General features: G+C 38.6%; 1 protein-coding gene and 3 long non-coding RNA genes across 10 annotated transcripts; 3 read left to right on the plus strand and 1 right to left on the minus strand.

Moving 5' to 3' along the window:
* The first annotated feature begins 5,447 nt into the window (after window positions 1–5,447).
* Window positions 5,448–7,482, plus strand: LOC307145132. The gene is made up of 3 exons (XR_013818902.1): window positions 5,448–5,511; window positions 5,863–5,981; window positions 6,825–7,482. It is a non-coding gene; the product is annotated as an uncharacterized lncRNA (long non-coding RNA).
* An 8,305-nt stretch (window positions 7,483–15,787) lies between these two features.
* LOC307144482 (uncharacterized protein) lies at window positions 15,788–33,017 on the plus strand. 7 transcript variants are annotated; one of them, XM_079846880.1, is made up of 10 exons: window positions 15,819–15,902; window positions 16,081–17,313; window positions 17,415–17,505; window positions 17,777–17,870; window positions 23,710–23,777; window positions 24,111–24,214; window positions 29,372–29,436; window positions 29,656–29,824; window positions 29,939–30,124; window positions 30,229–33,017. In XM_079846880.1, exons 7-10 carry the CDS (start codon window positions 29,422–29,424, stop codon window positions 30,375–30,377), a joined length of 519 nt encoding a protein of 172 aa, XP_079703006.1. In that variant the 5' UTR covers window positions 15,819–15,902; window positions 16,081–17,313; window positions 17,415–17,505; window positions 17,777–17,870; window positions 23,710–23,777; window positions 24,111–24,214; window positions 29,372–29,421; the 3' UTR covers window positions 30,378–33,017. The 7 variants fall into 7 exon arrangements, 3 of the variants coding, with proteins under 3 accessions (XP_079703007.1, XP_079703008.1, XP_079703006.1); XM_079846882.1 differs by lacking the exons at window positions 17,415–17,505; window positions 17,777–17,870; window positions 23,710–23,777; window positions 24,111–24,214 and having other exon boundaries at window positions 15,806–15,902; window positions 16,081–16,225; XR_013818754.1 differs by lacking the exons at window positions 15,819–15,902; window positions 17,777–17,870; window positions 29,372–29,436; ... (1 more) ...; window positions 29,939–30,124; window positions 30,229–33,017 and adding exons at window positions 25,811–25,896; window positions 26,024–26,481 and having other exon boundaries at window positions 15,959–17,313.
* Window positions 20,326–22,634, minus strand: LOC307144643. Its single transcript, XR_013818797.1, has 4 exons — window positions 22,571–22,634; window positions 21,005–21,051; window positions 20,821–20,894; window positions 20,326–20,735 (listed from the first exon to the last, which is right to left on the minus strand). It is a non-coding gene; the product is annotated as an uncharacterized lncRNA (long non-coding RNA).
* A 9,521-nt stretch (window positions 33,018–42,538) lies between the features above and the next one.
* On the plus strand, window positions 42,539–43,931 carry LOC307144496. The gene is made up of 4 exons (XR_013818767.1): window positions 42,539–42,711; window positions 42,867–42,962; window positions 43,364–43,648; window positions 43,779–43,931. It is a non-coding gene; the product is annotated as an uncharacterized lncRNA (long non-coding RNA).
* Window positions 43,932–72,089: the final 28,158 nt, after the last annotated feature.

Raw genomic sequence — 72,089 nt, forward strand, 5'->3', positions numbered from 1 at the left:
CACCTCCTTGAGTCACGATACGTTTGAATGAATCGGCTAGTCCAGAGAGTAGTTTCTTAATGCTTGTAGAGAGTAGGTGGGGTTATATAAGATCCGCGTCTCTCTGGGACCTCCCACTCGGGATGGAAGAGCTTCACTTTAATGTTGCTGTAACGCTCATACGCATTGGTCCACTGGAAAAGCTGATTGATCTTGGAAAAAATCTCAGCCATCACAGGTAGATCCTTCCATTGGAACATGAATTTCAGATCATATAATTTTAAATGATCTTTTTCAGATATCGGCCAGGTGAATTCTGGGTACGTTCCAAAGTCACTACAAAGTATGTAAATAAAATCGTCTGGATATTTGTTAACTTGATCAGCTAAAATCCGGTATCTTGTACCCATGGTTAATCCATTCCACTCACCAATAAAAAGGGGCGTGTCCATCCCTTCCTGTAAATCTGGCCATACTTTTGAGTAGAATAAAAACCAATCTCTTTCAGTGAATTTTAATGCTGGATCACCCGTTGAATTCATGGTGAATCTCTCATTGTTATCCACGTTAAAAAATCTGACTTCTCTGTTGATTTTGTCATAATCATATGTACACGCACGTCCTTCAGACAAGTGAAAAGTATATTTCACAGAATCTGCAGGCTCGTGAAGAAATCGCGTTAAACATGGCCCATGGGTTTCCCGTTTTTTTCGTGGTGCTAAAGTCAAATCCTCCATAGCATCAGTAATCCTTCTCTCAGGTGTTTTCGGTGCCGCAGTAGCCATTGCAGGTTGTCCGGTATGCAAAATCAGAAGTATCTCTAGTAGTGCTTGAGTTCCTTTTTAAACACCTCTGTCACACTGTGGGAGGGAATTCCCACGTGATGTAACCATCGGCGTCATTTTTTACGCACACCTTTAAATCGCAACAGACCTCTCACCTTTGAGAGGCGTGTTAGTGGGTGGAGTCTGTGTCACGTTCTGGCCCGTTAATGTATATGTCATTTAAGTTCGGACGCTGTGCTGAACGGTCACTTTTCACGATAGGGTGTCTTTGTTGTTTCCCCTAGTGATTTGGTCTTTTGAATCTTACACAAATGTTTGGACACGCGTGATTCGTGTATAAAGATGATTTTTTAAAGTTAGTCCATAAGCGCAACTATTTACACACATACGAAGTAGGAGAATATCTAACTGTAGCCTATATTGTAGATTGTGAACATTCCATTATCTGTTTATCTGGGGTCTGAGACTAGCCTTACCTCATATGTTTCTTTAATTTGTGGAGGATGTTGAAGTGTTTTAGTTAAAAAAGGTATTAGTTAATAACAAACAAACAAACATTAAAACATTAAACCCCAATGGATCCATACTATTAATACATAAAATATGGTATAATTACAGTTTGAAAATGACTTCCATAATATTTTCTTTTAGTAAAGTCGAGCATCCAACACAAAGTTCTGTGTTTGTGGGTATGATCTCACAAAGATTACATCAATATTACTTTTCTCGAACACAACATGTATGGACTATGTTTCGTTATCTAGGCATAACACATCAAACAATATTAGGCTAGAAAGATCTAATACCGGATTAATAACTAAATTAAATTAAATGTACAAAAATTTAAAATGTTGTTTTGATTAAGCTTTTTTTTACCAAGATTTAAATCTGTAGCTATACCTCTACACATGTGTATTTGCATTGGCAAAGTTTTTAGGTGGGCGGAGACTCGCTTCACAGACCGATTTCTCATTCGTGTTGTGCTTTCGGAGCGCAAGGATGCTTTGCGAGACAGTGAAAGATCTATTTTAGCTAAGATCTATACAAAAGTTTATAGCGAATTGTAATGTTAAAAAGTTTTGCTTAAAACTATTCACTTTATGTATTATTTTTTAACTGTTGTTGTTTGATATGTTGTTCACGTTTGAAACATAATTTACCATTTTTCTGGCATCTTTAAAAGTTGTTCGTGAAAGACATTCTATAACTTGTTTTTAAAATATTTAACGTTGACTTTTTTGTTTTTAACAGGGTTTAAATCTGTATACGTAAGAAGTCATTATTGTCTACATTTTTCTGATAGGCCTAGCGTTTTAAATACTAGCCTACACCTATGTATTTTTAACTAAAATCTAGCTATTAATTCTAGCTTTTTCAGATAACGTTGTAAACGTACGAATACTAAACCGTTGTATTTTAACTTTATACATACATTGTTTTTAAAAAGTTTTTAAATGATTGCGGAAAACAAAACTCTTTTTTAATTAAAGCAAAACATAGTTGGCTTGGGAGGGATCTTGATGTAGGAGGGGGTCTAGGTGTGGGAGGGGTCTAGGGGTGGGAGGTCTCTAGGGGTGGGTGGTCTCTAGGGGTGGGTGGGGTCTAGGGTGGGAGTGGTCTACCTGTGGCTACAGGGCAGATGTCACAGAGGTCAGTCTAACTTTTGGGATGTAACCGTGTGGACGCTTTTTGCTGAACTCCTCACGAGACTTTGTAACTTTTGTAAATAAAATCTCTAAACCTATGGTTCCGGATATACCCTTAATGTTGGATAAACCTCTGGTCTTGGATATACCTTTTGGATATATATTTGGATATACCTCTGGTCATGGATATATCCTTGTTGTTGGATAAACCTTTGGTCTTGGATATACCTTCTGGATATACATTTGATGTGGTAAATACCATCGGATATACCTTTTGGCTCTCTTTCAACAAACGGATTTACAAAAACGTAAGTCAGTTTTTAATACTTGTTTTTTAATATTGTGATTTTTAACATAACGGTTGATACGTTTTAATATTATGTGTTTAAGACACTTTTTAAACTAGTTTGTGTTTTATGTAACAGTTTTACAAATACTGTATGGATGGATGCACTTACTTTTCTGTAAATTATTGATTTTTAACATCTTAACTCATTTTTAATAACTCTTTTAGAGAAAAATGCAATTTTAACTTATTTCATTAATGTTTAACATCTTTAAAATGTTGTTTTAGACGTTTTAATGCTAACGCATTTTGATATCTTTACGAAAATATAATTTAAACTTTAAACAATGTTTTATACACCTTTAAACACAATGTAATTGTGAAAGTACAGCTTTTTCTTTAAATGTATGTTAGAAAATAGAACTATTCGCTTTTTCGGATTTTGGAGTTAAAAGCTCTAAGCCTTTGGAGACGGATAAAAAACTTTTGTTCTTCTTTCAACAAAGTTGTCTTTATTGTACATTTCTTAAAAAAGTTTTAATATACATTGTCATAATGTTATCTGTTAAACAATACAGAAGTGGGGAGGGGTGGGGATGTTTGTAGGGAAGGGGACCATGGGAAATTCCCACGGTCCGGAGCTGAATATTGCTTTTTCAATGTTTTAACATTTATGTTTTAACATAAAATGTTGTTTTAGATGTTTTAATACTAACACATTTTGATATCTTTAAGAAAATATAATTTAAACTTTTTCATTAATGTTTTAACATCTTTAAAATGTTGTTTTAGATGTTTTAATACTAACACATTTTGATATCTTTACGAAAATATAATTTAAACTTTTAACATCTTTAAAATGTTGTTTTAGGTGTTTTTAATACTAACGCATTTTTTATATCTTTAAGAAAATATAATTTAAACTTTAAACAATGTTTTATACACCTTTAAACAATGTAATTGTGAAAGTACAGCTTTTTCTCGTAATTGTGATTGTACAACTTTTCTTCAAATGTATTAGAAAATAGAACTATTTGCTCGGTATAATTTTAATACATGTTGTTTTAGATGTTTTAATGTGGATCTTGGGAAAATTTCCCACGGTTTATGTTTTAACATAAAATGTTGTTTTAGATGTTTTAATACTAACACATTTTGATATCTTTAAGAAAATATAATTTAAACTTTAAACAATGTTTTATACACCTTTAAACACAATGTAATTGTGAAAGTACAGCTTTTTCTTTAAATGTATGTTAGAAAATAGAACTATTCACTTTTTTCGGATTTTGTCATTTTTGGTGTTAAAAGCTCTAAGCCTTTCGAGCTTCGGATATACCTTTTGGTTCTCTTTCAACAAATGGTATGTAAAAATGTAAGGCTTTTTAACAATGTTTTTAAACTAGTTTGTGTTTTATGTAACAGTTTTACAGATACTGTGCGGATGGATACATTTACTTTTCTGTAAATTATTGATTTTTTAACATCTTAAAATAACACTAATTTTTAATAACTCTTTTAGAGAAAAATGCCATTTTAACTTATTTCATTATTGTTTTAAAAGTGTCTTCTTTAATAAATAAATAATAATAAAAAAAACACTGATCTCTGATTGTCTTTATTGTAACAGTTTTAATATACATTGCCATAATGTTATTTGTTAAACAATATGATGTTTAAACATTATTGTTACCGGATACATCTTTGGAGATAATAAGACTTTTGTTCTTCTTTCAACAAATGGTATGTAAAAATTTTTTAAACTAGTATGTGTTTTATGTAACAGTTTTACAGATGTGTGAGAACACTAAACACATGTGTATTTTAACTTTTATACAACGTTTTATATTATTAAATATATAATTTAATATATAATTTAGTTTATAATATCTCCCTGGTTCTGTTCACGCCCATATGGGAGGAGCAAGCGTGGGAATATTCTCACGGTCACGTGACCTGTCCGGAGGTGGGAGGGAGGGGGTAGAAGGGGGCGGGGCAAGCGTGGGAATTTCCCACGGTCAAAAAGGGGGCGTGGCTTAAGGGCAATAAAACTGTCAGTTTGATGGATGTTGCCCTATAACCTCTCTCTAACATTTAAGAAACTTTGATAAGTCTTCACGAATCCTGTACCAGTACCTCTGAACAGGTGGACAGAACCATAAAGCGTGGATATAATTGTCAGGTGTATTACCTTTACAGTGTGAGCAGTTGTTAAACGCTGTAAAACCCATCCTGAACATCCGATGACCTGTGTAGTGCACTCTATGCAGGATTTTGTATTGTTTTAATTGTAAACCAGGATTTCTAATCAGTTCAAAGGTTTTTAAACATATCCGAGACCAGAAATTATGGTCCCAGCTTACTGATAGATCTGCCTCCCATTTTGCAATAGGAAGTGATACTGATTCATCTATTTTGGAAAGTGTCCTGTACACTGTAAGAAATGATTCTGTGGTCATGTAGATTTGAATTAATGTTTTTGGTTAAAATGTATTCAATATAATTGTGTTTTTGATTTTGAGGCAAATATTTAATTAAATTTCAAATAAAAATGTTTGGAATAAAATCTACCCATTGTAGTTAAATAAAACTTAAGCATTATATTTATCTAGTCCCAAATTGAGAGAATATTGAGTGAATTCAAATCAATGCAATCAGGTAAATTTTAAATGAAAAGCACTTCCTGTCAAAGTGCGCCTTTTTTTAAAAAAATGCAGCAGGCTACCTAGCCACAAGACATTTGAAGAGCTACAGACAGTGAATGTTCGTCTTCTTCCACATTGCTCATCTTGCTAAATTTAACTGGTTGACTAAGGTAAGAAAACTTCTTTTATCACTGGGCTAGTAAGAAGAATGCATAACGTTAGTGCTATATTACAATATAAAATGAGTTATCACAGAAAAAGAGACTCAGCAGCAACACAAAGTTGGCTTCTGTTGGAAGGCTATATATTAATGTAGCAGTGTGATTTTGTTGCGCTATAATATGAGCACAGCATTATACATTTTGGAAGAATTCTTATGTATCGAAGTCAAACTTTTATTTTGAAGGATGTGGGTTAGCATTTCCACTATCATGGTTCCTAGGTCCTTTGCGTGTTAATATCATATCCTCAGTATGTTTTTATGAAATTGCGTAAATAAGTACATTGTGTTTAATTTTAAGGTTCCATAAAGAGACATATTTGGGGTTATCGCTGGAAGAGCATCTTATATTTCAGACGGCACTTAATGCACTTCCGTTGGCTTTACTTCCCGTGTGTGGAGCTCGTCTTCCCGAGGCAGGTAACGTAACTTCTCTGTTGTTTCACTGTTTTGTTGCAAATTGCAACTGTGAAGGAAACTTAGCTAAATCCACGTGAAGTCAGTCTATTAACAGTGTTACATTTTAGAGCTGCAATTTTATTTATTTTCATGCATAAATCTGTTAATTTTAGTGTGGTAATGTCCGTCCATAGCGGCTAGCACTTAAGTTAGTTAGCTAACGTAACTTTAGCAGGAGGGGAGGACGCTTAACATGGCACAAACTCTCTCATTTTACAGCTAAACCGTATAGCCTACTAAAAGTTTCTGAAAACATTTTAGTAACAGAATACTGTTTCATATCTGATTTGCAAAAAGTACATTTTGATTCTAATTTTATTTGTTATTTGGTGATTTGATTTCATTGTGTAGTATTAGTACGTTTTGAAATTTTGTTAAAGCCTATTTTCATTTTGGGCCTAAGGTTTTGGCCATTTGACACGTTGTTGGGTGTGGAAGGTTAATGTGATTGCTTTATCTGTAAATTAAATGAATGATGATTTTTTCAGAATTTCTTTCATCTGAATATTTTTTGGTAATGCACCGTGTAGTAGGTCTTAAATTTACATCTTTATGGTCTTAAAATGTCTTAAAAAGGTCTTAAATTTGACTTATTGTAACCTGCATGAACCCTGTACAAAAACATCAAAATAGAGAAGAAAACAAAACAAAGAATAATTTGACACCAAGGCCTGTGAGAAAATAAAATCTAATAAAATAGATTTATAAGCAATGAAAACAATAATGAATTTTCTAATAATGTGATATGCTTGCAATATATTTCTGACAGTTTTATACTAATACAATAACAATTTCTTGTTGCAGGACACTGAGAACTTGGAGGAACTTGAACAGGTCATAATGGCCATTACTGTGACCCCAAAGCCTTCTACAAGCAACAGCCCAAAGAACATTGGGATCGCCATAGAGGGCATGGAAGTCATCACAGGACTTGGAGATATTGCAAGGGCTTGCTCTGTCCTCCTTGGCTTGACCTACGCGCTGAATGTCGATTATCCCAGACAGCTGAAGTACACCTTTGAGGTGTTCCAAAAACTTTTCTTGAAACTGGATGATTCAAAGCTTTCAAACAAAGTCCAGTCCCTCAAGAGCAAACTTCAGGCTTGAAATGAGACTGTATTGCAGTGCAGACTTTTGTGCTACACAATGTCCATCTTCTACAGAGCTTGAGAATTGCACATTTGACAAAGTACAAATGAACTTTTATGCACTTTTATAATTTATGTTTTGGCACATGCCATTATGAAGTATTTTTCTTAAAAATCTTTATTGCTCTTTTTATTTTTAAATAGTTGAAGTCAGCATTCTGTCCTTTTCAAATGTCTGGTTTGAAATGCAAGATCCAACTTCTGACTTGAAATGAGACTGGTTGCAGTGTACAATGATGTGCTACAGTGTGTTGAAAGCACAAAAGTTAATTGTTAATAAAATTCTTATTTGAGTATTTAAGTTCTGTACTTTCTGGGCCATATTATTCATAAGAAATGAGTATTTAGATTTAATTCATTGCATTTATTAAATTCAAATCAATGTACAGATTAATGTAGATGATAATTACTCAATTATGATATGTAGAATTAAATTAATTTTTATTAGTACTATTTACACATTAGGGAGTTTATCTTTTTCAAATCAACTCAATATTTTTGTTTAGGTTTTAATTAATTTATATAATTAATCTATTCAAATCTACTCATATTAAATGGATAACTATTAAGGGTCTCATTTAATTAATATTTACTCAATTCCAAACCTTGTGAAATTTAATTAATAATATTGCTTGTAATCTGTTGCCTCATTTTTATTGAGTAGATATGGTGTATCTTTTCTTACAGTGTATATTTTAGACATTAATTTGGGGGTTTTGAGATTAAGAAGATCTGCCACACATGGTGGTATTTGTAATTTGATATGATTAGACTTAAATTTCCTTTTTACAATAGATTTAATTTGTTGATATTCTAAAAATCTGTGCTTGTTAATCCCATAATGTTTAACTAATTTGTCAAAGGGAATAAAGTCTGCCCCTTCAAATATATGTTCCAGGTATTTAATACCTTTACAACTCCAATCTGTGAAGTTTATCATATTGTTGTTTAGCAATATGTCAGGATTGTTCCAGATGGGGGTACGTTTGCATGGGACCAGTGAAGACTCAGTCATTTTTAGAAACTCCCACCATGCTGTCAGGGAAGAGCTGATACTGATGCTTTTGAAGCATACGTGTCGTTTGCTGATCGAGCTAATGAATGGCAAATCCGAAATCTCTATATTATTGCATAATGCCTGTTCTACATCTAGCCAAGGCTCATCTAAAAGGGTGTGTTTTAACCACCCTGAAATATGTTGAAGCCTATTGGCTAAAAAATAGTGGTGAAAGTTAGGTAGATCTAGTCCTCCTTTATCCTTGGTCTTTTGCAGCGTTTTTAAGCTAATACGCGGAGGTTTAACTTTCCAAAGGAATTTAGAGATGGAGGAGTCCAAAGATCTAAACCAGTCAGGTGATGGTTTGCTCGGGATCATTGCAAATAAATAATTAATTCTTGGCAAAACCATCATTTTTATTGAGGCGACTCTTCCCATGAGTGATATGGGTAGAGACTTCCATCTGGTTAGATCATCTTCTACCTTCTTTAAAAGTGGGATGTGGTTTAACTTAGTCAAATCTGCCAGCCTAGGAGAAACATTAATACCTAAATATTTAATATTTCCAGATTGCAGTAGAGTGGAAGAATTCTGGAAGGAACAATTAATTGGAAGAACTGTTGATTTTAACCAGTTTATTGAATAATCTGAGACTCTTGAGAAAGAGTTTATTAATGTAATTACTTCAGAGAAAGTGGTTTGTGAATGCTGAAGAAAAAGTAACACATCATCTGCGTAAAGACAAACTTTATGTTCTACATTCTTTTAATGCCTTTAATCACTGTAGCCTGTCTAATTACTGCTGCTAGTGGTTCAATAAAAACTGCAAACAGCGAGGGAGAGAGGGGGCATCCCTGCCTGGTGCCCCTTTTAAGATAAAAGCTAGAGGATGTTTGGGCATTAGTCCTGACACGTGCTGTTGGAGAGTTATATCATATTTTTAACCAGTTTATGAGAGAGTTTCCGAAACCAAATTTATGTAAAGTTGCAAATAGAAAATTCCAGTTAACCCTATCAAAGGCTTTTTCTGCATCTAAAGACAATATTGTAATTTGAAGGTTTCTATTGCATGAATAGTCTATTAAGTTACAGTTTTTCTCGATTGCTAAGACACATTTCTTGAAAGCTGCTCTCCTTTTCTCTAAACTGTGAACACAAAACCCAATTTTCAAGCTACATTCACAAAACCTCAGACTCTTCTTGCAAAACCAAACTTTCACCTCAAAACAGTTCAATCTGTGCTCAAAACTGAACTATGTTGTCAAATCGTGCCCCGAGTCAATCAAAATTAAAAACACTACTGAACAGTCACTAAACACTACGTAGAAAATTAGAAAACACAATGCTCAGGACATGAAGCTGGAGAAATAAATGTTTATTGTTCACTGTAGGCTAAATGCATGTTGCAAAACAAAAAAAACCCTGTTCATTTAGCACTTTTACAAAAAGACAAAACAGAAATCTTGTGCATTTACACGTAGCATTTGTAAAAACAAACAGAAATCTTATGCGTATGCCACTTGTGTACAGTGAGCCCATGTAAAAATAAAGTACAAAAATATACAAATAAGTGCATTACTCAGCCATACGGACCATATCAACAATTAGGGTCTCTTGGTGTGGGGAGAACATACCTGTCCTCCCACCCCCATGTGGCAGCCTTTCAATTCTACAAAAAGAGAACATGGAGTTACAAAAAATATACATGGAATACAAGGCCTACAAACAGTTAGACCAACCCTCCATTACAATACTATAGTACATTGGTACAGTGATTTACTGAAACATATATTTACTTACAGTATACTGTGGTACATAGTATGTCATACAGTAATTGCTGTCAACATTTACATACTGTACTATAATGTCAAAAAAGGGTAATTACCTGTTCTCTTCTCTAAATCTTCGGATTATGGTGGACACAGTGAATCTACTAATGTTTGGTTGTACCCTTTGTCCAGCCTCCCTCATGCTCATACCATGGACAAGAACATGGTCAATCACAGTAGCTCTGATTTCATCAGATATTACTGTTCTTTGTCTTTGCTGACCACCTCTCACACGAACTCTTCCTCTCAGATTTCTATCCATTGTAGGGCCTCACAAACCAGTGCTCTCTGAACTGGCTTACTGTATATGTTCCCTCACATCATTAGCCACAAGTGTGATCAATTTTGAGTTGTTGTGTTCAAGTGGTGACAACTGTGCTTTAATTGTGTTTGACTTTTGTCACCTGTGCTCACCATTATGCAGCATGCGTGCATCACAATGAAAATGTGTTGGCAAGTTGTGTCTAAACAGGTGAAAAGTGCTTATGGTTTTGCCAAAAGAGTGATTGATTCAATCAGTGGGTTCAGGCAACTGAGCATTTGGTTCAGACAATAGGGTTTAGTGTTTTAGCAATTGAGAAAAACTGTAAGTAACCTACGTGTGTTTGTTGAGGAGTGCCTCCCCTTTATGAAACCAGTTTGGTCGGAATGGATTATGAAAGGGGTTATCTTCTCTATTCTTTTTGAGATAGCTTTGCAGATTATTTTAGTGTCCACATTAATAAGGGATATTGGACAATAGCTGGTAGGCAATACCGGGTCTTTGCCTGGTTTTAGCAAGAGACTAATATTGGCAGAATTCATATTTGGTGGAAGTCTGCCATTTTCTTTCGTTTCCTGCAACATTCTGTAGAATGTTGGTGCCAGAATTGCCCAGAATTCTTTATAGAATTCTGCATGGAAAGCCATCTGGACCTGGAGCCTTTTTATTGGGCATACTGTTCAAGGCTTCTTGAAGTTCATCTAATGTCAGTGGATTGTCTGATAATTTCGGAAGAGTTATATTGTCAAGAAATTGGTCAATTTCATCTTTAGATGGGTTTATCTGTGGAGAATATAAAGATTTGTAAAAGTCCCTAAAAGTGTTGTTTATTCTTTCAGGGTCGTATACTGTATCCCCAGTTAAATCTTCAACAGCACTTATAGTTGTTTTTTCTTTATTTATTTTTAACTGGTTCGCTAGGAATTGACCTGATGTGTTACCATATTCAAATTCTTGCCAGCGAAGTCTTTGTGCTAAGAATTGAGTTTTTTTATTAATAATTTCATTTAATTCTAGTTTTGCTTTACATATTTTTTTCAGCATTTCTTGTTCCTGGGAGGATACGTAGGCTACTAGGCTTCATCTAAAGTTTTTATGGTTTCTTCTAATTCCTTAATACGTTTATTTTCTCTTTTCTTTTTATGCGATGAGAATGAGATTATTCTACCTCTCATCACGGCTTTGCCTGCTTCCCAGAGAACAGATGCTGATGTTCCAGGCAGGTCATTATAATCTAAATATAAAGCCCACTCTTCTTTAAAATACTTAATAAAATCGTCGTCTTTAAGCAATGATGAATTAAATCTCCAGTTATTACTTGGTGGAGTGGCCTTCTTATTTACTAGAATTAAAGAAACAGCAGCATGATCGCTGAGAGCTATAGGGTTTATCTCTGTGTCTGAAATGTCACTCAGCAGCGAGCTGCTGACTAAGAAATAATCCAGACGAGAGTATGAATGATGAACATGTGAGAAGAAAGTATATTCCCTACTGTTGGGGTAAAAAGAACGCCATGCATCGTAAAGTCCATAGTCGCTCATGTACTGTTTAACTATATTTGCGGATTCCCAATTGCGCTGAGTTCCAGCTGTACTCAGCCTGTCCATTTCTTTATTTAGTCCAAAGTTGAGGTCTCCCCCAAGAACAAGTGCACAATCTAGGTGTTCAGAGAGTGCGGTAAAAAAAACATGAAAAAAAGAGGGGTCATCAACATTTGGACCATATTAACAATACATAACTTTTTGTCAAATATAGATAATTTAATGATTAGAAATCTACCTTCTGGATCTATAACTGTATTGAGTGCTGTGAAATTAACATTTTTATGTATGTTAAAAACATTAACATGTTTTCCATGTTAAATATGATCCTCCTCATGTGAGGTTCTCTGATACACACACACACACACACACACACACACACACACACACACACACACGTTTGCATCATTTACTTCTGCTGTTTTCTGTCTTAATTTGCATTATGTGTCATTTTGTTTTCCCTGTTTAAGATTCTTTGTCTAAATCAAGTTCTTCATTTCTTTGACACAGTTACTGTAACAGTAAGCTAAAAACTGAATTAATCATGGCAATAAAAGTCCAGATACAAACACACTATTATAAATAAAATACATAAAATGATCAGTTGTGTGTTTGTACTAAAGATATCTGAGAATAACTTGCAGTCTAATCTCACAGATTATTTAAAGTGTGTGTTCACCCATTAATGAAGTTTCTGTCAGTAATTACTCTCCATCATGTCGTTCCAAACCCGTAAGATATTAGTTCATCTTCAGAACAGAAGTGAAGATATTGTTGATGAAATCTGAGAGGTTTCTGATCAGACTATTGTTCATGCGCTGCAGAACAGACAGAGAGACTAATCAGAGGCCAAGCATTAAAATAATAATAATGTGTAATGTAATGCATTCAGGACTGCAGAGATTTCTAAGACATTTCTGGGTTAGAAAACAAAGTCTCTGAAGAATGTGTGAGAAAACCTGTTTATCCAGGAGGGTTTGAGACAAAAAAAATAATTTTTTTTTTTTCGCTTGACCATCCAGCAAAACTCACTGACAGACTCACTGGTGATATTTATTTCTGATCTTTCTGCATGACTTTAAAGGAGACATATCATGCTTTTAAATCGTTCCTTTTTACATATAAATCATACATTTGTAGTCTATATAAAGCGGAACTGCACTGCTTGGGTCTGAATTCCTCATTATTATAGCTCCACATGCCCCTTTTCTACCCCTTTTCTGATGTGCGTCTGAGAGCAACTGGTTTTGGTGCGGTCTCTTTAAATACAACTGAGACACTTCATACCCCGCCTCCTCTCCAGTTTGCAGAGGTGACACTCGGTTCAACTCCACCCCGTTCGGCCATTTTTGTAGTTTGATAGCAGAGATACGATTATAGCGGCACAGAAACGTTTTATTCACACGTTATTAACAAAATGTCAGCAACGGAAGACTTGTCCAGCCAGCCTTACATGTTCGAGCCAGAGTCGGAGCCGGAGCGAGATGAAAATGAAGACGACGAACCTGCAGAACAACGTCTTCATATGGATGTATCGCAATGGTGTGTTACTGTATTTACACATGAAACTTTGGTCTTCCGACCTTTTACCACCGTGTCGATTTATTTTGATTAATATGTGCGAGGGAGAGAGAGCAAGACAGCGTCTAGTTTGGAGACGGTGTCTTGTTTACACTTTCGCCTGGCTCGGAAGAGAGAGAGAGTGCGCGTGCGACCGGGTCTCTCTCTCTGCTCGTTCTTTCAGTTAAACATGCGCCCTGTCACAAGCGCGGCAGTTCATCTACATTAGACGGTGTAATGAAGCGTGTGGGTTACTACATCCAACAACCGAACATTTTAACTTACCCTCTCGTAACTTCTGCATCCTTTAGCTTGGACTACAAAATTGCAGCGTGAAATAATAATGGCGGATTGCTTGAAGTGTTGGGCCGGAAGTCAATGTCCTTATTTGGCAGTTCCGCTGCAAATACTGTGACGTAATAGTTCAAAAAACGTCATAGATAACAGAAATATCTGAACAGGTTGAAAAATATGACCAAAACAGAATATAAAGATATCAACGAGGCACCTGAAGAGAATAATTTCATCTTTTCTGTACTTCTAAACACACCAAATATACAACAAAATGCATTTAAGGGCTAAAAAAGTGCATTTAGCATGATATGTCCCCAGGGCCGGAGTGGGGCCACTTTTCAGCCCTGGAGTTCAGGCCCAAGAACGGCCCACTTTTTCCATGGTGGAATTCCAAATTAGCACTTTTTCCAATTTGGATAAATGAAGCAACAGTTCAGCTCTTACTATTGTGTAGTTTGTATTAATACCATAGTTCAAGAAATAATGTAAAGGTTAAATAATAATTCACTTAGACATTATAAGAAGCAATTGCGACTTTAGGCCTAAATCACACAATTCTGACTATATCTCGCAATTCTAAATTTCTGACTTTAAAAAGAAGCAATTGCAACTTTATTTCACGCAGTTCTGACTTTATATCTTGCAATTTCTGACTATAAGAAGCAATTGCGACTTTAATTCACACAATTCTGACTTTATAACACGCAAATGCAACTTTATTTCAGGCAATTCTGACTTTATATCTCGCAATTCTGACTTTATAACACACAAGCGACTTAATATCACGCAATTCTGACCATCTCGCAATGCTGACTTTATAACACGCAATTGCAACTTTATTTCAGGGAATTCTGACTTTATATCTCGCAATTCTGACTTTATAACACGCAATTGAGACTTTATTTCACGCAATTCTGATGTAGCCTATTCCGAGATGTAAACTCGCAATTGTGAGATAAAAAGTCGCAATTATCTTTTAAAATGTTTTATTCTGTGACGGAAACAAGCTTCCATACCTCCTGGCCTCTTCCTCCCATCCATCCTCCCTGACGCGTACCGTTACGGTAGGGCCGGCCCAGCTATCGGTAGGCGCCGGCGATGCCGCGGTAGCCTACCTAAAACGTTTTGGAAAAGACAGGCTGTGGACCCAACCAACTCTGTAGTAGGGGAGGGGAGAACTCCCTCACATGGTACAACCCATGCAGAGGCTGCGCGCTGCAGTGTCAGAGGGCGGAACGTGTAATGTTACTAACGTGACATTGAAAGGTGAAACAAACAAAAAAAAAATCCTCGACCGGCCCAAAAGGGAAGCGGCCCACCGGGAATTCTCCCGATTCTCCCGATTACCCAATCCGGGCCTGTATGTCCCCTTTAAAGGTGCTACAAGCGATCTCGGTTGGCGTAACCTCTTGTTGATGTTTGAATTATTATCATATAAAACGGCTAGCTAGACCCTCCCTCCTCCTCATCCGCGCACTAACCCCCGAACCCCACCCCCACATCATTCTTGTCGGTTATTGGCTGGAACAGTTTGTTATGTTTCGTGCTGCGGGTCTCTCTGTTTGTTGCTCAGTTTGTTTTTGCTGCAGTTTGTGGAGCCTGGGCTGTCTGCAGAGACCGTGTTTTTTTACAGTGTGTTCAGGGGACAGGCAGCGAGCGGATAGTGAGGAGATATTTGCGGTATGTGACAAAAAATTTTTGGCCTAAAAAACGTGTGAGATCGCTTATAGCATCTTTAAATTGACAAACATCATATGTGTAATTCAGGGCACAGTTCAGACCGAATAAAAAGATAAGTTGTCTCTCGCCATTGACTACCATACATATTTTTTCTGAAATAAGGTCCCATGAGCCGGAAGCGGAGGGGAGGGACTTAGGCTCTCTATAGTACTTTTAGAACAAAACCAGTGTGTGAACTTTCCTCCCACCCACCTTCAGTGTGAAGGTTGGTGGGAGGAGCTTAACCAGTCCATGAGATGTACTGTTTGTAACCTGTAAGACATGTCAGGTGTAAATAATATATCGCAGGAGGAGTGGCGTGTGGCGTTTTTCTTCTGGGTTGACAGAGTCTGGGTTGAGCTAAACCTGTCAGACAGGTCAGAGATATGTGGGTCTCTCTGTGTCACATGTAAGAGAGAGGCAGGTTTATAAGATGAAGAAGGAGTTTGTACAGTAAGTGTATAAAAGTCTCAGTTCTGCTCCTCAGACTCTCAGTAACACTGGAGCTTCTCTCTGTCCAGATCATCACAAGGTAATTAAACACTTTCATCTTTAAACATTTTGTAAGAGTATTTTTAGATATTAATTATGAACAGAGATGTTAGTGTACAAAGTATTGTAGTGAAACTGAAAGATAAATATGTATTGAAAAAAATCACTAACAAATGTGAAATTTCACTTTAATATTATATCTGTATTTATTCTAACAGATTTATGCAGAATCTGAACACAAGAGAAATGAATGCATGACAGGAATATATCTGCACTGTAAAAAATATTTTTGCAATTTAGTTATTTCAACTTATTTTTGTGAGTAGAGATAACTAGATTGTCCAGACAACAAAAAAATGTACCGTAAGTTTTCTTGTCCTCAACTAGACTGAAAGTTGAATGAACAACTTAAATTGTTATTTTAACTCAAAAATGTATGTTTAAACAACTGCACTAGATTTTCTGTTGAATTAACAAGTATAATTGTTATTTTAACTTATAAATGTAAGTTGAAACAACTGCACTAAATTTTCTGCTGGTTTGACTTCAACTCTAATGCTTTATTATAAGTAAATTTACTTTGTAAACTAAACTTAATTTATCTATATATCTTGCTGTCTGGTAGACTGCATAAAAACCTAAACTTCAATTTTATTAGTGTGTACATTAAAAACATTACACTGTAAACCCCAATGTTGTCGTTAATAAAGAAATCAAGTTATCATAACTTAACATTACTTACAATAGCAAGTTTTTGCATCAAAAATTAAACAATTTGATTTTAATGTAGCCTACTCATTTGTTAGCAAAAATCTTTCAGATTAAGATTTTAAGTGTTATGCACTCAAAATGTCAAGTAATTTAAATGATTCCCTATGTGTCTGTTTAATATGATTGTGCCTGAAATTCTGCCTTGACAACACGCTGATTGGTCGATGCACAAGGCAGTAGTTTTTTTGTTAATCGTGAATTTGCTGATGCAGGCAGCAGGGCAGAGGCACTGACACTACATAAAAACAGTAATTTCGGGGTTAAAACGGAGCCGGCCCGTCCATCACGTAGCCTACGGACATTTCAGGCCTCGCATTTGGAACTGAATCAAGACTTTAAATTCCTGGCGCCTGTAAATGGAATCTTTTTTTGAACCGACTCTCGAGCCTCTTCTCCCCCTCCCCCGCTGACTCACTGCAGTTCTTGCGCGTGCAGAGAGCGTCCGGTATTTTCTGAGGCTGAGAAAACGTATGGTAAGTGTGAATTCATAAAACTATTTTAAATAACATGTTTGCCAGAACATAACGTCAACATTTGTTCAATGTTCTAACATTTTTTTTTTCTTACTGTATTTTCTAGACCGACATTATTTTCGAGCCGTTAATTCCCGCTCCTGCTCCATTCAAATCTTGTGCGCTGATAACGCCCGGTATTTTCTGTGAGATTTACATCAGACGAAGGTAAGTTTGAATTCATAAAATCATTGTAAATAACATATGTTTACCATAAAACAACGGCAAAGTTTTTCAATGCCATATTTTATCTGAACCGTATTTTCTAGCCCACTGCCTTCAGTTAACGTTACTGCGTGAGCTGACATCGTCCAGTGTTTTCAGACGTTTAGCCTAACGTTAACGTTATATCAGACGAGGGTAAGTGCAAATTCATGAAACCTTTTTAAATAGAGTATTTACCAAAACATCAGATTTGGTGTTGTTGATTTAAATTGAGTGTTTTTATGTTGTAAAATACGTTTAGCTATCTTAGCTAGTTAGGTAACTGCTAACTGGTATGTTACTTAGCAACTGTAACTACACACATTTCTTAGAAGTTAGTCATTAGTTAAATATTCACGTTTATTAATTAATTAATTAATTAGCTAATGTGCTTGAGTTGTTAACATATTCTCCTTTGACAAATTAGTTGCCACTTTCTTCTCAACTGTCCTCAGAGGTTTCAGAAACAGCACTGAAGGAAGCTGACTTTTGATTGATGTGAGGCAGACAAGGCCATAAAGGTGTTTTAGCTATGTACTTAAAAATATATCATATTTGTTAAAGTGCAGTGTAAATTTCACTCCTTTTGTTTGTTTTAAAGGAGCTATGTGGAGGTTTTTACTTAAAAAAATCTTTAAGATAGAGTTTTCATTTGTACATGTATGGGCCAACCATGATGTAATATAAAGAATGACACATTGACTGTCCACCACGGTTGCCTCTAACAGCCTGTAGGCTCAATTGTGTGTGGAGGAGTCGGGCCCGAATCGGCGCGAAAATTCACAAAATGTGACGTCATGCGCGTTCTTGTCTACTTGGGCTTACATCCGTACGGCACGGCAGCCATTATTAGTAAGCAGCGGCAATCGGTAGTGTTTTCAAATGGTGTTTTCTTACCTCAAACATTATGCTGGTGAATCTCTATTATGGAGGTAGATTTGTGTCTTTATTATTCAATCAAAAAAAAGGTTGCTTCAATCAAAAAATATATTTTCAATCAAAAAAACCCGTTTCAATCAAAGAAAAAAAGTGTTTGAATGCAAAAATATATTTGAGACTCAAAAAAATGCATTTGAACACTATTTTTTTTTGCTTGAAAATGTTTTTTTTGATAGAAGTGAAGGTTTTTTTGTTTGAAGCAACTTTTTTGATTGAAGTATTGTTGTTTTGTGTTTGGGCCATATTATGGGTAGGACATTTGTGTCTTTATAATTCAATCAAAAAAGAAGTTGCTTCAAACAAACAAAACATATTTTCAATAAAAAAATCACTTCAATCAAAAAATAAACCTTTTCAATCATAGAAAAAATGTTTTTGAATGCAAAAAAATATTTGAGATTCAAAAAATTGCACTTGAACACTTTTTTTTTGATTGAAAATGTTTTCTTTGATTGAAGTAATCTTTTTTGTGTTTGGACCATGTTATGGGTAGGACATTTGTGTCTTAATTATTCAATCCCAAAAAAGTTGCTTCAATCAAAAAAAAAACATTTTCAATCAAAAAAAAATAATTTCAATCAAAGAAAAAACTGTTTAAATGCAAAAAAAAAAAAAATCATTTGAAGTGTTTTTTTTTAATTGAACTTTCTTTTTTTTTGAATGAAGTGAAAAAAGTTTTGAAGTCGTTTTTTTTTTAAATCATTTTGACACAAACGTACCGCAGTGGGGGCGGGTGCTTCCCCATTGGTCAGACATGCTTGAGTGACAAGTGTCTACACCAACGACGTCTTTCTGACAAGCAAGTCATGGTCGCCACTCGCCAGCGAGCCAGGAAGCAGTGGTGGAGTTGTTGGTAAGTAGATAAAACCGTATTAAAATGATTGGTGTCACGTTATTAGCCTACTCTGTTTGATATTTCGATTAAACATACAGCTTGCTAACTTAGCTCACGTTGACTAATTTGTGTGATGGTGTTAGATATCTGACGCCTCATATTGTCAGGCAGGCTAGCAGGGTGCGCTAACGGCTAATTGAATTGTTTATTTCACTTAAGTAACGTTACAGAGGCTTGCTATGTGCTAGTGCTATATTGTGTTATAATACGTAACGTCATTAGTGGTCAAACAACAGTCCACAGGCCAACTGTTGCCCACAGCGCTGCCTGTTTAGCAGCAACAGGTCATGCAGAGCCTGAGTCTATCTTCTCACACAGCCCACAGGATTACAGCTATTTGACCGTCCCGCTCTCTCTCTCGCTCACGGGTAGTGGTCTCCCCACCATCACAGTCAAATGCTCGCAGACACAGAGGCAGATGCTGTTATTTTGAGAGCGGGGCTTACATATGCCGTCCCGTACGGAAAATAATGTTGCATACCACCGGTAACATGAATATATATTCCGTTGCTCGGTGCGCAAACTAGCTGTGTCAGGCATTATTTATAAGTAGCCTAATGTCCTGCACAACTCCACATGGAAAACTGGCAGTTCAATGAAGTGATGCTTATTGTCTGACATAGTGTACAAGTAGTTACTAGCTTAAAGTATTGTGCCAATAATGATCCTTCTGGTAAATTTGGCATTCAGTTGAGACACAAAAGCTCTTAGTTTAATGAAAATCCTTGGAAAAGAAGACAAGATGGTTTGTTTAATTAGTATTCATTTATTTAGATTTCTAATATCATATAGTATTGTCCTGTCAACCCATTACAAGTCTTGCCTTATTCAGTGTTGATTTATTGACATGTTTATGTAAGATGTTTTATTAGAAGGTGTGTGAGTGAAAGTTGTCTGAAGTTGTATTTTTCTATTTTATTGCAATGCTGATTGATAATGTAGGACTCTGGTCCTGGCTTGGCCTAAGTTTTGGTGTCTCTAGGTGCTGTGCTCTGTAGGCATGACACATTAATTTCTTTATGTGATACTTTATTTCCATTATTTATTTATAACCATTCTGTAGCCTGCATGCGGCATCCTTGCCTTAATAGCCCTGACTTTCTGGTCTAATTCTTCATCAGAAATTACAGAATAGCATGCCCTCACTGACATGTTGTGGTCCTTCATTCTTCTGTAAAGGGTTGACCGTGAAATGCCATGCATTTCTACTAAATGAACTAGAGGTAAAGAGGTATCCAGCAACGTCTGTAGTGTGTCACGACTCATTTGTAGTTCTGGCCGTCCTACATTCCCACTCCAACAAGTGGTGGCTACATCATTAAATAGTGGAGGAACAGGATTCTGTGACAGATGTGAACTGAGCACTAAAGTCAACTGTTGCAGACCATCAGCCAGCTCTGCGGGAATATCCATGTATTGTGTGCCAGCTTGAATAAACTGCAACTCTTGAGTGCACACAAACAGGAGGTACTCAAAATCAATGGGTACTCTATTGATGACAGAAACCAACCTATCCCTTAACCTCAGTAAGAGCTGTTGTGCCATCGGATGCCTGCAAATTAACATTTAGCATTATAAGAGGAGCAATTTTGAAATTCATGTATAAGTGTACTTGTATGAGATAGTCAGTGCATTACCTGCAATAGATAATGGGGAGCACAACCCCAAAATGGAGAATCAGCAGCAGAGGTGATGTGTAGTATTGGTCTTTCTAAATGGGAGGGAGAAAAGATGGCTGTTGTGAAAATGGTTATGACCTACAATACACCGGACACATAAAAAGAGCAAAACCATAAATAAAATCTACCCATCCATTCTTACCTTTATTAAGCAATCCTGTTCCAAAAAGTTTTAGTGGAGTTCTTGGCCTAAAAAAACATAATTTGATCAACAGGAAAAACAATTAGTCCATCTGCTGCCTGGAAAGATGTTGCAGTTAATGTAGGTAGCTATCGTTGTCTGTGTGTGTGTGTGTGTGTGTGTGTGTGTGTGTGTGTGTGTGTGTGTGTGTGTGTGTGTGTTGCTGCAGACAGAGACACGAGACAACTTAATTTCAGCTACTTAAGGCTTTAGCTAGTTAGCTACTTTAAAAAAAAAACAAAACAAAATAAAAAATATCTGGCTAAATGTACGCTATATATAGCATTAATGCCATTATGCTTAACGGTTACACTAACAAGCCATCAAAATTGATGGCTTGTATAATAAAAGTAACCATACGACACTATTGAGCAGTTATAATTGAGAGTGCAGCAATACCTGTATCGATATCAATACTGCTTATCAATACTTCAAATAATTTGATGCAAAAAATAAAGTATCACATAAAGAAATTAATGTGTCATGCCTACAGAGCACAGCACCTAGAGACACCAAAACTTAGGCCAAGCCAGGACCAGAGTCCTACATTATCAATCAGCATTGCAATAAAATAGAAAAATACAACTTCAGACAACTTTCACTCACACACCTTCTAATAAAACATCTTACATAAACATGTCAATAAATCAACACTGAATAAGGCAAGACTTGTAATGGGTTGACAGGACAATACTATATGATATTAGAAATCTAAATAAATGAATACTAATTAAACAAACCATCTTGTCTTCTTTTCCAAAGATTTTCATTAAACTAAGAGCTTTTGTGTCTCAACTGAATGCCAAATTTACCAGAAGGATCATTATTGGCACAATACTTTAAGCTAGTAACTACTTGTACACTATGTCAGACAATAAGCATCACTTCATTGAACTGCCAGTTTTCCATGTGGAGTTGTGCAGGACATTAGGCTACTTATAAATAATGCCTGACACAGCTAGTTTGCGCACCGAGCAACGGAATATATATTCATGTTACCGGTGGTATGCAACATTATTTTCCGTACGGGACGGCATATGTAAGCCCCGCTCTCAAAATAACAGCATCTGCCTCTGTGTCTGCGAGCATTTGACTGTGATGGTGGGGAGACCACTACCCGTGAGCGAGAGAGAGAGCGGGACGGTCAAATAGCTGTAATCCTGTGGGCTGTGTGAGAAGATAGACTCAGGCTCTGCATGACCTGTTGCTGCTAAACAGGCAGCGCTGTGGGCAACAGTTGGCCTGTGGACTGTTGTTTGACCACTAATGACGTTACGTATTATAACACAATATAGCACTAGCACATAGCAAGCCTCTGTAACGTTACTTAAGTGAAATAAACAATTCAATTAGCCGTTAGCGCACCCTGCTAGCCTGCCTGACAATATGAGGCGTCAGATATCTAACACCATCACACAAATTAGTCAACGTGAGCTAAGTTAGCAAGCTGTATGTTTAATCGAAATATCAAACAGAGTAGGCTAATAACGTGACACCAATCATTTTAATACGGTTTTATCTACTTACCAACAACTCCACCACTGCTTCCTGGCTCGCTGGCGAGTGGCGACCATGACTTGCTTGTCAGAAAGACGTCGTTGGTGTAGACACTTGTCACTCAAGCATGTCTGACCAATGGGGAAGCACCCGCCCCCACTGCGGTACGTTTGTGTCAAAATGATTTAAAAAAAAAACGACTTCAAAACTTTTTTCACTTCATTCAAAAAAAAAGAAAGTTCAATAAAAAAAAAACACTTCAAATGATTTTTTTTTTTTTTGCATTTAAACAGTTTTTTCTTTGATTGAAATTATTTTTTTTTGATTGAAAATGTTTTTTTTTTGATTGAAGCAACTTTTTTGGGATTGAATAATTAAGACACAAATGTCCTACCCATAACATGGTCCAAACACAAAAAAGATTACTTCAATCAAAGAAAACATTTTCAATCAAAAAAAAAGTGTTCAAGTGCAATTTTTTGAATCTCAAATATTTTTTTGCATTCAAAAACATTTTTTCTATGATTGAAAAGGTTTATTTTTTGATTGAAGTGATTTTTTTATTGAAAATATGTTTTGTTTGTTTGAAGCAACTTCTTTTTTGATTGAATTATAAAGACACAAATGTCCTACCCATAATATGGCCCAAACACAAAACAACAATACTTCAATCAAAAAAGTTGCTTCAAACAAAAAAACCTTCACTTCTATCAAAAAAAACATTTTCAAGCAAAAAAAAATAGTGTTCAAATGCATTTTTTTGAGTCTCAAATATATTTTTGCATTCAAACACTTTTTTTCTTTGATTGAAACGGGTTTTTTTGATTGAAAATATATTTTTTGATTGAAGCAACCTTTTTTTTGATTGAATAATAAAGACACAAATCTACCTCCATACTCTATGAGCCGTCAGTGGTTGCTGCGGCAACCCTGGTTGATGTGGTCGTGCTCGTATGAGCGACGCGTGTGCGCACCGAGAACGAGCATGAGACTGGCTGCAGTTCCTCTAACGGCCACTGGTGTCAGTAACCGTTAGAAATTTCAGAACCTACGCAATGCTCCTTTAATGTTCTAGTAGGCTAAGTGTAGAAATCTACCATGTAGGCTACTTAGTTTTATTATGATGTAATGTACTGTTCAAGTTATATATATGATTTTGTTGTTTTCAGGCCAGTTGGTAAATGCTGCCATTCTTTTTAAATACTGCTGCTCTTCAAAGAACAGAGTCATCCATCAGGTAACACACACAGAAAGAGTTTTTGTTTGAATACCATTTAGTTTCCCAAGTTATCTTGTATTTTATTTAGTTAATGAAACGGCAAGAAAGCACTTTGACTTGCTTTATTTCCATTCTTGTTGCTGTCCAACTAACAAAATTGCTTTGTATTGTTACATTTTTATTATTATATGACTCTAACCTGTTATTTACAATTATGAGCACAGATTAATTAAATTACACTAAATAATTGTCTAGCTGTTTCAGTTTTTATTCATGGTCAGATTCAATCCATCATGGATGGATTTGAGCACATAGACGATTCACTGATTTTTTTACTTCCTTGTGTTCAAGCTTCAGTCAAGTTGATTAAAAGCTGCTTGTTCACCAACCGGACCAAACAGGATTTTTTCTTTTACCTCAGTTTCATCTCAGTTGCAGATCTCTGCCAGATATAGGTAAGTCTTCACCACAATCTTTGAATTAAAAAAAAGTTACTGTCAAATCGAATCGATATGGATGATATAAATAGCAAGTAATACGTCTGTGGTTTGAAATGTCACGGTTTTCATTATTACTATTCAGTGTTTGGATTTTGCCTTGCGCCATTTTGATGCGCTTTTGTTCACGTTTTAAGAAATCTTGATAATAGGGTGAATTACTCACAATGTTGTCACAAATTTAAAGGGGTCATATAATGCCATTTTTGCACAAGCTAATTTGCAAAAGCTTTTTTACCTCAGTCACTTCAATTCAACTCAGTTGCAGAGCGCCAGATATTTGTAAGTTTTGACCACAATCTTTGAATTACAAAAGTAAATGTCTGAATCGATATGGGTGATGTACAATTAATACGTCTGTGGCTTGAATGTTTTCATTATTTCTATTCGTAGTTTGGATCTTGCGCCATGTCGTCACGCTTATGTTCATGTTTTAAGAAATCTTGATAATAGGGTGAATTAGTCACGATGTTGTCACAAATTTAAGATTATTGGGTCTCATTCATGAAACACGAGCAGAACGAATTTTTGTGTAAATCGTGTGTAAAGTGGTTCTGGCGTAAATTTTCGGATTCATTAAAATGTTCGTATTTCCCAAATGTTAGTTGGTACGAAAGAAATCTACACCTGGTCCCAGCCACGCGTAAATAGTGCGTTTAACATCCGAACGTTTTGCTCATTAATAAGGCTGCCTTTTAATTCACCGTAATCGGGTACATATTTACACAGTATTTTGAAAAAAAAAGATTATATATAGTAATTACATACGGTTTTTCTTTTTACTTTTATTACGAGAGCCAGTATTAGCATCTGCAAACGGAAAACAAGTCCGCAAGTCTTTTTTTTATTTTTTATTTTTTATTTATTTTTTATATTCAAGCTGTTTATTTATTTATTTATTTATTTTTTACAAGTCCGCAAGTTACAAGTGTTGCAGTCAAGCTTCATGTCGAACCATTTTCTTTTCACTTCTGGGACTGTTCGATTAACAGATGAAACTCCATTGACTGCATCTGTAATATGCTGCCAAGCATTTTTACCTAAAGCATTTAGGTATTACCTAAAAAATCATTTTTTTAGGACCTGATACGCCACTATGTACGCTTGAAAAAAAAAAGTTGCGTTTTGAATGAACTTCAGATATTAACACTTCAATTTCTGAATCTGAGAATCTTTTCTTTTTTATCCGCTTTTGAGAAGACATGTTGAAATCCTTCGTTTGGTGTCATAATATGACGCCCATATATAGTTGTCAGTCGAATTTAATGGGCGGAATTTATGGTAATTAGGAATGAGCGTGCACGCGCGTCCCATTTACGACTGATTGGAATTCATTAACACATACACACATTTCACTATCAAATCTGACGTTTACGAAGTATTTGTGAATCAGGAGAAGAATTTTCGGGAATGTCTCTTTACGTGCAAATCACTCACATATTTACTCGTATATTTACGAATGTTTCATGAATGAGACCCATTGAGTGTATTTCGAATCAGAGTGTTTTGCACATAGAAGATTCGCTCATTGTATTTCCTCGTATTGACTCGCAGGTTCAGTCAAGTTGACTAAAAGCTTGTTCACCAACCGGATTTATTACCTCAGTCACTACATTTCAGTTGCAGAGCACCAGATACAGGTGAGTCTTTTTTTTCTTTTCTTTTTTTTTTTTTTATGAAAAAGTATTCTCGTTGCTTGATAAACTTAAGGTTGAGCCACTGTAGTCACTTGGACTAATGTTTTTACTAATTTTTCTGGGCTGGCAGATATCGATTACCCAGCAGTCTATGAAGGAGTGAGCCAGCTCTCAGATTTCATCAAAAATATCTTAATTTGTGTTCCGAAGATGAACAAAAGTCTTGCAGGGTTGGAACAACACCTTTAATGCTTTTCATAGTTTCTTTTTGAAAGGAATGTTGTGAACAGGATGTTTCATTTGTTGGTATGTTGTGGGAGTGGCATTTTAGAGTGTTTAGTTTAATTGATGAATTTGTTGAAGCTTGAGAGCATAAATAATTGGTAACTTAGTTGATATTAAAATGGCATTTAAGCCAATTCATAGGTCTTTAATGTGTTAAACAATGTTTAAACGGTATCTTTTGGAACAAAAGATGTTTCTATATTGAATGCTGTGGGTTGATCTTGTTTAATGTAACAGATTAATCCACAAGACATGCATTGAGACAGGTTTAAAACACCTTTCCATTTCATTGCAGTTCATTGCAAAAAAAAAAATTGTATTGTATATAACACCTGATGTACTAGTTACATCATAAGAAGAATGGCATCTACACTAATGTTAGTCTTTTTGTTTATTCCAAGGTTTACTAAAGTCAGCCGTATCTGGGCCATATCCAGATCAGGTGGTGGACCTGCGCCTGGACCCATCCACGACACATCCCTGAAGTGCTATCCTCATCAGCCCTGTGAAGGCCTCATCAACACGACAGCCATCAGCACTGATCCTCAACAAACTTGTCTACATACCGGCGTGACTCCGACTTCCAGTCAGATGAAACTGGATAATATTCTGAATGTTCTGACCTGTAATGCTGCCTGAATCATAATCATACACTGTTTGTTCTTTGCCCAGAGGAGAACTGAGCGACTGAGCCTGGGTTCTCCCAAGGTTTTTTTCTCCATTCTGTCCCTGATGGAGTTTTGGTTCCTTGCCACTGTTGCCTTGGCTTTTGGCTTGCTTAGTTGGGGACATTTAATATTCAGGGGTGCAAACAGCGCGCTTTTCGGCGCCTCACGCTTTTTTCACGTCAGTTTGGGTGACTTGTGTGAATCGTGCAGATCCGAAGAGTTTTTTTTTAAGGGGGGGGGGGGGGTTTGAGAGGGTCTGATTATAATTTAACCAACAGTAATTCTGGATTGCGTCCACCAACAATTAAATAGGAAATAAGCGAATCAGAACACTGCGCGCCAAACCAGCAGTATGTGCGCAAGCGTTAACCACTAGTGTTTCTGTCTCACTCTGGATCTGCCACTGCATCACATTTCTCTCTGCGGGGCGTGGAGTGTCCGTTTTTATATCGGCTCTCATGTTAACTGGTTAGAGCTTGTGTTAGAGCACAATGCCTGCGTGACACACACACTTCTCGAGCCGCGCCGAAACCGCGTGCTAGAAATAGAACCGCAACCGACGCCTATTTTTCACGCGACACGCAAGAGTGTTGGAAGTTTTCAGACAAAATAGAAGGCGCAAATACATATTAATAAATTACATTTTGATGCTTGAAAGTCTCTCGGTTTTGACAAATGCATATATAATTGTAATGTAAAAAATAGGCCTAATTATCGATTTTCAAATATTGCCCCTGTCAATAGGCCTACAGAACGAAAAATTATGTAGCCTATTTTGCCGTCAATACTGCCGACGTTGTCTTTGCTGTATCAGGCTATATATATTATGTTTAACATCCAAATGTAGATGGTCTGTTGGCGCACAGAGCCACGCAGTCGCAGACAGCACGTGAAGTTCGTGAACACCGAATTCCCTTTTCTTTCTTATCTATTTGTGTTTGAACAGACAAGTGCACGAAAAAATAAGCCAGTGTCCGTCTCAACGAGTTTCCCCGTAAACGCAGTCAAAATAAAACGGATGCGTGTCATTACCGGTATTAGATACGTGCATTCGTCTTAAAGGGACAGCACCCAATATACCTGCAGCTGTTTGTGTCACCAAAGTTAATCAAACAACAAAAGAGAAAGAGAAAAATCACGTTTTGTCAAAAGATAAACTGTATTAATACTAAATACAGTTAATTTACCTGAAAAACATAAAGCACTGCTTTATTTCTTGTGTATTTGTGTTTTATTGTATTTCGTTAGCCTCATAGCATAATTGTCTAAGTCATATTTCAATGTCTTTGGAAAACCAGAAGAAACAAAAAGTGACTTAGGCAATTATCCTATGAGGCTAACGAATTTGTATTTTGTTTATTAGTTTCTATGCAGATGCACTAGGCCTACCCTACACAATTACCCCAATCATCCTAGAATTATTAATTCTTTACAAAAAGAGCTATTCAAATCATCAGGTGAAATTGTTTTCAGGAAGTAGCAGTAAAGCAAGAAGAAGAAGTGCAAGATAGTTTTTCTAAATTTCATTTGACTATGTGGGTTGGGGATGGTGCCAATGTAGTATCTGGATATTTGCCGCGGGACGAGGGCTTCGATTACCTCTCTTTTTTGACCATACATGTGTTTGCACCCCTGAATATTGAACAATATTATTGATCTGCCTTACTTAAGGTGAAAGATGACGCAATTTTCTCCTAGAAACAAACTTTGTTGTATTATTTTCATGTTATCACTGTAAAGCTGCTTTGATACAATCTGTATTGTAAAAAGTGCTATATAAATAAAGGTGACTTAACTAATTAACTTATTGTAAATTGTATCAGTGATCGTTAATTTTACATATTTTTTTTAAATCAAATGTATTTTACAAATTAATGTTCTAGTAGTAATTCATTATTTGGTACTGCTGCAGTTTTCAAAACACCACTTTAGTTGACTGAACTTATTGGGTGTAGTTTAGAAAACTTAACTTTAGTTTGCTGAACTTATTGGGTGTAGTTTAAAAAACTTAACTTTAGTTGACTGAACTTATTGGATGTAGTTTAGAAAACTTAACTTTAGTTGGCTGAACTTAAATTCGAAGTTTACTTAACTAAATTAAATCAGTTCATTGTACTTTATAACTTGTCAGGTAAACTTTCCAAATTTGTCAGGTACACTTTTATAAATAAGTTAGTAAAACTCAAAAAAATCCATGCAAAAAGATAACAAAAAATAATGAGTTAAGTCAACAAAAGATTTTTTAGAAGGACTTTATCTTTATATATTCAGTGTGATTTAATAAACTCTGGATTATTCTACATCTCTCTTCTTCTCACAGGCGAGAAACATGTTTCATATTTCATTTCTCATCTTTACTGAGGAGCTTTATCTTCATATGATGACTGGATTATTTGCTATTTTATCACAAATGTTTTAATTCTATATTTTAAGTGCATGTTCTCTGTTAGATGATCTGAGTCTATATCATCAGTTCAGTCTCTATTATAATTATGATGATAACGGGTTGTTTTCTTCATTTACAGTCTCTGTTGATCCAGTCGGAGCTGTAAAGTGTCGTTCTGATTAATCAAATATGATCAAACATGAGGTGAGAAGAGAAAGATGTTTATGATCAGGACTCACACATAAACTCACATTTCTATATTTGTCATTTGTCATCATCATTGATTATTGTGAATATTGTAGAGTTAATCTGAGATGCTGTAATAACACTGAGCTCATGCAGATGTTGATCAGGAGTTGATCTGATGTCTCGTGATATGATGTTATATCGCTTTAATGAAACTCTGTCTGTGTGATTGAACAGATTCAAATGAAGAGGAGAAAGAAAATCAGCAGAAATCACAGATCAGCAGAAAACAAGAAGACTGAGAGAAAAATGGAGGACAGAAATGAGACACAAACCAGTGAATCACCAGAGGAAAGAGGAGAGAGACACGTTAGATGTGGCAGTATGAAGAGACTAAAGCCATGCTGTGAGTGTTTGATTATTATTGAACTTTAATCCTTATGAATGAATACATGAATAAACATTTATGTATGACTTGTGCAATAAATAAGTAAATTGAGAACATATTTGTGATTTCTAGTGTCCTGTGATCCAGACGAGCCTGTAAAGTTTGATTCTGATGGCAAAACTGAGGAGAGATTCTCATCAAACCCTTCATCATGTTCAAAAATGGAGGACAGAAATGAGACACAAACCAGAGAATCACCAGAGGAAAGAGGAGAGAGACTTGATAGATGTGGCAGTATGAAGAGACTAAAGCCATGCTGTGAGTGTTTGATTATTATTATATATTTCATCATATTTTAGTCTGTTTTAAATTTAGAACATAATCCAAAAAAATGAGGATAATCTGATATTTGTGATGTCTAGTGTCCTGTGATCCAGACGAGCCTGTAAAGTTTGATTCTGATGGCAAAACTGAGGAGAGATTCTCATCAAACCCTTCATCATGTTCTCAAGAACACACATCATCATCATCGTCATCTTCATCATCATCACTGACATCCATCAGCAGCTGAAGAACTGAACATCTTCATCATCATCATCATCATCATCAGATTATAGACTCATTAACAGTGTATTTCTTAGATTTGGCATTAATACTGTAGTTCAGAGACTGACTGAATCTAAAGGGTCAGTGGACCTTTGATAAAATATTATGTATAATAAGATAATATACATTCTTGCTGGAGAGATAATATACATTTTCAAATTCGGTCATAAATCCATTACAAATAATAATACACATAATCCTTCTTCCGTTATAAAAAGCATCTGAAAGATGATATTTATTTGATGATAATTATTTCTGTATGGAAGATGTTTTAGAAAATTTAATAGATGAAAATACAAATAATGGTTAAAGAATAGAGTTTGGTTTAACTTTGATCTTCAGGTGAAATAGATCAGTGTCATTAATGTAACGGGAGATCAGCTGAACCTGTGACTAAACCGTTCTTCGGCTTCCGTTTGTTTTATGGAAACGCAGTTGATTACGACGTTGTAGTGTTGTTAGAATTTGGTAGTATCCCTTTAGGGACTGAGGAAGTCATGTTGTGGGTTTTACAGTCGGAGTTAGTTGTTACTGCACGAGCTGAGTGAATGCAAAAAGGTACCTGTGATGATATCACTGAGAGTTTATTAAAGCCTCAAGTTCAAACGCACGAAACAGTGAGGACATTGAGTTTCTATTATGAACTGTAATCTGATTGTTTAAAGCATTTTTATCTGTGGCATGTTGAGCTACAGGTTTTGTAAACTCAGTGTGAAGGCGTTGGCTGTGGTTGATCAGTACATCTTTCATAAGCTTTCATTTCCATCACACTTTCAGTTAGTAACAGACAAACAACATTTATGAATCAAAAGCAACTTGATGAGATGAAACTGTCTTGCTTTATGCCTCTATATGTATAGATTACAAAATGTAAAAATACAATTAATTTTAAAACTAAATTAAAGATCAGCTGTGAATACAATCTTATGTAATCCTTGAAATATGTATGTGAAGAAACATCATTCAGTCTTTATATTGACTGTGAAAGTGTGTTTAAATAAGACAAAGTGTGTCTGAGAAGTGCTTCTGTTTTTAACCTGTTAATGACCTTTCTAGATGTTTGACTCTGAAACACAAGAGATGAATCTGGATCCTGTTGTATTGCAGGACCAGTGTTAGTTTAAATATATAATCAGCTTTATGAGGATAGAACTGGTTTTAGGAAAGAGTTCATGACACACAAATTTGAAGAGTTTAAGGTGATGAAAAACATGTATGAAAGAAATGAAATTATGGATTATTATATGTACAGTATAAGACCCCCTGAGAAGTGTGGGAAGATGAGGGACCCCCGAGGAGGTGGGGACAGGACCATCCTGGTGGTGGTGGGGAGGATGGAGGTAATTGATGGCGTCAGCATTTGCGAACTCAGACATATGTAAGTACCGATCTTTTATACTACAAGTAGAACACAATTGGATAGATGAGAGGGTAATAACTGAAGTAACAACCGAGTCTTCCTGGCAGAACTCACGCTAAAGGTTTCATTTCTGGAAGAGAGGGCTTCTCTCTGAGAAAAAAGAAATTAACGTTTTAACTCTCTTGCTGTATTATCATCCCCATTCGAGACAATCACACTTGAGTTGATCACCTCCCAATTTACACATCATTTCCTTAACCCATCCCTACCTGAATTCATCCCAAAAATCTATATGGTTTAATATGAACAATTATCATACAGTATTATACATGTTTGGTATCATTTGAAACGTCTGGTACAAAGGTCTCATTCCCACAGAAGTAAACCAGAAAGATAATAAGGTGTGGAGAGTTTAGAGATATCTTGTTAAATGCTGTAGGTTTGGCCATATCAGCTTCCACCCCCAGTAAGTCTGGGACTGTGATTAATGCAGATTCCCACTGTGAACTCATGTCTACATCTGAAAACACATTTCTGCCTTGGTCTGAGTATTTAGGGCAGGGCCGGTGATAGCTATAGGTGAATTACCTATTACCAGCCTATTACCAATGTGGCATATGGGATACACTTAATAGGGCTTAAGCCCAGGCAGTTAGCAGACTACGCCACGATGGGACTTTCACCCAAAGAATTAACTAATTTGTTCAACCAAGGCACTCAAGTTTGTGGATGGATAGCCAGAGACAGTGGTCCAGTACAAAAATAGAATTTATTTTCACTTCGACAATGATTAAGATTTCACAACAAACATGCACTGTACACCAAATCAAATAACAAAACACACTCAACATTCACTCCGCTCACTATACTCTATTCGCAACACACATACGAGGGAGGAGGGCAATAGGGCGGAATCTACCAGTGGGAGGCTAGTGGCTCGAGCAATGAGCATCCATGAAAAACACCCCAATCACACGTGTCAAGTTTCACACACCGCAAGAGAAATGACCACACTTGGTGAACACGCAGCCACAGCACACCAAGGGACCCGCCACCACAAGGGGCACTGCTCCCACTGGCAGTTCTCAGCACCTGGACAATAAACATACACGTAAAAAATTAAACACTTACAATACACAAGGTCTAATAAGCCACCCGTTCTAAGGCCCAAGGTAAAACTGGGGTCAGCAATATGAACAGACTCAGTCACACAATAAATCAAAAATAAACAATTAAACATGGACAGATCACAAAAAAAAACAAAAAAAAAAGGAAATCAAAATTTGGCCAATCCTCTTGGATATCAACAGCAAGAAAAGGCCTCCATACAAGAGTTAAAATAAATAAACACAAAACAAGCCAATCAAAATGGTGTCAGTCTAAACACACTACACTCAAACACTGTTTCACAACAAAGACAAGAATGATCAAACAGTGTTAAACAGGCAGCGATGGAACACGCTAGCGAGCCGCCTGATAACTTGAGCTAATAATGGCATTCAATACTCCTTGGTCCAGTGTGACAAGGCAGTCGGGTACGACATAAATCCGTGAACTTGTAACGTGAAGAATATAAGCAAAGCAGCAGATGTTCAGCGTCGATGTAGCCAACTGGCGGCCGCACCCCCGGTTAAATAGCACTCCCTATGATTAACAGCGTTGCGTCACCGGCCCTGAGCTCTGATCGCTGATAGCAGGGCGCACACTCAGCTGGTGAAAGGGCTGCCGCCGCACCGGGGATTCTATAGCACGAAACATTCCCTATAAGCCCACGTTATAAAGTTAACGAGTGGAAAGAGAAACGAAGCTAACCATACCTGTGGCGCTACAGTAGACAGATAACCAGGCAGACATCAGGTCTCTGGGCAGGTAAACAAGACAAGTCACATACCAGTGACATCATTTGTCAAAAGAAAAGTCCCGGTTTATAAAGGAGTGTAGCCCTCGCGATTGGCTCAAAGTTAACTGCCCAGAACCACTCACAGCTGCAGCAAATTAAGCATCACTTAGGGAGGCATGAGCCAGACAACTGCATCCTGCTACACCAACACAATCCAATCTGAAGTTAATTACTACATCGTTTGAGCGGACATAACTGTTGTTATATTTGTTTGTGCATGTGATATCAGGAAGCAGCGATATACACACATGATGACAGGAGTGACGGCGGTGCGTACACCGAGTTACTCTCCCACTTCTGCTAGTTTTACTGAGATCTCTTATCCTGTGTGAATTGTCCACTAACATTACAGACGTCCTGTGGTAAAATCGCATTACTCCATCTACCCTTGTAAAGCTGGTCTTGCACAAATCGGGCTTTAGGTGTGGCTGAGGGCAGAGACGGAAATAGCCTCAGGTGTCTTATTTTAAGTGAGAATCAGACTGGGTGTGACTGGAATCACTTATCGACGTTTATCAACACAAATTAGTTTCGTTCGCTGAGTTGTTTGAGTATTGTTTTATCTATAAATTAGCCTTTTTCACATATAATTAAGTAGTTTAACAGATTCCCAGTGTAGAGATGGTAAACTGGTGTTATATGATGATATTGTCTTGATCTGGTAATAACTCTAGCTGCTGTATTTTGCACTATAACTGTAGTTTGTTGATTGATAATGATCAGGATAATCTAGTAATGCATTACAGTAATCCAGTCATGAACGCTTTATGAGCTTTTCTGCATCAGAAACATGTTCTGTATTTTGGTGTTTCTGAGGTGAATAACGCTGAAGGATCAGCCAGATCTTTAACTGGACATGATGAAGAAACACACACTGATGCAGATTGTTTACAAGAGATTCTGTGGACAGGATCCAGAAGCGGGGTAAAACAGAACTGAAAACAACTCATACGAAACATCCACTAAGGACAACACCTTACCAAGAACATGAGAAACACATGGGTATAAATAGACTCAAGGGGAGATTGGCAAACAAGACACACCTGAGAACAATCAGGAACTAATCAATAAGAAAAACTACAAAGGACTACAAAACAGGAAATAACATAAAAGTCCACACAAGACAAGAACACAAGACATGAATCCTAACACCAAACATGATCTGCTTTACTGTTCATTGTGTTTCTAACATGTCACTCCATCATGTTTGGTCAGCTGATAAACTGAACAGAGCAGAATGTAATAGAGATGATAAATAATGTGTATAATCTATGAATTATTGCTCAAACCAGCAAGAAGAGAAACTGTTAAATGGCTTATTTTTTTCTCCTCTAGATCATCACTCATCAGCCTTCAGGTTTATCTTATTTCTTCATGTCAGTCAGTTTTAGTACATTCTGAATAAAGGGAAGATCGCCTATCTGTTGATCTGAGTTAATGTTTTTTTTTACACTGTCACTCATGCACACAGGTAAAGCAAACACACACACACGTACACACACACACACACACACACACACAATCATAACAAGAACAATGACAAGCTGATTCTTATCACCTTCGGATGACAAACACTGAGGGAATCCTCTTCATTGAGCGCAGGAAAGAGAGTTTCTCTTCATTGTGTGTGGGTTACAGAAACAGACAGATGATTATCAGCATTTATGAGCTATCTCCCTTTCATATCACAGATCAGGTCTTTGACAAACACTGATAGTGGCTCAAGCTGAGCAGATTGAGTTTATCTCAAAGACCTCATGAAAACTGCTAACAAAATAAAAATGTGATTTACCTTACAGCTGAGAAGAACAGATGATTAATGTTTAAGGCTGTTCGCTTCATGTACAGTTCGTCAGTATCATCAGGGAATACAGTATCAATAGAGAAAGTGGTTAAAATGCTGGAGACAGATCACTGAAGATAAGCCTCTGAAATACCAGAGAAGAAAAGAGCGGAAAATGCCGCCTCCAGCTCGCCTACAGGTAATCCCCAACACCTGAATATCACTACACACACACACACACACACACACACACACACACACACACACACACACACACACACACACTTATCCTTCCTTGTTCCTCTCCCTACGATCGTTCTACGAAGAGAAAATGTCCCGCCCATCTCAGAAACTACCTAAATTTTCATCTGGAAGTAAATATGACTTGAGTGAGAGTTCATGTCCAATTCTGAGCTAGGAAACTTGTATTTGCAATAATTCTGTAGCATAAAAATATGAAATGGTATTCTCCATGAATATTAAGCCCATGACCCACTTGATGGTAGAAAATAAAGCATGTTTTTCAGGAACCATAAATAATCGATTTAATTTATGTTTTAATTGTGACATTAATTCATGCTAATTAATTTTGGCCTCCATATAGCTATACTGTGTGCACAAGTTTTATTTTTGATATAGATAGTAATAGGTATATAGTTTTTTTTTTTTTTTTGGTTTTGTATTAAAACTGTTTGATGAATAATAACTTTAGTATTGTTTAAAAAAATATTGAGGCTGGTCAAAACATATAGGCTAAAGTTACTCTTGGTTTTCATGTAGATACCCTTCTCAAACTCTGATATTTAAATCTCAATCTGAACTGTTCTTCTTCTTCTTTGACTGTTTAGAATCTGTTTTGTGTGTTATTATGTTTATGTGAAATAGACTCCCTGGAAGAAGAGATTCCGTTTAATCTCAATGGGACCTTCCTGGAAAAATAAAGGATAAATAAAACTAAAATAAATATGGATGATCATGTGATCTTCTGTTGATCTGCTGTAATACTGATGATCTCCAGTAGAGAGAGACACTGATACACTGAACTGTGTGTCTCTACAGTGTGTGCAGAATTATTAGGCACGTTGATTTTCTGATCATATTTTATTTCCAGGAACATTTTGCCAATTCCAAACCATATTATTCTTAATAACTACTATTAATTTTGTATTTAATCATTTTTAAGTGATATATAATTGTACATGAAGGCTGGAAATGAAAAATGTCTTATTTTCAGGTGTGCAGAATTATTAGGCAAGTTTTCTATTACAGATAAAATAAGCCAAAAAAGAGATTTAACAAAGACTGAAAAGTCAAAAATTATTAAATGCCCATGAGAAGAATACAATACTAATGCAATACTAGAGATTGCAGTTAAGGCATGACCATTGGGCAGTGAAATGCTCATTGGGTCAGCAGGGTCAGACAAAAACAGGTGGAGAAGGAAAGACACATGTTAACTGCAAAAGAATGAAGAATTAAGGTGGAGAATTAAGTGTGAAACCATCAGGAACCCTTTAGTCTTCAGCGCCACCATTTTCCAGAACTGCAATCTACCTGGAGTCTCCAGAAGAGCAAGATATCAGGATCTCAGAGACTTGGGTTAGGCAAAGAATCCTAAAAAATGACCCCCTCTTAATAAGAATCACAAGCTGAAGTGTTGTGAAATACATGAAGACTGTTTTTATAGGCTTTATAGACAGACAGATTGAGAGACTCTTGAAGGACCAGCACCACATCCTATGAATAAGTTTTGGGAGTTCATTTTTAGTCCATCTCCTACCCTGAAGTCCGTTTTGCAGAGATGGACTAAAAATGAACTCCCAAAACTTATTAAGACGTATTCAGATGAATTCTTCAAACAGTGGTAGAAGAGGGTGTGGTGCTGTGGTCTTCAAGAGTCACTCTCAATCTGCCCGTCTATAAAGCCTATAAAAAACAGTCTTCATGTATTTCACAACACTTCAGCTTGTGATTCTTATTAAGAGGGGGTCATTTTTTAGGATTCTTTGCCTAACCCAAGTCTCTGAGACCCTGACACCTTGCTCTTCTGGAGACTCCAGGTAGATTGCAGTTCTGGAAAATGGTGCCACTGGAGACTAAAGGGTTCCTGATGGTTTCACACTTAATTCTTCACCTTAATTCTTCATTCTTTTGCAGTTAACATGTGTTTTTTCTTCTCCACCTGTTTTTGTCTGACCCTGCTGACCCAATGAGCATTTCACTGTCCAATGGTCATGCCTTAACTGCAATCTCTAGTATTGCATTAGCATCGCATTCTTCTCATGGGCATTTAATAATTTTTGACTTTTCAGTCTTTGTTAAATCTCTTTTTTGGCTTATTTTATCTGCTATAGAAAACTTGTCTAATAATTCTGCACACCTGAATATAAGGCATTTTTCATTTCCAGCCTTCATGTACAATTATATATCACTTATACATGATTAAATACAAAATTAATAGTAGTTATTAAGAATAATATGGTTTGGAATTGGCAAAATGTTCCTGGAAATAAAATATGATCAGAAAATCAACGTGCCTAATAATTCTGCACACACTGTACATCTCAAGCTCATCGTAACATTGAGTGTGTTTGCAGTCAGAACTCACATGAGCTTTTTACAGAGTTATAATATCCTTCTGTGAGCCAGCATCTCATTCTCTTCTAATGTAGGACATTTATATTAGTGAAATCATCTGATATGCCATATACTGATGGAATCAGCAGAACAAAACATCTTTAGGATTTATCATTATAAAAATGCTGGAATCTCACTAGTATTTTCACAATTTTCTGACAACGATGTTCACTAAATCCATCTCACATTTTCAGACAAGCTAGACAGAAGTTATCGAATGTTATCTTCTTTTTTTTTTAGACCATTGGCATTTACTTTACATTTATTTAGCAGATGCAAAATGAATACAAGTCAATCAGCTTTATTTCTCTAGCGCTTCATACAATGCAGAATGATAAAGCAGTGTTACAGTAACCAGTGAAGATCAATGATGCAAACAGAATTCAATTCAAGAGGAATGAAGAGGAAATAAACAGATAATATAAAGTTTCATGCATCTTTCAGAAAAGTGCAAGCTATGATATTAAATAAATGATCAGCGTATGCCAAATATTTCAACTCTATTCATCATCTTAAACATAATGACTATAATGAAGTTGAAATGAATTTGTCTTCATTTAGTGTCCGATCGAGAGGTTTGCTCGTCTCTGATTCCTCAGGTTAACTCTTCTGAACTCTGTGTGAATCACGAGAGACTGTAAATCAAGAAACACACAGGTTATTATCTTCATCAGTATTACAGTAGATGGACTGACACTCAAGACCAGAGAAGAGTAAAGATGACAGTTTTACTCTGATTAACTGAAACATGAACATTATATGCAAAAGTCTGACAACTTTCCAGGTCGTATTGTTTGTTATTTGCTAAACTGACTCAAGGACTTTTGAAATCATGTGAAACATGTTAGTAATTTCACTGAAGCGTCTTCTAACAAAGAGCACTACAGTGATTAATGCACAGTTTGGATTGTATAACTTTAATATAATCACCTCTTCGCTAAAAAATCTCTTTTCTTCATGTGTTCATGAGATCTTCATGATAATCTCGTCTGAACGACATTACAACATAAAAGCAATTTATAACTTTTTAAGTGACAGCTCTTAAAATAATATCTGACAAAATATTAAATATTCCAGAATGCCTGTTTTATATATTTCTTAACCTGTAATCTGAGAATTTATTTTTAAATTCCTCCGTAATTTGCAGATACATTTATTGAAATTGAATTACTTTTCCATTCAGACATTAATCATTAATGTTGGTGTTCAAGGGATTCATTTGAGCCTAAAATTCTCTCCATATGAACAACATAATTCACTAATTTTACATAATCAGCCATGTCCGGTTTTCCAAAAGTGATTTAACATAATGAATATTAGAAGGATTAATATTTAGATGAACACTGATTCTAGATCAGTCCACTGATCCACACACACGGTCTGATCATAAAAGACAAAGAGAAACATATGATCATTCTTTATTGGATTATATTTGAAAAAAACAGAGTGAAAGTGTATCTTCAGAACGCATTATTAAAGGGATAGTTCAGGATTTTAGACATGAATCTCTATAGCTTCCCCATAAGCAGTGTGGTGCATTGACCATGACTTACCCCCGACAGCGTCCTGTGAGCCGAGCTCCGGTCCAGTTTTGGTCAAGATGAAATTAGTCCGGCAAGTTTGCTGGGGTCACGGCAATAAAGCTTTTTTCTTCTCAAATCAATGTGTTCAAAAGAGTGATATATTTGCAGCACAAAACCGCTGTCTATGGAGAGGTCAGACCTCGTAATGGCTTGGCACTATTTTTTCCCCCGTCATATCACTGCGCGCTGCCGCTACCTACAGCCAGCTGGGAGCCGCGCACGTGTCACTTTGTTTACAGCTCGTAAAGAGAACGATAACATGTCTGACTACAGCAGCGACGATGACAACATTGACTTCGACACACAGCCAAAAGGATATCTTTACGAAGCTTCTTTATCTTCGCCAGTGTGTTCACATTGAAGCCCAGAGCAATGAGCCAAAGTCGCCTCAGAGCAACATCTGCCACAGGAAATCTTTGAAATGTGTGAGGAGAAAGCGCCACATCTTTGTTTGTACAGTCCGGATAGTCACAAGTCCGCACCATTTTCTACAAAGCTTGTACAAACTGATCGCTCTTGGTGCTAGCTATGTTAGCTCGTTCGTGTAGCTGTTCTGAGCACGTAAACACTGCTGTAAACACTGCCGAACAACTGAAAAAGTGGTGTGCGCCTGCGCAGCTCGCAGCTGGCTGTAGGTAGCGGCAGCGCGCAGTGTTATGACAGGGGAGAAAATAGTGCCAAGCCATTACGAGGTCTGACCTCTCCATAGACAACGTTTTAGTGACGCAAATATATCACTCTTTTGAACACATATTGATTTGAGAAGAAAAAAGCTTTATTGCCGTGACCCCAGCAAACTTGCCGGACTAATTTCATCTTGACCAAAACTGGACCGGAGCTCGGCTCACAGGACGCTGTCGGGGGTAAGTCATGGTCAATGCACCACACTGCTTATGGGGAAGCTATAGAGATTCATGTCTAAAATCCTGAACTATCCCTTTAACATGTTAGTGCAGTTTTCAGTCCAGTGCTGTTACAGCAAATGTGTGCGTGTGTGTGTGTGTGTGTGTGTGTCTTCACCATACCTAGAGATTGGCATGGAGTACTTTCCATAAGATCATCTCTCAATGCAAATCAAACTAGCTTTTAGGCTAACTGAAATAAAACCATGCCAATCTCTAGGTATGGTGAAGGCTATGTGATGATGTGGGACTATTTTAATTCCAAAGGCCAAGGGAACTTTATCAGGATCCATAGTGTCCTAGAAAAAAAAATAAAAAATACTTAAAAATAAAAATCTGCCTGCCTCTATGGGAATTTAACATAGGGGTGTACTCACTTATGCACCCTGTATTTTAAGGAAGAACATTTATTTATTTACGATACATTATTTATTCACAAAGAAAATTGGTGTCCTTAAAGGTTGGATTTTCCCTAATTTTTTTTAATTAAGGCATTAAGTTCAATTTACAAAAGATGATTTTTTTATTCCTCTTTTTAGTCAACTTTAGCATGGGTGTCTAAACTTATGCATAGCACTGTACTTCCTCCCTTTCCCTCTTAAACTCTTCAGTCAGATTTTCCATACTGTTTACTTTTATAAATGTATTACAAAACATTTCTACTTTCTCACAGTTTCCTATTGCTATAACTTCCCCTTCATTTAAAACAGGATATTCCATCTTTCCTTATTCCATTCATCCTTCTGATCATACTCCATACTTTTCCTATTGATGTACTTCTCCCTATTCTATCACAGAAATCTCTCCAATGTTGTCTTTTTGCCCTTCTTACCACCTCTTTTACCTTTGCTTGTTCTCTCTTATATTCGATTAAATCTGTATAATTATGCATTCTTCTTACCTTCTTGTATGCTCTCCTTTTCCTTCGAATAGCTTCATCACACTCCTTATTCCACCATGGTACCATTTTTGTCTTTATTCTTCCTTTACCCTTAGGAATAATATATTTTACAACAATGTATAACCCTAATTTTTTATTCATAACCACCAAGCTATGAATAAAAAAATAATTTCCTATTGTAGAAATGCTAGTATCACACAATAGAAATGCACAATGTCCCCTTACTTTAGTCTGTATAGGAACAGATAAAAGTGTTGATCTCTAGAAGGACTGTGTGAAGATAGAAGATCAGAAGGGCTGCAAAGTTATTCAAACACTTGTGAACTAATAAATGAATGTTCAAATCGACTGTCAGCCAATGAAGTGAAGACAAGATCGGGGTTTATGATCATGTCTTCAGGTTGTCAGGTCTGGCGTTCAGGGTGTATCTCTGGCAGTGAAACTATGAACACTCTTGATCCATGTTGCAGGTTTAAACACACACACACACACACACACACACACACACACACACACACACACACACACAGCACAGAAATACACCAGGGGTTCATATCAGGGCTGGTAGAAGCACTGGGAGCCGATTATAGCACTTACACACAGGAGAAGTCAGAGTTTCATGATATGTCACTTGTAATGACAGATGCAGACGTGTGTTCGGCTTCTTCAGAAAGCAAGACAGTATTGCACTATTGCACTATGAACAGAGTAAAGTTGAGTCTGTTAAACTGCCTCTGTTTTTATTAGTTACCTGTAGCATTACAGAATTCATTAATGAACGTATTATTAAGGTCAATATAGACTAAAAACCTCAGATAGTGTTCAGTGCTCGTCTTGCAGCGACGGCAGAACAGCTTACACGCTTTGTTTGAACTTTTGAACTTTTGAAAACCAAATGGCGTCACCGTGAGCAGAAACCTGCAGAAACATGCAATCCTATTCATTCCTGATTCTTCAGCTTCTGGATTTTCACCAGCCAATCTCAAAATCAAAGCTACGCCTTGAATTGGAGAGGGAGAAGAATGTGTGTGTGTTTTCTGCCCCGCTCAGGTGTGTTTTCTTCACTGCTCATGTGTGTTTTCTGCCCCGGTGATCTTGACTTTGAGCTCATTGAGTCGGAGGAGAATCTCTGCAACTCTTCGCTGACTCTGGGATTCTTACTCTAGGATTTTCCTTTATATATATTCAGGGATTTTATTAACAAATCATTCCACATCTCTCTTCTTCTCACAGGTGAGATACAGTATATGTTTGGTTTTGAAAAGGCTACATAATTTAATGATTAATTTTAGCCTACTTAATTGAGGAGTTTCATTTTCATATATGGATGACTGGATTATTTGCCATTTTATCATACAATGTTTTAATTGCTTAAATATTTGTCTCAGGTTCACAGTTTAGATGATGAAGAAATGCATGAAAACACAACGAGTGAAACATGAATCTTGAGAAGTTCAGACGGAGCAGCTGCAGTGATAAAGACTGTGAGTAGATTAATATCAGTCATTCATATCATCATATTTCATCAGTCAAGATACAAACAAGGAATATATCAGGGAATCTTCTGCACATCACTAGTGTTTGTGTTAATGATGCAAATGCCATTGAATTTGTCCTTATTTGTAGATTTTACCAGTGGAAACTGGAAATGACTTTTATTCCAGAATGAATGCTGATGTTGGTGATTAATGTTGTGCTGAACAATTTCATTCTGATAAGAACAATTCTGACTAACTCAAACCTATCTTGATCTACTTTAATGGTGTATTAAAGGCTTTAAAAGCTGAAAAACATTTTACAACAATAACATGAGCTAATCTGAATCTGTCAGTTCAGTCACTGTATTATAATTATGATGATAACGGGCTGTTTTCTTCATTTCCAGTCTCTGTTGATCCAGTCGGAGCTGTAAAGTGTCGTTCTGATGAATCAAATATGATCAAACATGAGGTGAGAAGAGAAAGATCTACTGAACAGATTCAAATGGAGTTTATAAATGAAATCACACATCCAGAAAACTGCTGGAGCCTCAGAAATCACAGATCAGCAGAAAACAAGAAGACTGAGAGAAAAATGGAGGACAGAAATGAGACACAAACCAGTGAATCTCCAGAGGAAAGAGGACAGACACGTGATAGATCGAACAGTATGAAGAGAAGAAAGCCATTCTGTGAGTGTTTGATTATTACTGAACTTAATTTAATCTTTCATCACATTTTAGTCTGTTTTAAATTGAGAACATAATCCCATAAACTCAGAACAATATATATGATAATAATCTAATATGTATATTTCTATAGTCTCCTGTGATCCAGACGAGCCTGTAAAATTTGATTCTGATGTCAAAACTGAGGAGAGATTCTCATCAAACCCTTCATCATGATCTCAAGAACATCATCATCATCATCACTGACATCCATCAGCAGCTGAAGACCTGAATATCTTCATCATCATCATCATCATCACTGACATCCATCAGCAGCTGAAGACCTGAATATCTTCATCATCATCATCATCATCACTGACATCCATCAGCAGCTGAAGACCTGAATATCTTCATCATCATCATCATCATCACTGACATCCATCAGCAGCTGAAGACCTGAATATCTTCATCATCATCATCATCATCACTGACATCCATCAGCAGCTGAAGACCTGAATATCTTCATCATCATCATCATCATCACTGACATCCATCAGCAGCTGAAGACCTGAATATCTTCATCATCATCATCATCATCACTGACATCCATCATCATCATCATCACTGACATCCATCAGCAGCTGAAGACCTGAATATCTTCATCATCATCATCATCATCACTGACATCCATCAGCAGCTGAAGACCTGAATATATTCATCATCATCATCATCATCACTGACATCCATCAGCAGCTGAAGACCTGAATATCTTCATCATCATCATCATCATCACTGACATCCATCAGCAGCTGAAGACCTGAATATCTTCATCATCATCATCATCATCACTGACATCCATCATCATCATCATCACTGACATCCATCAGCAGCTGAAGACCTGAACATCTTCATCATCATCATCATCATCACTGACATCCATCAGCAGCTGAAGACCTGAATATCTTCATCATCATCATCATCATCACTGACATCCATCAGCAGCTGAAGACCTGAATATATTCATCATCATCATCATCATCATCATCATCACTGACATCCATCAGCAGCTGAAGACCTGAATATCTTCATCATCATCATCATCATCACTGACATCCATCAGCAGCTGAAGACCTGAATATCTTCATCATCATCATCATCATCACTGACATCCATCAGCAGCTGAAGACCTGAATATCTTCATCATCATCATCATCATCACTGACATCCATCAGCAGCTGAAGACCTGAATATCTTCATCATCATCATCATCATCATCATCACTGACATCCATCAGCAGCTGAAGACCTGAATATATTCATCATCATCATCATCATCACTGACATCCATCAGCAGCTGAAGACCTGAATATCTTCATCATCATCATCATCATCACTGACATCCATCAGCAGCTGAAGACCTGAATATCTTCATCATCATCATCATCATCACTGACATCCATCAGCAGCTGAAGACCTGAATATCTTCATCATCATCATCATCATCACTGACATCCATCAGCAGCTGAAGACCTGAACATCATTATTATCATCATCATCATCATCATCATCATCATCATCACTGACATCCATCAGCAGCTGAAGACCTGAATATCTTCATCATCATCATCATCATCATCATCACTGACATCCATCAGCAGCTGAAGACCTGAATATATTCATCATCATCATCATCATCACTGACATCCATCAGCAGCTGAAGACCTGAATATCTTCATCATCATCATCATCATCACTGACATCCATCAGCAGCTGAAGACCTGAATATCTTCATCATCATCATCATCATCATCATCACTGACATCCATCAGCAGCTGAAGACCTGAATATCTTCATCATCATCATCATCATCATCACTGACATCCATCAGCAGCTGAAGACCTGAATATCTTCATCATCATCATCATCATCACTGACATCCATCAGCAGCTGAAGACCTGAATATATTCATCATCATCATCACTGACATCCATCAGCAGCTGAAGACCTGAATATCTTCTTCATCATCATCATCATCATCATCATCATCATCACTGACATCCATCAGCAGCTGAAGACCTGAATATCTTCATCATCATCATCATCACTGACATCCATCAGCAGCTGAAGACCTGAATATCTTCATCATCATCATCATCATCACTGACATCCATCAGCAGCTGAAGACCTGAATATCTTCATCATCATCATCATCATCACTGACATCCATCAGCAGCTGAAGACCTGAATATATTCATCATCATCATCATCATCACTGACATCCATCAGCAGCTGAAGACCTGAATATCTTCATCATCATCATCATCATCACTGACATCCATCAGCAGCTGAAGACCTGAATATCTTCATCATCATCATCATCATCATCATCACTGACATCCATCAGCAGCTGAAGACCTGAACATCTTCTTCATCATCATCATCATCATCATCATCATCATCACTGACATCCATCAGCAGCTGAAGACCTGAATATCTTCATCATCATCATCATCACTGACATCCATCAGCAGCTGAAGACCTGAATATCTTCATCATCATCATCATCATCACTGACATCCATCAGCAGCTGAAGACCTGAATATCTTCATCATCATCATCATCATCACTGACATCCATCAGCAGCTGAAGACCTGAATATATTCATCATCATCATCATCATCACTGACATCCATCAGCAGCTGAAGACCTGAATATCTTCATCATCATCATCATCATCACTGACATCCATCAGCAGCTGAAGACCTGAATATATTCATCATCATCATCATCATCACTGACATCCATCAGCAGCTGAAGACCTGAATATCTTCATCATCATCATCATCATCACTGACATCCATCAGCAGCTGAAGACCTGAATATCTTCATCATCATCATCATCATCATCATCACTGACATCCATCAGCAGCTGAAGACCTGAATATCTTCTTCATCATCATCATCATCATCATCATCATCATCACTGACATCCATCAGCAGCTGAAGACCTGAATATCTTCATCATCATCATCATCACTGACATCCATCAGCAGCTGAAGACCTGAATATCTTCATCATCATCATCATCATCACTGACATCCATCAGCAGCTGAAGACCTGAATATCTTCATCATCATCATCATCATCACTGACATCCATCAGCAGCTGAAGACCTGAATATATTCATCATCATCATCATCATCACTGACATCCATCAGCAGCTGAAGACCTGAATATCTTCATCATCATCATCATCATCACTGACATCCATCAGCAGCTGAAGACCTGAATATATTCATCATCATCATCATCATCACTGACATCCATCAGCAGCTGAAGACCTGAATATCTTCATCATCATCATCATCATCACTGACATCCATCAGCAGCTGAAGACCTGAATATCTTCATCATCATCATCATCATCATCATCACTGACATCCATCAGCAGCTGAAGACCTGAACATCTATTTATAGATGATATTTATGTGAAGAAACATCATTCAGTCTTTATATTGTCTGTGAAAGTTTGTTTAAATAAGACAAAGTGTGTCTGAGAAGTGCTGCTGTTTTTAACCTGTTAATGACCTTTCTAGATGTTTGACACTGAAACACAAGAGATGAATCTGGATCCTGTTATATTACTGGACCAGTGTTATTTAAAATATATAATCAGCTTTATGAGGATAAACTGGTTTTAGAGAGAAGGAAAGAGTTCATGACACAAATGTGACGATTTTAAGGTGATGAAAAACATGTATGAAAGAAATGAAAGGTCAAACACACACACACACACACACACACACACACACACACACACACACACACACACACACACACATCAGAATGTCCCTTGAGCCCTGTGACAGTGGAGTGTCGCCCTCTGCAGGAGATTACCAGGATTACAGTTAAAACACACACACACACACACACACACACACACACCAGAATGTCCCTTGAGCCCTGTGACAGTGGAGTGTCGCCCTCTGCAGGAGATTACCAGGATTACAGTTAAACGAGTTTTAAAGGAATTGTAATTGTATTTTAAGGGAAGCGTTACTGAAGTCAAACTCAAGTATGTCGAATGTAAAAGTCAAACAGGTCATTATATCAGATCAGTCCTGCTGTTTCTGTGTTATATTGAAGCTCTCAGTCATTTCATCAGGATCTAGATCTGTTGTTCCAGTGAACTCTGTGTTTAGAGCTTCATTTAAAGCCTCTGGTCAGTGTTCAACATCTGAATTAACTGAGTTTGTGTTTCTGACAGAATCATGTTTATTCTCAGGTTGATTTTCTCTGTTATTTCAGTAAAACACACAGAAGATCTGTAGCATCTTTAAGCCGCTGGTATTGGTAATAGCGTGAGCAAGTTTTAGACGGCGTACTAACAGATGTAAGATGCAAACAGTGTCTTTCTTTATTGGGCTTCAGTTAATAAACATCGCTTACAATTCACTTCCTATGGTGTCATTCTTACAAGTTCACAGAATATAAATCTCAGTTCATACCTTGTAGATCCAGCATGTCCAGCTCAGTCCAACACACACACACACACGCACACGTTCATATATGTTATTTATTTATACTATATTTATTTTATTTGTTATATTGTACATTTTTGTAAATAATAGCTACAAGTAATATTCACCTCGTATTAAAGGCAACATTATATTTTGGATGTTGTCTTTAATGCATATTGTAAAGAGTTCTGCTGTTCACAAAAAAAAAAAAAAAAAAAAAAAACTTTTTTTGTCCTGAAGATGAACGAAGGTCTTACAGGTTTGGAACGACATGAGGGAGAGTAATTAATGACAGAAACTTCATTTTTGGGTGAACAAACCCCGTTAACGCCTGTCAATCATCACTATAGCGCCACCTTCAGGCTGAAGAACTCAAGAACACTAGATCTCTGACAGAAGTGTGTGTGTGTGTGTGTGTGTGTGTGTGTGTGTGTGTGTGTGTGTGTGTGTGTGTGTGTTCAGTCTCAGTAACTAGAGATCACACTAGTTTGAGTTATGAAGTACTGTAATCATCTTTAATGTGTTCATTGTTTCTGCATAAATGAATATGTGATGTGAACCACTGTAACTGCATGATTGTATTATCTGTATATTTCTGATGGACGTTACTTTGAGTCACGTCTGATAACAGATCGATCTTAATTTTAATTCAGAAATTAATTTTCCATGAAGTCAGTTTGAAACAATATGTATTGTAAAAAAAACACTATACAAATAAACGTAAAAGTGAAAATAAAACTAAACCTGTGAACTAAAGCGGCTCCAGATTGCCCTTTGCCCCTGTCCTGCAGTCTCGTGTCTCCCTCTACAGGAGATCATCAGAATCACAGCAGAGTTAAAGAAGCTACAGATGAAAATGTGTTTTACAGCAACAAATGAAAACACTTACAGATTTCAGTTCATCAGGGAATATGAAAATCAACAAGTTGTAATTTGAAGGGAATCATTATTGAAGTCAAACACAAAGATGTCAAATGTGCGTCACTATAAAATATGACTTCTGCTGTTTTGATATTATTCTGAAGGTTTGAATGGTTTGATCAGAATCAAGATCTCTTTAGTTCCAGTGAATTCTGTGACGCTTCCAGCTTTAATATCATAAAGCAGCCTGTGATTATGATGATGAGTTTATGACAGAATCACTTTTATTCTCCGCTTTCTCCATCATGTGCTTCATCTGTCGTTTCACACAGAAGATCTCTCTGTTTCTCTTTCTGATAGAGTTAGAAACAGGGAATAATTGATGTTCTTCCCAGAGACTGTGTTTCTGGATTCTTCTGTTAGCAGAAGCTGATGATGATGATGATGTTTCATATCAGGCAAATCTCCATCAGCTCCTGATTCAACAATATGACAAACTCAGATCACTCATACATGCATTACAATCATGAGTCTCAGTATAATGTGTTTTCCTCATTTAAAAGCGACTGAAAGATGTCATTTCTGTAGAAGATGAAAATAAATCCACACATTCATTCACACAGAACATACCTTAGTACTTCTTCAGATCAATATCTCCTCTGAATATCTGATGTGAGACGCAGCCGTATTGTTTCCTGAAGAGTTTCAAGAGTCTGAATGTTAAATGTAAAACTCAGATCTGATAAACTCCATCAGCTGCTCATTTAATCATCTCTGATTTATTAACACTGATTTCCATCAGCAGAACATTAACTCTAGTTTTTTTAAAGGCCTTTGAGTTTCACCTCAAATCTACTTCTGACATCTAGTGGACAAAGATGAAAACTGCAGATCATATTATGTGTGTTAGGAGGAATAGAAAACACACACTCATACAGATTTGTTAACAATATACAGAGCAACAACACGAGTAGGCGAGGGTTAAAGTGAGTAATCTGGAAGATGAAGTAAACCCAACTCAAACACAAGACGAGCTTCAGTTTCCACCGACCACTCAAACATTAGTCCCAAACACTTACAGCTTCTGGTGCCAGAGACACAGAGAGATAAACACAGAGAGACAGTGAGAGTGATCACGTGAATAATTTCCACATGAACATAAAGATCATTCTGACTGACTTTGACACAAATTTGACACATATATTTTGTTAGTAGTGAAAATAAACACTAAAGATGATCAGATCTGACTTTTAACAAACTTGATCTGCTGATACTGAGGTCATGTGTGTGTGTGTGTGTGTGTCTGTGTGTGTGTGTGTGTGTGTGTGTGTGTGTGTGTGTGTGTGTGCGTGCGTGCGTGCGTGCGTGTGTGTATGTGTATACATTTTTGTGGTAAAATCTTTGTGTGTATTTTTACATGCAAAAACGAGCCTACACCACTGTTCTGTTTGCTGTTGTGACGTTGATGTGAAGTTTGCGTCTGTTTAAGAAAGTTGACTAGAAGTTGACAGGTTGACTATACCTGACACACATCACAGAGTGCAGTCTGCATTTTGAGAAAGTTTCAGGTTGACTCAGCTCATGCTTGTTTGTTGCATATACACAGCACAGGAAGGTTTGGTTTAAATAGATTCGTGTTTCACGGATGAGGTGAGACTCACACATCATAATCAGAGAGTTCTTGTGACACGTGATCCTGTTTTCCCTTTAGAAAGTTGTGTGAATATTTGTCTAACCAGCAGAAATTTCACCACATTCACTGTTTGTTCATATTGTGCATGTTTTCAATTAATCTCTGTAATGAAGCTTTACAGAACTGAATGATTTAACACTGATAATAATTATTTAATTTTAGAACACACTGTACATAAGTTTAAGAAAATACAGAAATATGAACTGGAATAAAATATTTTTTTATAATGACTTTTCAGAATGAATTTCACCGTAATGAATCTGTACTGTTGAATGAAAGAATAACATTGGTTACACTTCATGTACAAATAAATATGAATGTGTTTACTTGATCAGTTTGTTTATTTTCTTGTTGTATTTTGTGTGTTTCTATGACCAAAGCTCAGTGAGAAAAGTTAGTTTTTTTCATCAATGAATCTTTTAATAATCAGAGATCAGTTCTGACTGATAATAGTGCTGGTGCTTCTGAACAAGATCAGACATGATGAACTCCTCGAGAGCAAAACCACTGCTGTTGAAACACTATGTTTTATGATTTTGTTTCGTGTTCTATTGTATGCAAAAGAACTAAAACATGACGAGTAATACAGTTTTTGTAATGCCATCTGGTGTTAGTATTAGACAGTTATTGCACTATGACTATATGTTCATGTTGGATAGAAAACTAGTGTTTTGACAGAACTATTACTGTAGACACTGAACTGGGTTTGCCTTGTTTTCATAGAGTTAGTGTATGTAGAATTCTTTTTTTTTTTTTTTGCATTTTTAAATGTAGACTCAGAATGACTAATTGTGTGATGTGGTTGTGTTGCTGTTATGAGTTGAAAAAAGTACTTTAACAGGGGGAATAGACATATCCTGTTTAAACCGCAGGATGTGAACTCACTACCACTGGAAAAAGTTCACTCGCAAAACTCTCCATTTACACATGAACTGCTCTCAAACACAACTTTCTGATGCTTTATGAAATTCAATGAAAATAAAACATATTCCTCAAATAAGAATTGCAATCATCAAAAGTACAAAAAAAAACTGCATTAAATGTAGCCTTAACGGCTTATATTCAGTGTTGAGCAACAACCGCCTTTCAATAGCACGGGAATTACCCGACACCTGCACAAGACCTCCACTCGACAAGAGACGAAAACCGCTTCCTTACAGAACTTCATGTCTGGAATGCACTCTTTTTGTACATGCATTCCTGCTCTCTAAAACACTTTTCACTGCAATAGACTTGCTGCAAACCAGTATACACTACTACAAGCGTGATCATTTACACACAACAGCTCAAAATTATTCATACTTGTTTCTAATGATGTGATCAAACCAACTGTACAGAATATAAGCCTGTTCAGAAGAGTGTGTGTTAGAGGAGGAAGAGTGTGTGTAAGATGAGGAAGAGTGTGTGTAAGAGTGTGTGTAAGAGAAGGAAGAGTGTGTGTAAGAGGAATAAGAGTGTGTGTAAGAGGAGGAAGAGTGTGTGTAAGAGGAATAAGAGTGTGTGTAAGAGGAGGAAGAGTGTGTGTAAGAGGAGGAAGAGTGTGTGTAAGAGGAGGAAGAGTGTGTGTAAGAGGAGGAAGAGTGTGTGTAAGAGTGTGTGTAAGAGAAGGAAGAGTGTGTGTAAGAGTGTGTGTAAGAGAAGGAAGAGTGTGTGTAAGAGGAATAAGAGTGTGTGTAAGAGGAGGAAGAGTGTGTGTAAGAGGAGGAAGAGTGTGTGTAAGAGGAGGAAGAGTGTGTGTAAGAGTGTGTGTAAGAGAAGGAAGAGTGTGTGTAAGAGTGTGTGTAAGAGAAGGAATAGTGTGTGTTAGAGGAGGAAGAGTGTGTGTAAGATGAGGAAGAGTGTGTGTAAGAGTGTGTGTAAGAGAAGGAAGAGTGTGTGTAAGAGGAATAAGAGTGTGTGTAAGAGGAGGAAGAGTGTGTGTAAGAGGAGGAAGAGTGAGTGTAAGAGAAGGAAGAGGAGGAAGAGTGTGTGTAAGAGGAGGAAGAGTGTGTGTAAGAGGAGGAAGAGTGAGTGTAAGAGGAGGAAGAGTGTGTGTAAGAGGAGGAAGAGTGTGTGTAAGAGGAGGAAGAGTGAGTGTTAGAGGAGGAAGAGTGTGTGTAAGAGGAGGAAGAGTGTGTGTAAGAGGAGGAAGAGTGTGTGTAAGAGGAGGAAGAGTGAGTGTAAGAGGAGGAAGAGTGAGTGTAAGAGGAGGAAGAGTGAGTGTTAGAGGAAGAAGAGTGAGTGTAAGAGGAGGAAGAGTGAGTGTTAGAGGAGGAAGAGTGAGTGTAAGAGGAGGAAGAGTGTGTGTAAGAGGAGGAAGAGGAGGAAGAGTGAGTGTTAGAGGAGGAAGAGTGTGTGTAAGAGGAGGAAGAGTGTGTGTAAGAGGAGGAAGAGTGTGTGTAAGAGGAGGAAGAGTGAGTGTAAGAGGAGGAAGAGTGTGTCACATTGTTGCTGTATCTGGCATCTGGTTATATCTTAAAACAGGAGAAATAAATCAATATTTACTGTAGATCAGTCATAATACACACAACTACAAACACAATAAAGATGAACTACTGAATAAATACAAAGAACAGATATGAATAAAATAAATGCAACAAAATAAATACAAACACAGCACAGTCAAAATACTGTAAATACTGTACAGTAAGATTTACATTTATTAATTTAGCAGATGCTTTTATCCACTTACAACAAGGAATATGACGAGTAATTTGCTTTACTATTGTGTTGTTCAGTAAAGATTGTCTTCAGCATTTTTTGAAGTTTTTGAAAGTTGTGATGATGATCTCAGCAGAGACGGGGATAATTACATTTCACAAACAGATTAGAGGGGAATGAGATAAGAAACAAATAGAAATAAAACAGGAAGTATTGATGTGGGAGTGTGTGGCTTGAATAACTGTGACTGTGCATGAGTTTATTTCACTGTTTTTGACAGTTCACGCAGAACTGAAACTGCATCAGTGTATAGGAGGAGTGTAACCTTCACTGTATAAAAGCTTTCTGATCTTTCTGATCTCTCAGATCTGCACTGGATGTGTCCTCTCTTCTGCTCATCACAAGGTAACTAAAACACTTTATCTTTAATTGTTCTCTGAAGAGATTTTTATTAATTATTTAAATCCAGACACATGTCTCTATTATAGTGAAACTGAAATGTAAACCTGTATTGCTCAACAATCATTAACTGATGTCAAACTTCACTCTGAACTGAACTACATGAACTATAACTCATATAGACTGGTCCCCCACTGAAGCTCAGCAGGGTTGAGTCTGGTCAGTACACTCCAAAAACATTTGTAAAAATAGGACACAATGGATAAATATTAAGGAATTTTCTGGTTTGATTTTTGTGTTTTAACTGTATTTTGAATTACACATTGCATTAGGTTGTGAGAGTTAACAGAAATTTCCATAAAATTACTGGATAATGTCCTGGCAGAAAATTACCAGTACTGCAATACTGTATGAGTGCCTCATTTCAGTTCATTGTCATTATATAGGAAAAGCATCATTTACCGTTACAGTTGTGATCATATAGTTATTTTTTTATTATTTTTTGCCTTGTGGACTACTGTATATGTAAACATATGTTATGTGAAATTATGTTTATTCAGGTTAAAACTGAATGAATGTCCACAACTGTATGAATTTGGCAGATGCTTTCATCCAAATTGACGCTCATTTATGAATCGGTTCATGCAAATGAAACCATGATACGACTTATAATCAGATGTGTTCTTCATTCCCAGTGTACGCTTGGAACTCATAATTAAGGTTTTTCTGAACGCATTTGATCTGAATATTTTACAGTAATCATTGATGTATTGATGTGACACGAGGCTATAAATAGATGAGGCACAGGTGCATCAGGTCTTTTGTCTTCAGAGGCCATACTGTGCATGTGTGCGTCAAACTCTCTCTCTATCTCTCTATATCTGACTACAGATCTTTGCTAGGATTTAGTTTTGTCTGGCAGTGTGCAGAAATCTCATTTTCTCTTAACGTCAACAAAAAGAGTTTATAAGTTAAAAAAATGAGTCAACAAAACCGTAAACGTTGTGTTCCTCCATGTTCTCGTCCTATGTCAGAAATGGATACACACGATTACTGTTTTGTTTGTTTGGGGGAGGAGCACGCGGCTCTTGCGTTGGAGCAGGGCGAGTGCGAGCATTGTGAGCTGTTCACAGTTAAAGTGCTGCGTGCTCGCCTTAGCTACTTCCAATCCGCACCCACATTACCATCGTGGGGCTCCTGCATGGATCTGGCTGACGAGCAAGAGACAGGTCTGTCCCTATTGCTTGCTCAGTCACCAGATCCACACGTTTCCTTGTGTGATCTCGAAGCGTGCCCCGGCGCTTCTTCGGTTCATGCGGGGGACGTTGAAATATCTCTTGGTTCAGAAGAAAACTTCGAGCAGCCTACCTCTGAGCGTTAATTCTGTCGAGGAATTGCACGAGGTGGTTACTCACGCAGTGGACAGGTTACAGCTTGACTGGCCAAGTTCCGCCAATAGGTCTAAGGGCTCACTCCACCAGGGGGGTCGCCTCCTCTAGTGCTTTGGCAAGGGGTGCCCCCTTACAACTTGTTTGTGATGCGCCAGGCTGGTCCTCTCTGCACACATTCATAAGAGTTTATAGTTTGGATGTTCATGCTACTCCGGGCTCTCACGAGTCGACGTCACAAACTAATGTCTAAGGCCTTCTTGTGTTCTTGTGAACACACCTGCACAACCATAGGGGTACAGACACTTTCAAGCACAGCGGCGTGGGTATTCTTGTTCCCATCGATTGTAGCTTTTGAAAGGGAACGTTCCAGGATACTTGACTGTAACCCTGTTCCCTGAGAAAGCGGAACGAGATGCTGCGCTACTTTGCCATGCTGATGATGTCCCAGGACTGTTCTTCAGACAAAATATCCTGATGATGCACCTGTGGCTCATCTATTTATAGCCTCGTGTCGCGGGGGCGCGGCGATGACGTCACCGACCTAGGTTATATTATCTCGGGGTCAATTCTATTGACGTGTTACACACAATATTCACAGCTGGTCATGATTAAAGATGTTCCCTAATGCGCTAAGTAGCGCTGCATCTTGTTCCGCTTTCTCAGGGAACAGGGTTACAGTCAAGTAACCCGGAACGGTTAGTCTACATGTCAATACAGCCAGTGCAAGTGAATGCCTCCCTGTCTTCAATGAGGCCATTCTCATGGAACCAGTCCTCGCAAACAATGCACATAATCCAATCCTCTGTCTTTTGGGGATAATTTTCCTCACCATATCTGGCTTTGCAAATATTGCAAATGTCCCGGCCATCCAAGCTTGAACCATCTTTCTTGTTGTTGTTTTTTTGGAACTGATTTATAAGCAGTTCACAATCTTTGTTGAAAGCTATCTAGCTATCAAACTAAATTTATGAGGGACATACACAATGGGGAACTCAATTCCCCCATTAGAATGACTTAAATGGCTGTCCCAGTTTGCCAACCCTGTCCCAGTTTAACAATAAACTATTGGCAAACTAGGACAGCATCAAAATCACATAAAAAACAAAACAAAAAGATTAATATGAATGTGATTTAAAAAAAATTATGATTCTCCATTACATCCTATTACAAAATATAGAACAATTACAAACAATCCATGAGTTTTTACGAAAATCCATGAGAATGTTGACTGCTCTTTTAAATAAAATTTTATTTTGATTTAGATCCTTTCTAAAGTGTTTGCTTGTTTTATAGACCATTCAATGTAATGCATTTATTATTTTATGCCTTTGTACAAAAAGAGTGAAGTTAAAGTAACCATGGTGATGTTGTAAATTGAAATAATCACAGAGATACTGCATTTATTTTACAGAAAAAAAGCTGTAAAAACAAGAAGACTGAGAGAAAAATGGGGGCCAATAATAAGAGACAAACCAGAGAATCACCAGAGAAAAGAGGACAGAGACTTGTTAGATGTGAGAGTATGGAGAAAATAAAGCCAAACTGTGAGTGTTTGATCATTATGAAACTTTCTAGATGAAGCTAGTGTTACTGTTTTAAACTCAGAGAGTTTCATTCACAGAGATTCATGTTTCTGCAGTCTGAAGATATACTCTAGAATATTGAATGTTTACAGATGTGTGATTGTGTTTAATTGACAGAATGGGTTATAGATTGAGAACATTAAAACAAACCCAAAGCAATGATGATAATCTGATATATATTTGTGATTTCTAGTCTCCTGTGATCCAGACGAGCCTGTAAAGTTTGAATCTGATACTGAAATGAGATTCTCATCAAACCCTTCATCATGTTCTCAAGATCACACAACATCATCATCATAATCATCATCATCATCACTCCGGGACACAACACTGGTCTCTGAAATAATAACTCAACTCAGTGAGCTTTCCATATTTCCTCCGGACACAACGCGTTACAGAACAAACTTCACATGTGTTCAGTTCACTGGAGAACAGCTTGTCTGTAAGAGACTGAAGCCCCACCGAAATATTCATCCACTAGAAAACATAGAGCTCTACACACACACACACACACACCTGTTGTTCACTTCACCTGGGGCCTTTCAAAGAAGAAAGACGGATGGCAGACGGGGCGGCTTATTTGATGGTTTCCTTTTGTTATTTGTGTGGTTGTTTCGTTTTGCCACATCAGCACATTATCATACATTCATTCAGCATCACACTACTGATGCCTGACTGCTACTGTCTTATGGGCCTTTCACACAGGACGCGGTATGCGCGGCGCTGCGCTATAAAACCCATTCATTTCAATGGCCTGCGCCGCGCAAGGACGTTTTGTTGCTGCGTTGACCAAAGTGCAAGCGCAGCGGTGCGCATCATTGGCGTGCTCACGCCACGGTCAAAGTTCAAAATAGTTCAACTTTTGCCGCTGCGCTCTGTGACGATTACCAGCGCGGCCAATAGAATCGGGGGATCCAAACAAGCACGGAAATCAAAATGGATGAACGGCTAGTATATAATTTGTTTTTTAGTTTCAGGATTAATGTTTGAATAAATGTTTTATTCTAAAAAAGAGCTGACTTCATGATTCTTGTTTTGATTCAGATATTAAAGTATATAAAATCGCGTTGTATCTGAAGGGCAACGCTGAACCCAGCGGCAAGCGCCGCGCATACCGCGTCCTGTGTGAAAGGCCCATTAGGGCCTGCTCACATATCGCGTCTTTTGCGCGCGCAAGTTCGTTATTTCAAATGTAGCCGCTCATAATGGAAGCGACGCGGTCGCGGTGCGACGCGCTCGTTTTTTCCAAGCGCGTCCGCGCCGCATCGAGATAAAAACATCCCCAGATAGCAATTACATTTGGCCCGGATCCGTTTTAAGCCCCTTGCCGCCGTTTCTATCTTGGAGACGTTTTCTGATTGTGAACCAGATCCGTGCCAGATAGAGCTTTCAGCTTAAACATTCTAACTGCCATCAGTTCAGTATTTATATCATTTTACAGATCTGGCCCAGATCACTTTTCCCATAGGTAACCGAAAGACATTAGCTGTGTCTGACACTGATTTGGTCCAGATCTGCAATATGAATCTGAGCCGATACTGTTTTCACATAGGCTACACTGGTGTGGCCCGAATCTGTGATACATATCTGAGCCGACTGCATTTAAAAAAGGGCTAAAAACTGCTCTGGCCCATATCTGCAAAACGGATTTGAGCCAACACTGTTTTGACAGAGACTACCTGATGTGGACCACATCCGAAATACTTTTCTCAAACTGTGTGAAGAACTCCGTGCAATAAACATTTTCAAAACAACATACCTGTCTGCATTTTTTTTTTCTATCTAGAGCATGAGATAAATGCATTGTCATTAAGCTGAGCAATATTATCAGTGTTTAAAAACTATACAGCAACATTTTGTGATGCTATAAGGTTACAGCAAAGGTCCGTTTGAGCTCCGTTTTAGGTCCGTTTTACGCCAGCGCCAAAAGTGCCAAGTGAACGTTGGGTCTCGCTTGACTGTCGTCTTGCAGATACGATCCACATCCGTACTACGGACTTCAGCCAGAAGCGCCAAAAAAAAAAAAAAAAATTATATATATATCATCAAACCAAGCTGTCAACGCACATTTTTCTGACCAGCTACAGGCTACCACACGTAAGTTTTTATGTGTTTATTCTGTATTTATTATGTGCATCTATTTGTATGTGTTTATTCTAATTTAGCCTACTGTCTATTACTTAAACGTGCAAGTGAAATGCTGTTTGCTTTGTAGATAGCAGTTACAGGCTGTTATTTGCGCACCACAGTCGGTGTTATTTAGCCGCATCTGCGCTAACGTTATTTATACAAATAGCCTATGAGTGTAGCACAGAATTTTTTACTATCATGGCATATATTTGCGCTAATGTGCTGAATTTTAAAAGGTATAGCTTGTCCAGACGTCCCCGGTTTCAGTCACAGTCCCCGTTTTTGGTTGCCTCCGGGAAAATACAGAAAAAACTAACTACCCTGTTTTTTAAGATAAAAATTGTGTGTATTTCAATCAGATTGACAGTCAAACTAAAAATGTCCCCGTTTTTTCATAAATTTTGGGATTATGTCCCCGGTTCTTTTTCTAACTTCGCTCGGTGTTTCACTATGGGAATCGCTTTGGGCGTGACCAACTACGGAAGCTCCTATGCCACCACGTCTGTCTTTGACAGACAGGTCGACCTGAGATCAGGCTCCGCCCCCACCTATAATACTCAGGTCAACCCCTACGAAGTCATTCTCGCTTTCTTCCCGTGAGGGACTACAAGCTCTCTCAGCACGTCCGACCTTGTCGCTGATTTCGCTTAACTGTTCAACAGGCGGGCCGTCATTGGATTACGCCACCGAACGCGGCATCAGTGGATTGGATTGGGACTGTGTTGAGTGTCACACCGAATAGTGTCCGCGTCAAGGCGAGCTATTCTGTTCGGAATATCGCGTGTCATCACGACGATAGAATTTTCAGTGGTGTCAAACCACCGTAGGCTTTACGCGTCAGGCGAGCCGCGAAAAGGGCTAACTACCCTGTAAACCATCGATCGGACTTACGTGTTGTGACGAGTCTTCGAATCACTCCTTCTCTTTCCAGCCGTTATGTCGACAGTCATTACCCCCGCCAAAGGGAATGAGTCGAAGAAGGAACCTGCACCCCGCCCGTGTCCATCTTCATGTGGAGCAACCGTCTCGGGCAGGGACCCCCATCCCATGTGCATCGTGTGCATGGGCGCTAAGCACGCTCAAACGTCGCTTGCGGACCCGCAAACGTGCGTTCACTGTGCGTCTTTGCCGGTTAAAATTTTGGAGAGAAGGCTGAGAGTGGCGGTGGCTAGCCAGCAGGACCCATGTCTGGCCGGAGCCATCGCTAAACCTAAGGCTAACGATCATCAGCGAGCTACCACGTCGAGCTGGGCTGATATGATGGAAGCCGAATCCTCGGATATGCCTCCTCTGTTCGATGGCCTTCTCGCACACGAGGAGGAGGAGCCGGGGGACGAGGACGCGGAGGGCGATGCTAACTCTGACCTCCTCGACTTGGACATGGACGACGAGGAGGAGGAAGACAACTCTCTCTTCCCGATCCAGCAGTCTAGACCCCCTAGCGCGACTGACACTGGCTCTCAGGCAGACAGTAACCTGCACGAGGTATGCAAGCGAGCCGCGGCAAAACTGGGTCTAGCGTGGCCCGCAGCCCAGGATGCAGAAGGTGCAGAGAGGGACCTTTATGACGGGAAAAGGCTACCGCCTGCTCAAACCACAACGAGACAACTCCTACCTGCCGTGCCGGCGTGCATGAAGGAGATGTCCCGCCATTGGGGTAGCCCCTTTAAGAGCAAGCTCCCGACCAAGGGATGCTCTAAACTTGAGATCCAAGGAATGGGAGAGCTGGGGCTGGCCGGACCCCCAGCGATAGAGTCTTCAGTGGCCTATCACCTCCATCCGAATCGCCGATCTATTTCTGCCTCATCCCAAATTTCGCTGCCGAACAAGATGGAACGTCTGACCGCGTCCGTCTATCAGAGGATGTACAAGTATGCGGCGCAGTCAGTGTGCTCGCTGAACGCGGTGACTTTACTGTCAGCGTACCAGGCAGAGATTTTGGAGGAGATGGGGCGACAACTAGATACGGGAGTGCCGAACCCAGCACTCTGGGACGAGATATGTGTGGTAAACGACCTAATTCTCCGCTCTTCTCGTGGCGCGGTTCAGGGCTGTGGCCGTGTTATGGGCTTGGCCGTTTCAGGTGAGAGAGCGTTATGGCTGAACCTGTCTGGATTAAGCGACGCTCAAAAAGCAGAGGTGATGGACGCTGCGTTCGACCCAACTAAGGGCCTTTTCGGACCAGCTCTCGAGAAAATGAGAGAAACCAGCACCCTCAGGAAACAGGAGGACGAGGCTTTTAACCTCTGTTTACCACGCAAGCAAACACCGCGACCACCCTCTCAGCCACCACGGCAAGGTTTTGCAGCAGCCGCTGCGGCGAGAGGAAGACAGACGGGAGCTAGGAGTGTGAGACCGCCTCCCAGCGGACAGCAATCTGGCCATCGTCCGAGATCTGATGGCTCCGGACCCTGGGGGAAACATTCATTTGCGGCCGCGGCGGCGAGAAACCGCCCACCCCACCCCGAGGATCGGAAGAAAAAGCGTGCGACCTGACACGCGAATGTTCCCCTGCATTTCTCTCTCCGCCCGCAAAGAGAAAGAGGGGGTCCAGCCCTGTTGTTCTCAGTTCAGTAAGGGCTCCAGCTATAAGCTATCAAGTTCAAAATGTTCTCCAGTGTCACCAAGCACTCACACGGGGTCTTCAAACGCCCATCAGTTCAGGGGAATGTTTAATAAAGAATGCACTATCGCATCCAGGCCACAGGCTAAGGTCGATATGCTCCCCAAATTCATTAAGCACAATAAATGTTTCACTATCGCAGCCAGGCAGTCAGCCGAGGGCGATAGATTGCAGAAAAATCCAAACATTGACATGTGTATCCCTAGCCTCTCCGCCGGAGGGAGCGCGCGCGCCTCCAGAAGGGGTCAGCGCGGAGACGGTAATGACGTCATCAAAGCGCGCCTGCGTTGGGGAAGTATACAGGGGACCTCTCTCAGCTCGCATACTCAGTTGGCGCGCATGCGCAGCTCATCCGTGGGTTGTAAACACGATTTCACGGGGATACAGGCTTCAATTTGCCATGAAACCACCCAGGTTCAATGGTATGATAGCCTCAGTGGCCGAGGGAGAATCAGCTCGCGTCCTGACGGCCGAGATAGACACTCTTTTAGACAAACGAGCTATCAGAGTGGTGCCAAAGGAAGTGGGCTGTCAGGGTTTTTATTCCCGTTACTTTGTGATCCCAAAGAAGGGGAGCACATCTCTGCGTCCAATTCTAGATCTCCGTGTGTTAAACAAACACCTACGGAAATATTCATTCAAAATGTTGACACACAAAACACTTTGTCGATCCATCCGCCAGAACGACTGGTTTGTGACGATCGATCTGTCAGACGCGTATTTTCACATAGATGTTTACCCGTCTCACAGGAAGTATCTCAGGTTTGCATTTCGAGGCACTGCTTACGAATTTCAGACAATGCCCTTTGGTCTGTCTCTAGCACCAAGAGTATTCAGCAAATGTGTGGAAGCAGCACTTTTCCCGTTGAGAAACAAGGGGATAAGAATACTGTCGTACATAGACGATTATCTGATATGCGCCTCGTCGAAAGAGCAAGCAATCAAAGACGCAGACATGGTGTTATTGCATCTCGACAGCTTGGGATTCAGAATAAACATGGAAAAGAGCAGCTTAGAGCCAGCTCAGCACACAGAATATCTAGGACTCAGTATAAACTCCCTCTCTTATCGAGTCACTCTGACAGAGAGGAGGATCGCGTCATTCACTCAGTGTCTCGCCCGTTTTCAGACGGGGAAGATTGTCCCGTTCAGACTGTGCCTACGGATGCTGGGTTTAATGGCTTCAGTGATATCTGTAGTACGGCTGGGACTACTCATTATGAGAGACTTTCAGCGCTGGGTCGCGCATCTGCGTCTGTGTTCTCGGCGTCATCTCAACCGACCGGTGAGAGTGACTTATGCGTGCGTCAGAGCGCTCAGACATTGGAAAAGCCCCGGGACCCTCAGATCGGGGATTCCCTTGGGGGCAGTGTCGTCGAGAGTCACTATGACGACGGACGCGTCATTAAAGGGCTGGGGAGCGACTCTGATGGGCAGAGCTGTGAACGGTGTTTGGCCTCCTCAGCTAATTCACAAACACATAAATTACTTGGAATTGTTGGCAGTGTTTCTAGCGCTGAAACATTTTCTGAGCTTCATCAGGGGCCAGCATGTTTTAGTGAAAACAGACAATTCCACAGTGGTTGCTTATATCAACCGACAGGGAGGCACACGCTCTCTTCAACTGCACCAGCTGGCAAAAGAGCTGATTGTGTGGTGCGACATAAGGCTTTTATCCATCAGGGCAACCCATGTTCCAGGGATATTGAACAGGGGGGCAGATTTATTGTCCAGAGGAAATCCCCTGTACGGAGAGTGGAAGCTTCATCCCCAGGTGGTGAAGCAAATATGGCAGAAATACGGTCAGGCGGTCGTAGATCTCTTCGCCTCGCAGGAAAACGCTCAATGTCCTCTGTATTTCTCTCTGGCAGACGAAAATGCACCATTGGGTGTGGATGCTTTAGCCCACCCATGGCCAAATGTCCTGCTGTATGCATTTCCCCCTCTGAGCCTGATTTCCCCCACTCTAGCCAGGGTGAGGGAAATGGGGTTGTCGCTGATACTGATAGCCCCACGTTGGCCATCCAGACCTTGGGTGGCCGAGATAGTTCAACTACTGTCGGGTCAGCCGTGGCCCCTCCCTCCCCGGAGGGACCTCCTGTCACAAGCGGGGGGGGAAATCTACCATCCTCACCCAGACAGGATAGCTCTCTGGGCCTGGCCCGTGAGAGGTGGAATTTAAGTGCAGCAGGTCTGCCCCCATCAGTCGTACACACTATACAGAGTGCAAGGGCCTCTTCCACTCGTTCACTGTATAGTAATAAATGGCGAGTCTTTGAAGGATGGTGTGAACGGAGTCATATTGTCCCTTTTCAATGTTCAGTGAGGGACATATTATGTTTCCTCCAGGATCTGCTAGATAAAGGGAAAGCTTTTTCTACGATAAAGGTATACTTAGCAGCTATATCTGCTTGTCATGTGGGTTTTGGTGACAAGACAGCAGGTCAGCACCCTTTAATAAGTCGCTTTATGAAGGGGGCACGACGTAAGAGGCCAGTGGCCAGGCGAATGGTCCCATTGTGGGATTTGTCTACAGTTTTAGAGGCCCTTTCTCAACACCCTTTTGAGCCGTTGGAAGCTATAGGGTTAAAGTTTCTCTCTCTTAAGACAGCACTACTGTTAGCGCTGGTGTCAGCTAAGAGGGTGAGTGACTTACAGGCGCTGTCGGTCAGCCCGTCTTGTCTGCAGTTCTCTACAGGGTTTACAAGGGTTTCCTTTCGCCCTAACCCTGCTTTCGTACCTAAAGTAGTGGATTCGTCATATAGATGTCAAACTACAGATCTTGCAGCTTTTCACCCTCCTCCGTTTTCTTCTTCGGAGGATAGGAGGTTGAATGCCTTGTGTCCTGTACGGGCGCTTCGTGTGTACGTAGAAAGGACAGCAGGTTTCAGGAGAAATGACCAGCTGTTTGTGTCATGGGCTACTCCTCACAAAGGGAAGCCATTGTCACGTCAGCGACTGTCCCATTGGATTGTAGAAGCTATTTCCTTAGCATATGAATGCAGAGGTTCCCAACCTCCCGAGGGCTTAAGGGCCCACTCCACTAGGGGCATGGCTACATCATGGGCCTTACTTAGAGGCGTTTCGGTCCAGGAGATCTGTGCTGCAGCAAGCTGGGCCACACCACATACTTTTGTGAGATTTTATAGACTGAATGTGTCTGAGCCATCCTTAGCTCATGCAGTGTTAGGAGCCAGCACATCAAGTCCTATATGATAGGTGTAGCGTAAGTTGCAATCCGGGAGTGGTCTATATCTCCCATAGTGAAACACCGAGCGAAGTTAGAAAAAGAACGATGGGTTACTTAACGTAATCCCGGGTTCTTTGATAACAGAGTGAGGTGTTTCACCAACACTTCCCTCCTTGCACAGGAACGGGAAGAAATCTCTCTATAATGACTTCGTAGGGGTTGACCTGAGTATTATAGGTGGGGGCGGAGCCTGATCTCAGGTCGACCTGTCTGTCAAAGACAGACGTGGTGGCATAGGAGCTTCCGTAGTTGGTCACGCCCAAAGCGATTCCCATAGTGAAACACCTCACTCTGTTATCAAAGAACCCGGGATTACGTTAAGTAACCCATCGTTTTGGTCTCGGACATCTGGTCACCTTATCTTAGCTTTAGCTGCTATGCCGTTAAAGCGCTGCGAATTGCAGGCACACATTCATGAAAATGACATGCAACATTGTGAGCTTAATTTTACACCTTGACCGACCATTTAAACACTCGCTTGAATTGTATACTGCCAGCTAGCTATCATCTAACAGCAGTGTTTGGAATAACGGCGTTAGGTACGACGTTATTTTTTCAGTAAAGGGGTAATCTAACTAATTACTTTTCCCGTCGTTACAACGCCGTTAACATTACTGGACTTTAAAGTCGTTGCGTTACTATGCATTGATTGTATAAACTGTGTAATCCGAACGCACCCCTGGCTCGCACAGCTAGTGAGGAGGTGGGTTAATAACGAGTTAAGCGATTATGATTGGCTAAGGCAGAGTCGTGTGTTTCATGGTAGCCAATCAGAGCCAGTGTTTTTACACACATGCCAGCACACGCACCACAGAGAGAGAGAGAGAGAGAGAGAGAGAGAGAGAGAGAGAGAGAGAGAGAGAGAGAGAGAGAGAGAGAGAGAGAGAGGCGCGAGCGCGAAGTGTTTACATTTGTGTGAGTGCGCGCGCTGTGTGTGTGTGTGTGTGTGTGTGTTTGTGTCCCAGCAGGCCGTGCTCTTTTGTAAAAGTTGAGAATAAAACAAATAGTCCAGGCAAACAAACTCATTTTGGAGGCAAAAATAAAAGTAATTGTAAAAAAATTTTTTTCAGCATAGATGATTTCTATGAGGTGTCCAGAACAACATACTAAAAGTCCTAAGAAATCCTAGTTGAGGAAATATGTTAATTTATCATCAATCCGAAATGTGTGCCATTAAGGCCAGCAACAACACACCCCATATTTGCATATTACAATTAATTTTCAAAGAAACTTGTAATACAAAAAAAAAAAAAAAAACTTTTCATGGGTACTTTCATTGTGTAAAGTTTTTTGATAGGAGTAAAGGAAAAAAATAGCCCCATTGGGGCGTATTGTTGCCTGGCCTTATTGGCAGACATTTCGGATTGATGATAAATTAACATATTTCCTCAACTAGGATTTCTTAGGACTTTTAGTATGTTGTTCTGGGCACCTCATAGAAATGATCTATGCTGAAAAAAATATTTTACAATTAGTCTGTCGTAAAATGCTACTTTGCCTGAACTAAAAATAAATTAAGTAATTGTGATTATGATTTTTTTTTAATTCATGGCCAAAGTATCATTACTGAAATCAAATATACATTCATTAAAGAAAAGGAAGAGAAAATATATGATAGAACTGATAAAAAGTGGCAGGGACATTAGCCTACATAATTTAGAAATACATCTGAATGTATATGCTCTTTATGATGATGTAACTTTAATGTTAAGGATAAAAGCATCATCCAATTGCCCACGTCTTAATTGTGAAAAAAAAACCTGTCAAAAAAGTGGCTTACCTGTTTAAAAAAATTGTGCGACGGTGATCCAACCACTATCTTCATGCCCCTAGGTGAATACCCTGTCTGCTGTCGGGGGTGTGGATTTGAAGAGGGTGACATGGAACATTCTGTCATACCTGTTTTCCTGCCCCCTTTCCCGAACAATTAATTGGAAGGGTGTGAACAAGAAGAGGGCCTTCCACAGGATGGCATCACGGACCCTCCTCAGCCGTAAGTAGCTATTGCTTCAAATGCCCTTATTAGTGAATTAGTATTTATTCACTCAAAAGTCTTATTACTCCTGGAAAAGAGTTTAGCAGTCAAAACTGATTGCTATACTAATACGTATATATATATACAGTACAGGCCAAAAGTTTGGATCTTCTCATTCAATGCATTTTCTTTATTTTCATGACTATTTACATTGTAGATTCTCACTGAAGGCATTAAAGCTATTAATGAACACATGTGGAATTATGTACACAAAAAGTGTGAAATAACTGAAAACATGTCTTATATTCTAGTTTCTTCAAAGTAGCCAGTGAGAATCTACAATGTAAATAGTCAATTTACATAAATAGTCACGCTTTGAATGAGAAGGTGTGTCCAAAATGTTGGCCTGTACTGTATCTAAAAGATAAGGACGTCCAACTGAAAGGGTTCGTTCACGATGTCTTCAAATTCGTTCGAATAACCAGAGCCCGTCTACTACACATTCTCTGGTGTGTATCAGTAATGCGCGGGTTGATCCAAAATGAGCGGGTGCCTGCGGTTAACCGCAGTTACGAGTCATACAAAAATATTTGTAATGATATTCGGGTCGCGGTCGGTCGGGTCGTTTGAAATAAAAATGCCAATAAAACCTTTGTAATTTATATAGTTCTAAACACAATTTTCTATGAATAAAGGCCTACTTTATTGGCTGAATAACTGGCGCGAAGATGACGCACGAGCTCAGTCTGCAGGTAGAGAGGCAGCAAGAGAAAATGTGAAACTGGAAATACACAAATACACCGCAAATACACAAATAGAAAGAGCAAAGTGTGGGAGACATTAGCCGAAATAATGAAAGATGATGACCAAAGTCCTGGCTCTGTCATTTGTAGGCTACTTCTTGCGATGCTATTTACACATTTGATAACCACAAAACTGGCACGACCAACCAGGCACGGCGCCAGGATTCCAGTTTTGGATGGGCCAGACCAATTGTGGGTGGGCCTTAAATTAAAAACGTTAAATAAAAAAATAAAAAAACGTTATCCAATCACTGCTTAACCTAATAAAAAATATTGACTAATAGCCTACTGTTATATTATCTGTGCGTATACATAATATAGATTTTAATAGCTTAATGCTTTTTAAATATTTTGTTGCATTGTTAAAGTAAATCCGCGATCCCTCTCCATGGTTCTGACCAAAGAAGAGAGCTTTGGAATCTCCATTACGCATCATACCTGGGCTGCATTTTCCGATAACGTTGTCTCTTAGCGCTACGAAGACCCTTAAGGTATAACTTAACTAAAGGTATACTACCACTAAAGGTATATCATTGCTAGGCGTTTTCAGGACTATCATCCACTCGCGAGGCAGAGGCGCTGAGAGGCAGAGGCGCTGACGCCCTCCTAGCAACGGCGCTGTTTTTGGTAAAACATGATTTTGACGACTTCATTAAGTTTTGTTTTATAGAAAACTCTTTTAAAAAGATTTTCGTTTTGTATAAATTGTATCTTAATTTTGATCAATGTTTTATCAATCAATTGCCCGTATTTATTAAATAAGAAGCACATATAGCCTATAGCAGACAAAATAAGGCGCCGGTACGATCACTGCATGTGAACTGGAGGGCACCGAAACTCAGCTTGTGCCTCACAGATTTGAGAAATATAGGCTATATATCACAGAAAGCTTGAAATGTCTACTTTTAAAAGATAATATTCAAACCAAAATAAATAGGCTACTCTCTGATTATGTAGGCTAATCCATATGAAATGTGCATTTCTCTCTGGCGTTCATGGCGAGTCCGAATTGTCAACTTCATCTTTGCAGCGACACAGAAAACACCAGTTTATTACTAAACAAATAAATGTCTCCTTGCTAATTTAGACACATTCATAATCATTACTTTAACCGGTTCTTTGTGGCAAGCTTTATGCGTGCGGTCATTACGCTTATTATCCTAGGCTATAGCCTATTTAAGTAATTAATTTAATATAAAGGGGCGATTTGTCCACGAATAGCTTAAATGAACAACTAGTCGACTAGAAAAAAAATTTGTCGGAGGCAGCCCTTATTCCACATATTTTCGAACCAGCAGGCCATTCTGGATTGGGCGTGCGACTGTGAGCGGAGCGGAATATTCAGAAATGCGCTCTCCGCTCACGAGCTCTGATCGGAACGCAGAAACATCAAAATAGACATAGCCAGCTTTTTAAAATTGTCTAAACATTTAGACTATTTTAGTACAAATTATGAGCTTATATTGACGATTTTTTATCATTCTTGACAAAATTAGAATATATTAGCCTAAGTTATATTAAGACGCTACGATGAGCATTTACTACTTTTAAAAAAATGCGGGTCGGGTACAATATTTTCTTTTTCGTTTTTTTGCGGTCCGAGTTGCGGGCGGGTTAGTTGAAAATGTCGATCGGGTGCGGTTTGTTGACCCGCGCATCACTGTAGGCTATTATTTTATTACAGCTCCATCAACTAATGCACAAACCGTTATAGAAGTAGGCCGAATTAGAAGGATGGGCCTATCTTCATTTTGAGCAAATGCAATATATGTCTGCCTGTTTTGTCGTCATGTAGGCCTTGCACTGATCCAAATTTCTCATTAAACCTATCAGTAATGCTGTTTTCCAGGTGCAGTGCGCAAATGCGCACTGACAGCAAGCTCAACAGAAGCTGAGATATGGAGGCATGCCATAAGGTGGTTTGCCCTTTCGGCGGACAGGAGAGGAGGGCGCCAGGAGAGACTGGCGCGTCAGCAGCAAGAGCAGCAACAGCAACAGCTGCCACACCACCCATAGTGATTTTGTTAAAGTGCATGTTTTTTTTTTGTTTTTGTTTTTTCACGTTGTGTTCATAGCCTGTGCGTTTTTTATCCATTAATTCTGTGTTTGTTGTTGACTGTGTTCTGTGTTAATTGACTTTGTTCATGACTTGTTCGTTTTTTATAATAAAATAAATTCGTGGTCATTAATTCTGTGTTTGTTAACTTTGTTCACGTTGTTTTAGTATGCGTTTTAATCATTAAATCGATTTATTTCAGCTATAGCCTATAGGCCTACGCATTGCTCCAACTGAAAGCCTTTATCAAGTCAAGCTTATTATTTTTAGCCAAGGCCTTGTAGTGAAAATGTTTTTCTGGACATTCCACAGACTGTGAAAAATGTAGGCCTATGCCTAGCATATGTTACTATGATACCCTAACAGACAAAAATGCCGAAAATAAGGCAAAATGACAATCCAGTGGTGATTTAAGCGGAATCGTAACACATCCGGCACAGCCCCGGTAGGCGGAATCGTTTTACGCACCCGTTACGCATCTGCAACGGGATGATCAGGCGGCGCTGGATCGGCGCTGGCACATATCCGCAACAACCCCTAAAAACAGACCAGAAACGGCTTCGGCCCGATGTGCGTTTGGACTCAGGAACGAGTCCGTGAGGCGGATGCGGGCCAGACCCGGCTCTATCGTTTTGCGGTTGCGGCCCTGTTCCGTTACAGCGTCCAGTGGCTATCTGGGTCTCAACATTTTTGCAGAATGCCGCAAGCGCACCGCAGGTCACGTGACAAGAACCAAGCTTAGCAACGACAGACGCCTCCGGAGCGCAACCACCCGAGCGCTTTGAGAAAAGGAGAACGCGGCGCGCCTAGCGTTTTCGACGCGTTTTTATGCACGATATGTGAGCGCCGCCTTACACTCCTTTTGTAGGCTATAGTTTTCCTTTTGATAAAAAATATTTTGTTTTAAATGTTTGGCTTTCTTGTGTGTCCCAGTTTTGTCCCAGCAGTAAATCGTAAACGCATTCTACAACTAATATGTGTGTGTGTTGAGATATGATGATAAGCGTGTGTGAGTCTCTCCTGCTCTACAGCGCCACACTGTATTCCAGTGAGAGTCTGTGGTGGAAACTGGAACTGCAGCTCTAACTCAGAGATTTAAAACCGCCCGCTTATTTTCACATTCATTAGTCACGTTCATTTTCACATTTCATATTAGTCTGCATCAGGTCAGACACTAGTCCATTCTTCCTTAATGTGGAGTAGTGTATCAAATTAATAAAAGCATGAATCCTTCAGTTTAAAGAGCTCATGTGAATAGCCTTTATATTCAGTAGTTCTGCGATGTTTGTTCAGAGAATAGACTTGACTTTCTTTTCCTTACCCGAATTCTTAAACAGCTTATGACATTCTAAAGCAACATAACATTCGGAGGAAGTAAATATTACATTGAAGGGGTCATATAATGGTACATGCACTTTTACAAGTTGATTGTACTGAAATGTGTGTTGGCAGTGCCTGTACACAACCATCATAAAATGATAAAAATCCATCCAGTGTTTTTTTGTAAATCTTACATGTTTTCCCCTGTCTCAAATCAAGCCGTTCGATTTTGTGACGTCACAAAATCAACGCCCCTCCCACGATTGTATGATTGACAGCAGCGTTTCAAATCAGACCCGCCCTCGCTCGTGAGCGAGCTGTCTGTCATCATAGTGCATTGTTGATACGCTGGAGCACTGTCTATGAGCAGAATGGCGTCTAATCGATTGTGGAGTTCTGTTCTTGGGTGTAATAAGGAAAACAGCAGTCATTTTGATGTTCCTAAATCCGAACCACTGAAGACGCAGTGGTTGAGTTTTGTTTTTGAAGGGAATATTCCCAAAGCATTGACGCGGGGATTCCCCACATTAAAGTCCATGCTTTCATGTTTGCCGAATCATTTCAAACGAAGGTCAGTATGGTTTTGCTAAGAAGCTGCTCCTGAAAAAAGGATCGGTACCAACGTGTTCCTGCTGAACCTCCAGAAGAAGAAGTGAGTGTAACGTTTTATTAACCTTTATATTACTATTTATATTAATCTTTGCAAATTGCTTGCTGCACGCTTCACGATGAATGCGTCTAAGGTTTACACTCGGGTACATTACGGCATGTTTTCTATGTACGACATTCTCAATATAATTCATAATCCCAGGTTTATAATGAACAACGCGTTATGGTTATTGTGTTATGGTTATAACAAACGGTGTCCGCACAGAACAGAGGGGCGGGGTGAGCAAAGCTCATTATCAATTAAAGACACATGCACTTAAACGGCATGCTGAAAACAGAGCTGTTTTTGACCAGGTAAAATGAGTGTTTTCTTACAATACTAATGAGAATTTTTAATTAAAGTATATTACAAACTTTTAATTTATACCCTAAAGAATCATATTAGATTGTACAAAAATGGCATTATATGACCCCTTTAAAGCAGTTCTTGTCATGTGTATTAGAGTCTGTCAATCATCACTATAGCGCCACCTTCAGGCTGAATAACTCAAGAACACTAGATCTCTGACAGAAGTGTGTGTGTGTGTGTGTGTGTGTGTGTGTGTGTGTGTGT

Source organism: Squalius cephalus (assembly GCF_949319135.1).
Source record: "Squalius cephalus genome assembly, chromosome: 17".
NCBI lineage: Eukaryota > Metazoa > Chordata > Actinopteri > Cypriniformes > Leuciscidae > Squalius > Squalius cephalus.

What these genes read in the sequence shown, in the direction of transcription:
- LOC307144482 (XM_079846881.1), top strand. An exon ending in GAAGAGACTAAAGCCATGCT is followed by an intron (nt 29,825 to 29,938) that starts GTGAGTGTTTGA and finishes TGTGATTTCTAG; the next exon opens with TGTCCTGTGATCCAGACGAG. An exon ending in GAAGAGACTAAAGCCATGCT is followed by an intron (nt 30,125 to 30,228) that starts GTGAGTGTTTGA and finishes TGTGATGTCTAG; the next exon opens with TGTCCTGTGATCCAGACGAG.